This window comes from Lactuca virosa, chromosome 6 (genome assembly GCF_052849685.1).
Source record: "Lactuca virosa cultivar CGN04683 chromosome 6, Lactuca_virosa_CGN04683_v6, whole genome shotgun sequence".
Taxonomy (NCBI): Eukaryota; Viridiplantae; Streptophyta; class Magnoliopsida; order Asterales; family Asteraceae; genus Lactuca; species Lactuca virosa.
This window is the reverse complement of record NC_136431.1, coordinates 8067633-8139721: the sequence shown is the minus strand read 5'-3', so window position 1 is coordinate 8139721 and position 72089 is coordinate 8067633.

Here is a 72089-nt window from a genome sequence, read left to right as displayed (position 1 = left end):
TTGAAACTCTTCAAAACCTCTTGAATTTTAGAATTTAATGTTTCATAAATGAGACTTTCCAAATTCCATAAGTTGAGGGCAAGTTATGAAACTCTTCATAATCTTTTAGATCGAATTATTAAACTAATAAAATAATCATATAATTTTATCTCTTACTAAATGACCCAATTCAATTCATATAGCAAGACAATTCAAATCAAATAATACAAATAGTCAACTTATCATATAATCAAATTATCTTAAAATTTGACAATTATCCTTCAATTTGGATGAAGATAATCATTACCTTATCATAAAAAAACGATATTTTATTAGTCAAAACAGTTTGTGGTAATGATTCTAATCCAAAACTGGCCAAAAAAACTCGAAAATATGCAAGCAGAAGATCCTACTCGTCGAGTGCATGAACTGGACTCGTCGAGTTGTCAGTCTGTGAGTGAACTCGTCGAGTCAGATAATTGGACTCGTCGAGTCCATCAGTCAGAGGCCAAAAATGAGACTTTTTCATCTTTGAAAATTTAACCAATGCATCAATATAACAGAAAACATCCTAAGCTCTGATACCACTGAAGGGTTTTGAGCACTATAACATTCCTATGGTGCACATATAACCCTAGATGCTTTGGATCTAAGTTTTCTCTAGTCATACATGCAATTTCATTTTTCCAAAGCATGAAGCCTAACTAGCATACAACTTTGATAATTGAAACATAAAAACAAGTAAGATGATTACCTCTTTGTTGTATCTTGTAGAACTTGGCCTTACAAGAGCTTAGCACCTCAAATGTGATGCCTCAAATGTGTCACAAACACCAAGAACAATGAAGGACAATGAGAGAGAGCTTGGAGGCACCAAAATCGGCTAGCTTCTTCTTAGAATACTATTGTGTCCGATTTTAGGGCCTAGGGGTTACATTTATAGTGCAAAAATCAAAGGGTCACTTGTGAACCCTAATTCATACACTTAGGCTTTTAATCCAACAACTCATTTAGACTAACACTTCATGAACTCTCACATAAGCTTAGTCCATTACTAATCAATCATGGATCATTAGCCCAAACTATATGTATCACTGATTTACATAATCAGCCCCGTTAATTTAATTAGTCTCTTTTGATCACTAAATTAATTCCAAATTAATTATTGATCAATACCAATTAAATAATATGATTTCTCAAATAATATATTATACTTATAATATATTAATAAATCACAAATAACCTCTTTCTCAAATATCCATCCTATCAAATTGCTCCGGTGAAGGCAACCCAAATGGACCATGCTACTATCGGGTCAAGTACACACCAATTATAGTTATGGGCTTAGACACCTAATCCAACAATATTTACCCTAACTAAATTGGTATAACGTTATGGAATAAAAGTAAAGTCCTTTGTGAGTTGCACTCAAAAGCTAGAAATAGATAGAGATGACTTTGAGAGAGAGAGAGTGAGAGAGAGAGAGAAAGAGGGAGAAGGAGAGAGATAAAATGATTTGTTAATATATTAATTAGAAATAGTTAATAATTAGTTAGAACTAGTCAGAATTAATTAATTATTAATCAAAATTAATCTGAAATTAATTTTAGATTAATTTGAACTAATTAAAGGTACAATGGTTGAATTGTAAGTGTTCAATAGTTAAATAAAAGAGGCAATTCTAGAACCTCCTATAGCATGGATGATTTTAATGAGCCTTCTAGGGTTTCTAGAATCCTCATGATAGTTGATAAGGAAACTAATTTGAATTAGTTTAAAATGTTATTATTTTATTATTCAAATTAGGGTTTCTACCACCTATAAATTGGACCTGTTTGCTTGCAAATTTCGTTCATAACCATCATGTAATGATGAAATTTGAATTTCATCATTGACTCATCTTTCCTTGTCGATTTCAAGTGTTCTAGGGCTTTGGGTGTGAGCCATTAGATGCGGTCACATTATTGGTGCTTGCTTTCCATGGACTTTAAAGTTCAAATGAGTTTGACATACTCAATTATGTTAAAGGTATGCATTCTAATATAATATTTTTGATTTCATTACGTTAGAAGTTTGTTTCAAAAGTATGTTTCTATAACTTGAGAAAATGCCACAAAGCTCTAGGTTTCATGAGCCCTTAGGTTTTGTTTTGTTTATATTTAATTTCTGATGTGCAAAACCTCATGTTGTAACCTAAAAAGCTACCACATATAAATACGGTACCTGTCCAACATACCTAACAGGTCCCGCCTGTAACACTGTTTCCTAGGATGGATCAGTGGATGGTATAAAGGAGTCAAAGGCATGATTTTGAGGAAAACCATATGTCACAACGTGGCATGCCAAATAAAGAACGTGTATCACTGGCGAGCACCACGATGTGGCACAAGGGTAGCCACGACATGAGGGCCACTTCAGCCCAAGCCCATGATTTTTAGGATTTTATTCATATTTAAGCACGTTAACTCCCACTTTAGGGGATCCTCTTCATCATCCATCTTCCCGAAATGAAACCCTAGCCCTTCTTCCATGGTTATAATCTTGGTGGCTTGATCTTGAAGTGGTTCCTCTTGTCTTAGTGAAGCTTGTGAAGAAAGGAACTCCTTCTTGGTGCAAGGAAGCTTGTTTAGATTGATCATCTTCTTCAAGTTTCTGAACCTTTAGAGGTAAAAATCTTGTACGCTGACCTTGTTCTTTCTAGATTCATGTTTGCGCTCTTTAATGTGTGGTTTTGATCCTTTCTTGGAAGCTCTTGGAGTTTGGAGAAACTCCAGAGCTTATTATGGGACTCTTATGGTCATGAAATTCTGTTAATGGAGAAAAAGGGGTATTAGATTGAGTGTTCTTGGTCCCATGTTCAAGTTTTGGTCATATTAAGAGCTTAATGGATTTAGGTTTTAAGATATTTCCTTGGAGTGGAGTCCTAATGGATAAAGTTGGAAACTTTATCCTTAAGTCATTGAGAAGAAGTAGATATGTAAGTATGAGCCTTGATCTCTAGGTATTAAGCTCTTAATGGGAGAAATGGCATCCTGCAAGTTGCCACAACATGGCCAAGGGATGGAAATGACGTGGAAAAGTTCAGATCTGCGACCATTTTGTCTTGGTATTTCCACGACGTGACCTAGGAGGGCCCACGTCGTGACGTTGACTTTTGACCGGTTTGACTTTGGGTTTAGACTTGGAGGATTTGGGTTGTTGATTGTCGATTTATCTCTTTTGGTATTAGTCGGTTCGCGAGATTCAATAGTGCATGGTGCTAGGGTGTCGCTATGTTTCTTCAGTTCTTCGGTTCAGGTGAGTTTCTCATTATGACACCTATCCCATTGTATATCCTTTGCATGGTATCATAGAGGTATTGTTATAGTACAAGTAGGCTAGTGGCTAGGATAACTCTTTTTGTTATGTATGTGCAGTTTAGGACACTTGGTGTCTTGCTATGTTAGACTGGTAGGGTCTTGCATGTTGATCGTATGGTACTGTTAGGAGTTACGAGTTATGTTTGGTTAGGGTAACTGGGGTAGGCCAGTTATTAGGATTATGATGGAAACATGGTGTTTAAGATCAAGTTTCAAAACATAAAAGTTTTGAGCTTGCAGCGGAAGACTTTAAAGTAAAACGTGAACAACATAGAATCCAACAAAGGATCTCAATACATGAACATGCAAGATTTAAATCAACAAATATAAAAGGATAAGCTTAACAACATTTGTTGTCTTTTAGTCCTCACGAGAGATTGAACGATGATGATGATGGCAAGAACTCAAAGTAGAATTGCTCTAGAGAAAGTCCACCAACAAGCACCAACACTAGATGAATGTTAGTTCAACTCTTGATAATACAAAATCTTAAGCTTGAACCACCAAGAACGAATTTTTGGTGTTCAATAGAGTATGTATTCTCTTCTTTTATTAACTAACAACCTAAAGAGAGAATAGAGAGAGTTTGTGAGATTAATTTTCGTTCATATGCAAGAGCATTAGCTGAAATGAAAGCCTTTTACTCATTTTAATCATACACATGCAAAACTCAATCATGCCTAACACAAAAACTTTTACATGCATTAGACCTTTCATAAAGGTGGTGTTAGGAGTGCTTACATGAAATCATGAGTGAGAGAAAGGAGAGTTAGTCAAACACTCATTTTCTCTCCTCTTCAATACTCCTATTCTTCTATTTTATTAAACTAGCTTTTATATTTTATAAATACTTTGAAATATATATATATATATATATATATATATATATATATATATATATATATATTTCTTAGTTTTATATATTTAATCTAACTCTTTAAATTAAATAAGTAAATTTCACACAAACTAAATCATTTAATAATTAAAAGATATAAGTACCAAACTGATAATAATTCATACACTTATGATTCACGTTATTATTATTATTATTATCAAGTAATAATTCCAAGAGTTCTACTATTTTAATAGGAATCGAACTCATATACTAAAATATTAATTCTAGTGTCTACTTGTTATTGGTGTGAGCATATAGGATCATATGTTATTTGCAATATCGTTTTATGATCATTCTTTAGCATATAGAACCAACAATCTCCCACTTGCACAAGATTGAATCATAAAAGGATATAGATAGTGGTAAATGTCTAGCAACATTTCACTGACCCAAACAACACATGACAAAGTGTCATTCAACAACATTCAATTCCCAACAGCCTAAAGCTTCAATTGATGTAAGTAGGTGATGTATCAGTTATCCCTTTGTTTCAGTCATCATGTTAAACATGTGACATGGATCGTAATCATTCTCATTCCATTTTCAAATTTAGTCAGGCACCTTAGATGTCTTACTATCAACACATAAGAGGAACAAATCCTACTTTGACTACAAATGCCTCTTATGCAGATCATATTGTACCTAATGATGGCCTTATGATTTCCTAGTTAAAGAGTAGGGAAGAACCATATTAAAACACAACACTCCTCACACTTGAGTCCCTAATATGTATCTCAGGTCTAAGGATACAAAGATATTACCTTGTTCAAGAGTCACTTATGATAACGATCCATGAAGTGATCTTGAAGAGGGTCATGTCTAATACTTGTTCCCTAGCAAGTACCTATGAACTTGGTTTCATTCCTTTTGCAAATTTCATCTTGTTAAATTCAACCTATCCAATTCATATTAGCCTTTATTCATATTTTTTCCAAAAATATGATCGTATATGGACCTTTTAGAATAATTAATATTATTCAAGGATTAAACATGCTAATATAGAACACAACAAATATTACTGAAAGTATCATATCTCCATATATCAAATTCATTAAAAAATTGTTGCTTACAATGTTCCAATAATCCAAACACTAAATCCAAAATCAAATCCATTCACTAGAATAACAAAGCCCCATAGCTCTAGGGTGATGCTCATGTTTGGCTGGTGGTAGTGGCTTCGTGAATCAGTTCGTCACATTTTGATTAGTATGAACTTTGCAAATACGAACATCACACTGTTCAACTATATTTCGAATGTAGCTGAATATCTATTGGATGTGCCTGATTTTCTTATGTGATATGGGTTCCTTATCTAAAGAGATGACACCCTTATTATCACAAAATATCTCGAGGGGATCCTGAATGGTAGGGACAACCCCTAGGTCTTCAATGAATTTCTTCATCTAGGCTGCTTCTTGTACTGCTTTCGAAACGTCAATGTATTCTGATTCTATAGTAGATTGTGCGACCATCCTTTGCTTGGTGTTGTTCCAAGAAATCGTCCCTCCATTCATGATGAAGAAAAACCCAGATTGCGATTTATAATCATCTATACATGTTTGAAAACTAGCATCAATGTAAAACTTTACACTAAGATCATCTTCCATGCCTCCATAGATGAGGAACATTTCTTTATTTCTTCATAAGTAATTCATAATGCTCTTACCAACAACCCCATGACTTTCTCCCAGATTTTGTTGGTATCTACTCATCATGCGCAAAGCATACGATATATCTGGGCTCATGCATAACATGAGATATATGATGGATCCAATTGCAGAAGTATATGGGATGCCATTCATTCTTTCTATCTTAGCTTTTGTGCTAGGGCATTGAGACGAGCTCAATATAGTTCCATGTGGTATTGGCAAGAATCCTCTTTTAGAATTCTCCATCTTGAACCTCTTCCATATTTTGTTAATGTATGCACTTTGACATAAACCTAAAAGTCTCCTTGATCTATCTATATAGATCTTTATACCAAGAATAAAAGTTGCTTCACCCAAATCTTTCATTGAGAAACATTTCTCAAGCCATGCTTTAACTTATTTCAAAGAAGGAATATCATTTCCAATGAGCAATATGTCATCTACATGTAGAACTAGGAACACTAGTTTTCTTATAAGCACACATACTATTTGATTTTCTCATTGAAACGAATGTTCCAGCTTCGAGACGCTTGCTTTAATCCATAAATGGATCTTTTAAGCTTACATACTTTGTTTGAATACTTTGGGTCAACAAAACCCTCAGGTTGAGCCATACAGACATCTTCAGATAAGTTTCCATGTAGAAAAGCCATTTTGACATCCATTTTCCATATCTTATAGTCATAATATGCTTCTATGGCAAATAGTATCCTTATAGACTTGATCATGACCACAGGAGAAAAGGTTTCCTCATAGTCAATACCTTGAGTTTGTGTGTAACCTTTCACCACAAGTCTAGCTTTATATGTGTGTAGATTTCCATCCATGTTGGTTTTCTTCTTTAAAACCAACTTACCCCTATTGTGTTACTATTATAAGGAAGATCAACTAAGTCTCATACTTGATTTTCATGCATGGATTGCATCTCAGTGTTCATGGCTTCAAGACATTTTTTGGACTTAGAAGTTGACATAGCATTCTAGTAGTTGATGGGATCATCGGAATCCACAAGAAAAATCTCAACAATAAGAAATCCATATATCTCTGGTTCTAAACAAACTCTACTAGATCTGTGAACATTTTGTGTTTCGTTAAGTTTTAGATCAATGACTTGTTCAGGTTCAACAACTCCTTGTTGGTTACTAGTGCCAACCTCTTGTGCATCAGATTGTGGTTCTTCCTCTAGTTCCACATGCCTCCCACTGGCTTCGTCCATTAGAAAGTTGTTTTCTAATAATTTATCCTTCGTAACAATAAACACTTTTGTTATTATAGAAGTAATATCCCATACAATCTTTAGGACATTCCACAAATATGCACTTAGTAGATCTGGGATCTAATTTTGTTAGAAGCTTCTTGTCTTACATAAGCTTCACATCCCCACACTATTAAGTAAGATAAGGAGGGAACCTTTCCATGCCAAATCTCAAAAGGTGTTTTCTCTACCTTCTTGGTTGGAGCCATATTCAAGACACGAGCTGTTGTTAGCAAGGAATATCTCCAAAAGGTTAAAGGGAGAGTGCTTCTACTCATCATAGATCTAACCATATCAAGTAGGGCTCGATTCGTCCTCTCAGACACACCATTATGTTGTGGTGTTCTAGTTGGAGTGAGTTGTGAGATAAGCCCACGACTCTCTAGATGAGTTAAGAATTCAACACATAGATACTCCCCTCCTATATCAGAACGAAGGAATTTTATGGTTTTATTGAGTTGAACTAATGAAAGGAGCTTTATTCAGCTTTCCACATTCACAAGACTCACATATATCAAATGAATCAAGCTCATTATCCTTCAAAATACCATTGTTTTGAAGTTGGGATATGGTATAGAGAAATATTGTTAAATGAGGTTTACTTCATATATCCCATTAAGAGGTTTAGCCACAAAATAAAATATATCATTCTTATAAGCAGAAATATAATTGTGATTAAAATGATAAGTAAAACCAGATTCTTTCAAATGTTCAATTGAAATCATATTCCTATTCAAGCTAGGTACATAAAAAACATTATTTAATGTCAAATACAATCCATTAGGTAAAAGTGAATCATAATATCCTAAATCTTGAGGGTGAACTCTTGCTTTATTTCCCACGTGGAGTATGATTTCTCTTGTCTTCAGTTGCCTGCTCCTTTTGAACCCCTGTAACGAATTACAAATATGAGTTCCACACCCCTATCAAATACCCAAGTGTTAGATGAAAAGTAAATAGTTCTAAGTCTATCACACTGATACCTGAAGTGCCTTCCTCGGCCTTCTTTTTCATCAACTCCGCAAGGTATGTATGGCAATTCCTTTTCTAATGGCCAACGACACCACATTCAAAGCATGTGTCTTCTTTGGCCACCTTCTCCTTCTTCTTCTTAGATTGTGGTGTTTGGGCAACCTTTTTTTTCCCTTACCCTTAACAAACTTAGCCTTGGAGTTCTTGGCTTTGGGTTTCTTGGTTCATCCTTCCCTGATTGAGAGAACATGAGTAGTTTTGATGGGAATTTTCTTCTCAATAGTTTTCAACATCGCATGCAACTCTGATATAGGTTTTTCCCAACCATTCATGTTGTAGTTCATGATGAAGGTATCATATGATTTCAAAAATGAGTTGAGGATCAAGTCCGTAGCCAACTCACTGAAATGGGAGAACCAAGTCTCTCCAGATGATCAATGTGATTTTTCATCTTGAGTACACATGACCTTACATTCTGTCCTTCTCCCATCTTACACTCATGTAATGCTCTGACATTCTCAAAGCGTTCCATCCTCGCTTGTTATTGGAACATGTCCTTCAGTTGGGTGATGATTTTATAAGCTGGGAGATGTTATAGGTCCTTCTAGACGTCTGGTGTCATCGTGGATAGCATAAGGCTAACAATCTCGATTGAATCATCTACATGATTCAACCAACCATTGTAAGGAGCCCTGGGAGTAGGAGCATGCTCATTAAGGATAAGAGCATCAAGTATATATGCTTTCTTTTCTAGCATGAGGACAATTCTCAAATTTCAGTGATAATCAAGAAAATTCGCATGGTTAAGTTTCTCCTTCTCAAGGAGTGATCGAAGGTAATTGTTGAGGTGGTTGAATTTTTGGGCCATTTACAAAATTTAACAAAGTTCATTTAGTATTTTTTATGTTTTAAATCTTTAATAATTAATACCCTTTTGTTTCCATAAACACTAATTAATTAATATCTAGTATCCAACGTTGCAATTCAAATAGTCAGTTAGTTGACCTTTATCCCGTTATTTATTTCAACAAGGTAGGTAGCGATTACCAATTACATCGAAATGTAATTCCTAGTTGTATGGGATCCTTACCAATCTTTCGTTAATTGACATGTTTGATCTCATCTATGCCTCAGATCTTTAATGCTTAGGTGACCTTTATCACAAAAGATTCTCGATCAAGCCATTCATCTTAAAAGGCATGTAGAATCAACACATAACTAGTGGTTAGATGACCTTTATCCCACTAGAAATTGCAAAACTACCTCGAACATCAAAAGATAAATCCAAGTGGTTAGGTGACATTTATCCCACAAGGACCATACAAGTGACGAGTGAGTGTCTTTTAAGAGGATGACATAAACTTATGTTTTAAATGGATTTATATGTTTTATAATTTTAGTTTTAAAAACATAGTGTATCATGTATATTGCATGCATTCAATAATACATGGTACATTTTTTTTCTGGAAAAATCATATTTTTTTATTGGTTCATTTTACTTCAAATTTTAATATCTTGTATTAACTTTTGAGTTTGTGTGTTTGGAATCAATTTTAGTCATTTAATAACCTTTTATTATTTTAGACTTGGAGCTTGACACGAGTTTTAAAATCTCTATTTTATCCCATTTTACCAATTTTAAAAACTTAAAGACTTTTATAATAAATTTCTTTTTATCTGAAAATTCATTTTTAGCATCTTATGTTTAAAATTATTGTTTTTGAAAATAACAAACTCCATGATATAATATATTTAGTTGTTTGGTTGTCTAGCATGCAAAATCCTATTTTCATCCATACAAAAAAGGAACAATAAACTTATCATCACACACAAATATGATTGCATAAACCAAGCCATAACTATGTTATATTTCATGTGATCCATACATGAAATATCAAGTCCTTTTCCTAAGGGACAATAGGGACAAAAAACTGTAAGAGATGTTGTTAAAGCTCCCACTTGCGAAAACATCCAATGCATGCAAGATGTTTAATTCTCTATTAATTCTAAATCGTTCCAACAACATGCAACACTTCACATAAAAGGTTATATCTGGGGCTGTTGCTTGAGCTTCACAGAATCTGATGCAACACATTCAGTAACACTTTACAGAAAAGGTTGTGTTTTCCACTGTTATTAAAATTAATAATTTCGATCATAAAAATGGCTCCACCTTCATTTCTAGCTTCATTTTAAAGTATTTATACTAGATTACAAACTAATCTAATATTTACAACACAAAAATGAAGAAATTCCTATTTACTATTACAAACCATTTGAATAAATAAATAATATTACAACCACATCGAAAAGTCCAATAACACACAACACATGGTCCATGGTTTGTTTATCCACATATAATTATACAAAAATTATCAAATGATACTATGTTTTTCTAAGGCAACATCAATGTGATCAAATGCATGTAGTTATAAAAAAACTTGATCACATTTTCTCTCTTAAAACTAGCATTGCATGTTGCCAAAGACACCATGCATGAACTTTTCATACAAGCATGAAAATCGTCCATGGCTTCCAAAAACCAAATATTTTCATATCATCATAAAGTCTATGCATGCATGTAAAGAAGGTTATAATACCACTTGATGGAAACATGGTGTTCAAGATCAAGTTTCAAAACATAAAACTTTTGAGTTTGCAATGGAAGACTTTAAAATAAAACTTTAACAATATATAATATGACAAAGGATCTCATTACATAAAAATGAAATATTTAAATCAAAAACCATAGAAGGATATGGTTAACAAACTTTGTTGTCCTTTGGTCCTCATAGGAGGTTGAATGATAATAGTGATGGCAAGAACTCAAAGTAGAATTCCTCTAGAGAAAGTGCCCCAACAAGCTCCAACACTAGATGAATGCTAGTTCAACTCTTGATAATACAACCTCTTAAGCTTGAACCACCAAGAATAAATTTTAGGTGTTCAAAAGAGTATGTATTCTCTTCTTTTATCAACTAAAAACTTAGAGAGAGAATGGAGAGAGTTTGTGAGAGTAATTTTTGTTCGTATGCAAGAGCATTAGTAGAAATGAAAGCCTTTTACTCCTTTTAATCATCCCACACATGAAAAATTCAATCATGACTAACACAAAAGCTTTTACATGCATTAGACCATCCATAAAGGTAGTGTTGGGAGTTCTTACACGAAATCATGAATGAGAGAAAGGAGAGTTAGTCAAACACTCATTCTCTCTCCTCTTTAATACTCCAAGTCTTCTATTTTATAAAACTAGCTTTTATATTTAATAAAGATTTTCAAATATATACATATATATTTTTTAGTGTTATTTATTTAATCTAAATATTTACATTAAACAAATAAATTTCATACAAACTAAATCATTTAATAATTAGATAGCCTGAGAAATCTTTGTCTAATCCCCGATTGTGATGTTCTTGTCTGACTATTCGCTCTTGGGTGGGTCATCTGTTCAACCAGCTATCTGATCCTTGATTGTATATAAGTTTATGTACGGCATGCAACACCAGGATGTGACTCTTGGAAATTATATGAAAGTGTAGGATCTAGCCCTTGGCAGTTGTATGGAAGACCATGATGTGGCCCCTGACAACTATATAATAGACTAGGATCTGGCCCCTGCCAGTTGTATGTAAGTCCAGGATTTGGCCCTCAGCATTGCAATGAAAATCCATGATTTGGCCCATGGAAAGACGTTAGACTATGATCTAGCCCATAACATTCACCCAGAGTTGGAGCAGACCCATTAATTCATGTATTTATGTAACATATATTTATGTGGATATGAGATTTGGCTGTTTGTCGCTAGAGCCGAACATTTTTGTGGATGAATTATATGTGTGATGGAATATGTGCTATATTGGGGAACTCACTAAGCTTTATGCTTACAGTTTTGGATTAAACATTTTGCAGGTCGTTCATAAGAAGAGCTCGGCAGGAGTGCACACACGCATCGAAGATGTTTATTTCCGTAGTTTGTAAATTTAACACAGATAATGTATGGTTTCAAACAAGCAAATGCTACTAAATGGTTTTTAAAGCAAAGTTTTAACTTGTTATTTTATTTTTAAAAAAAATCTCTTTGTAATTTTTGGGACATTACACCGGCCAACATTAATAATGGGCCTCGCTCGACATGCATAACGGGCCCCGCCCAACATACATAACGGGCCCCGCCCAACATACATAGCGGGTCCCATCTAACATTCATAATGGGCCCCACCCAACATATATAACGAGCCCCACCCAACATTCATAATAGGCCCCACCCAGCATGCATGTAAGAATCAAAAACACAATCTAGCATCCTATACAGTATAGTGAGAAGACTCAACTCACGAATCAAAATGGGTTACACCACAGCTTGTAAGATCAGATGGCTGGTACTACACACCACCTAATGTAAAAAAAGGTCAAACCTTAGTATACCATATAAAACTATGAAGTTGATCAAAAGTCAGCTTGATCAAAAATCAACGGTCAAAGCCAACTATGTAGAGCACCATGCTGTGGCAAGACCTTTTCCATACCGTGGTTTTGACCAAACTAGAAAACAATGGATCTGCCCATCGTGTCGTGGTCACCACTTTACAATGCTAAGCTGACGCTCACAAATCCAAAACCTTGTTAAGTCGTTAACTCGTGAAGTCCTTTAATCAAACTTTTGAAAAGGTTTCCTAGCACCCAAAACACCCGTAAAAATCATAACTTTATAGGTATGCATGTCCAATGTATGTCACACACCAACTTAGGTAAAAAATGAGAGAAATATGGTCAAATCTCCTTGTATGGAACCTAATCAACATAAAAGTTTGGATCTGAACCATATGACATTCTTGGGACTTTAGTCATCAATAAAGTTGCAAACTTATTAAGATTAACCACTCAAATAATCCCAACATGAAAACTAGTTCCAAAAACCTAGATTTAGAAGGAAATACCCACAAAGATGACGGTTTAGGAAACTTACAAAGGTTCAGAATATGCACATAGAGATGGAGATGAGCTTTCTTGATGATCCCTTGCTTTATAGGACATCCCTTCTCCTTTTACAGGCCAAAAATCATCAACATGTGCTCAAAAGGATCACAAAAAGGCTAGGGTTTGGTTCTCTGCACTTGGAGGTGATAGTGCATGAGGGTGGAAGAAACGCTAGCCAAAATTTCCTTTAAATAGGGCCAATGCCCAAGATCTAGGGTTGGAATCCCCAGCCACCACCGCGCCGTGGCAAGGAACTGACAACACAGTGGTTATTAAATGACCACCATGTCGTGGCCAAAGCCATACCTTGTTGTGGTGATGGGAAAAATCCCAAAACCAAAACATGGCAAAGCACAAAACTTATACCTAGAAAATGGGTGTTAGAACGCTCCCCCTCTTGAATCAGAATTTGTCCGTGAAATCCATTGTTGCAAACTAGTCAGGGTAATACTCTCTCATCTCATCCCCGGGTTCCCAAGTCCATTCAGAACCCTTTCGGTGTTGCCATTGCACCTTCCCCTAATCCACCACCTTGTAGCGCAAGGTCTTTGTCTTCTTCTCTAGAATAGTAATTGGTTGCTCCACATAATTCATGCGCTGATCAATCTGAATGCCATCCAACAAAACTAATGCATAATAATTGGCTAAAAACTCCTGCCACTGAGAAACATGAGAGGTGTTGTGGATCTAATTAATCTCTACACGTAGATCCAACCTGTAGGAAACCTTGACCACTGGATCAAACACTCTGAATGGACCGATATATGTGGGGGGCCAAATTTCCCCGCTTCTACAACCTGATGGGGCCCATCCAAGGTGAAACCTTCAACAACACAAAATCACCAACCTGAAACTCAAGATTGGAACAACACCGATCAGTATAACTCATCTGAAGACTTTATATGGTCTGCAACCTCCCACACACCTGTTGTATCAACTTTATTGTCTCGAGCACGACCTCAGTGCTCCCCATAACTCATTGACCAACCTCTACCCAACAAATTAGGTTCTAAAACTACCTCCCATAAAGCATTTCAAAGGGAGGTTTATCAATATTGGTGTGATAGTTGTTGTTGTAGGAGAACTCAACCAAAGAAAGGTAGGTATCCCAACTCCTACCAAAATCCAACACACATGCTCTAAGCATATGCTCAAGGATATGGCTATTCTGCTCGCTCTAACCGTCGTTCTGTGGTTAATGAGCATTACTGAAATGCAGTCGAGTGCCCAACTCCTCATGAAACTTCTTCCAAAACCTACAAGTAAAATAAACATGTTGGACGAAAACCATGAAAACCGGCACCCCATGTCGTGCGACTACTTCCTTGATGTAAATATCGGTTAACTTCTCACTGGAAGAGTTATCCAGAATCATAATGAAATGAGCACTCTTGGTCAATCTATCAAGAATAACCCAAATTGAGTTAACCCCACATGTCGTCCTTAGTATCTTGGTAATGAAATACATGGTAATCTGTTCTCATTTCCATGTGGGAATATCCAACAACTACATTTTCCCGTGAGGCCTTTGATGTTCATCTTTGACCTTCCAGCAGGTCAAACACCTTTCAACATACCAACCCATGTCCTGCTTCATGCAGGGCCACCATTAGTTGATTCGGAATTCCCTATACATCTTTGTTGCACCTAGATGGATGGAAAACTTTGATTTGTGAGCCTCCTCTATAAAAGTCAGTTGGCCCCACCCGAATAAGTAACCCAAAATCTGTCGTGTAGAGTCAATAACCCAAAACTATCAAAATCAAAAGAAGAAACGTATCTAACAATCCTCTCGTTCTTCTAATGCTCCTCCTTAATTGTCTCAACATGTGCCTCTGGGATCAACTCCACAGTGGAGTAAAAATATTCATCCTCAAATATAAACCTCTGATGGGGCTACTAGTCGCCTTGCAACTCAAAGTATCATCCACCGCATTGTCCTTCCCCGAATGATACAATATCTTGTAATTATAATCCTTCACCACAGGGTGCCACTTGCGCTGCCTCATGTTAACATTTAGCTGATCCATCAAGTATCTCAAGCTCTTGTGGTCCGTGTAAATGGTAACCGAACACCATAAAAATAGTGTTGCCAAATCATGATGGCGAAAACCACTGCCCCAAGCTCCATGTTACGAGTAAGATATCACGCCTCATGAGGCTTCGACTACCTCAAATCGTAGGTGATCACATGGCCCTTATGCATAAGCACTGCACACAAACCCAAAAATGATGCATTACAGGAAACAACAAAATCATCCACACCTTCGAGGATGGTCAAAATTGATGCCTCACATAACTTCTATCTCATAACCTCAAACACTGGATGCTGCTCATGCCCCTACTAAAAAGTGATATTCTTCTTCGTCAAATGGGTGAAAGGAACCAAAATCTTGGAGAAATCTTGAATAAATCTCCTGTAGTAACCCGCCAATCCTAAGAAACTTTGAATCTTAGATTGAGACCTCGGAACCTCCAACTGCATAATTGCATAAATCTTGGCTAGATCAACCAAGATTCCATTCTGATTGGTAAGGTGACCCAGAAACTGAACGTTACGCAACTAGAACTCGCATTTTGGATAACTTGGCATAAATTCTATCCATCCTCAGTCTCCAGAACCTATCATAAGTGCTCCTCATGTTTCTCCTTTGTCTTACAACATAAAAAATATCATCAATAAACATAACTGTTGATCGGTCCAACATCAGCATGCACACCCGGTTCATGAGGTATATGAACATTTTCCAGTGCGTTGGTGAGCCCAAATAGCATCACTATGGACTCATGATGCCGATAGCGAGTATTTAAGGTTGTATTATGAATATCATCATCCCTGACCCTCGTCTGGCGATATGTCGATCTCAAATCAATCTTGGAAAACCAAGATGCACCCTAAAGTTGATCAGGAACTATGAGTTATCAGCAACCGTGGGGAGTATCAGCAGTCCCAATAGGCTAACAGCACACCCTGTGGGTTATCAGCAACTGTGGGGACTATCAGTAGTTCTAATGGACTATAGCATGCCCTGGAGCTATCAGTAACTCAGTAATACATAACACTAATTAACAAATAAGACCTAGCTGGTCAACATGCATACACACAATGACATAAGTAATACAGTGAGAAGACTCACCTCGCAAATAGCAGCTAGACACAACAACTCTTACATAGAGAATATAGGCATAATTAGACACCTAACAACAATAAAGAAGTACCGTCTCAGTCTACACCCTAAAACCCTTAAATTAACCAAAATTCAACCATGGTCAAAAGTTAACAGTCAAATTCAGCCCCATTCGATTGTCACGTCGTGTCCGTCCTTTGATCTCATCATGAAAGCGTTAGGAAAAAGCAGTCGCGAAGCTGTTCATCTCCATGTCGTGACAATCAACCAGCTAGGTCGTGGAAACCACACAGAACAACTTAATGTTTTAATCTCTTAATCCTTCAAGCCAAGCATCAAACTTTCCATAATGTCTTCTCCATCCCAAAGCACCATAAAATTCATTGATTTTTTACATGCATGTCTTGAACACAAGCTAGGTCAAAAAGAAGGAAAACTGAGATCAAGTCTCATGCATGAAACCCATAACTCTCTAACTTTCTAGATCTGGGACAATGCGCCACAAAGGAGTCTCAAGCACTTGTAAAGTTGCCAACTTCATTAGATCCCAACACTCAAACTTCCTCAAACATTGAGAAAAGTGAACAAAAATCTAGATCTAACATGTTTGAGCTAAAAAGGCAGGAAGTTGAGAACTTACAAGAGTCCTAAGTGTTGGGTTATGAGCATTCTAACACTCCTAAGTGTACATGCAACCCTAAATACCTTGGATCTATGTTTTCTCTATTATACATACATTTATGAACATCCAAGGTATTATCCTAATCTAGCATACAAAATAATAAATATAACAAGATAGAATACATACCTCTTTGATGTAGAATGTCTTCATGAAGCTTGAGTGCCTAGTGCCCCAAGTGTGACACCTCAAATGGTTCACACAACACCAAATACACTTGGAATAACTTGAGAGAAACTTGAACACTCCTTGAAATCGTCTAGCCCTCACACTCACACATTAGTGCACGATTTCTTGAGCCATGGGATTCTTTTATATGGTGGCTATTAGGGTTACGCCATGTAACTCATAACTTTATCCATTCCTTATGCTCCATGGATTTTAACCTCCATGGAGTATCCATGGGTCACCCCATGGACTTAGTCCAACATAAGGAATCTTGGATCACAAGCCCACATATATAAGAATGAATGATTTACACAATCAACCCATATATTTAATTAGTCTCCTTTTGATCACTTAATTAATTCTTGATCAATACTAATTAAATAACCTTATTATTATATTAGAACTTATAATATATTAACCAACCTTAAGAGTTATTTCTCTCATTATAGTCTATCCAAATGCATGATGCCATGCAACCCAAATGGACCATGCCGGGTCGGGTCAAGTCTTACCAATTATAGTTATGGACTTAGACATTAATCCAACAGTCTCCCACTTGGATAAGTCTAAAACTATTCTTGCGTATGACTTCAAGAACCGACTGGCAATCGTAGCTCTCAAAAGCTTCCGTCGAACTCTGACCTTGCCGATGATCTCTGACCTTTGTCAATGTCTTGTCCATTAGATAAGGGATCATATATTCCTCCATTCTAGATATCATATGGACTGAGACATGGATTATCAATCATTCTCTCTGTCCATTTGTTGTTTCCCGATTTCCGATTCATGATGACTGACTGATTGAACAAATCAAATCAGTCCTGGCTTTGCCAAGCACTCACATGTATCATCTTTAAATCATCGAGGGGCCCACATGTATCGCTTTTATCCCGAAGGTAAAAGGAATGGATAAACTTCGACTCATATGGCTTGTTCTACTACTTGTTGAATCATACACAAAGGCACGTTTTATAACATCGAGTTACCAATGCGTTTTCGTGCAATCAATGTATAACCAACTCATAGTAACAACTCATATCTCTAGGTTTGAAGAAGATAAGATATTATCGTCTCATGATCACTCGTGATAAAATCCATGAAGTGATTCAAATGAGTGTGGGTTGAATCCAATACTCAGAACTTATGAGCACTCATGAGTGTTGTAGCACCACTTTGTCCACCAACTTGGACCTCTACAAACCAACCCATGACAGTCTTGATTCATATCTACTTCCAACATATGACCGACTGTGGATGGTTTGAATAACTTAATCATTCAGGAAGAGCGACTTAGTTATTCTGGAAGTCAAAACATGCAAAGTGAAACACAAGAATAAATGAATCAAATATGGTATCAAACCCTATGAATATAAATAAACACTTTTATTTATCACCATACTGATTACTCATTATTCATTGTTTCGGTTTTATCAACTTTATACTTGAATTTAAAACAATAGTTGTCCCATGCTCCAAGCATGTACACTATGTTTTCTAAACACTAGTCATGCCATACACCAAGTATGCATACTATGTTTGTCTATGATCTTTACTTTGTAAAATAGATCAATTGAACATCACTCCAATGATCCACTTTTCACAGTCCCAAATCCTTACTGCAAATGCTAGAATTCCAAATTCATGCCATTTACTGAAATCTATTAGATTCTAAACTTATATGCATTGATCCTCTTAATGATTATGCACGAAGTCAGAAAGACTTGACAACAATCATTACAGAGCATTCCAAAGGAGATCAGCTCCTTGGAAACATCCTTCTTTCATTAAGTTTCCTAATCTTACACAGATTGAATAATTTCTAACTTTGAAACATTTCCATATTCCATTTTGACTATCACTTCTGAACAAGAGTTGCCTCCTTACAGATTATGTCAATATGGTCCTTCCAGAATTAACATTATACTTCCAACTGTCCTTGAGCAACCAATCTTTGGTAAACCTTAGATTGTCCTCGACAATTGCTTAATCATTTTAGTCATATCCAATTCTAGACCTTTTCCCTTCATAATGCCCCAGGCATTTGGAAAATTTTAGAAAGGATGAATATAGCACATGTAATCGATCCTATATCCGAAGCATATGGGACACGATTCATGATGTCTCACATAAAGACTAAACCAGTCTTTTGCTATGATATTTCCATTTCAATTTGCCAAGTTCTCAAAATTCAGATTATGAAAAGGGATGCCGTAATCATAATCGAATTTTAGAACGCAAATAATGGACCCATATATAGAATTTCCTTATGTTGAGCCATTCCAACATGAAATTCATATATATATCCTTGATTAAATACGATTAAAATCTCAATCTAAGCTTTTAGAATTGAAATGAAGTATAATTTCCTCTCCCTTAATTATAGCAAAACAACTTTTTCAACCCCTGCAACCTCACGAATTGAAACTTTTGTTTTCTATAATTAACATTGCTAACTTGCAACCTTTGTCATAATTATCATGCTCCCACTAACATGATGATTATTAGCATAACACTTATGCTCCCACTAGCTTTGACATGTACTCAGAAATCAGCTGACTTTCTTACCAAAGTTCAGATTTCTGATACTAGATTGTTTTGATAAAACTTTATCAAAATCATACACCTCTCTTAGATAGCTCACATGTGTGTCTAAACAATTTTAGAACTATGAAAAGGGATGCCGTAATCATAGTCTTAATTGTTTAGACCTTTGCCACTTCTCACAAGTCCATGTTAGTGTGCCGGTAAACCACGCACGCTCCACTAACGACTTTGAGAGTGCAAATATCACAATTGCTATCTAGCTAAAATCTACTTAGTGAAAGTGTTTCCTCACCATCATTTTCATGAATCGGAGAGAAACCTTATGACACTTAGAATTAATAGTGTATGTGTTCTTATCCATGTGAATTTGTCAAAACCATAATCACAAGACAAGGTTAGTGACAAATCCAAACTCATATTGATTAAACTTGTACAATCTTAAATTCTTGCCATTTGGCAGCTCAGGTGCCTGCCATTGCTTCCAAGTAGTTGTGCAACCAATTGAGAACTCTCAGAACTCCTATGCAAAGCCAACTTGAATAGGCACAAAAATTTCAACACGATAGGTTATAAACCTCAAGTCGTGTGCTAGTGAAGGACTTTAGGTTTTATTCTTGATTAAGTCTTGAAACTTTCAAGAGCTTTAAGACTCCCACTGTCCTCTTGACATATAAGACTCCCTTGTCAAATATTCAAGAGATAGTGCGGATTCTTTATCAAGACTAACACTTTACACAATTGGCCTAAGTTGGTCTCTGTTTTATCCAAAACATCACAACTTACCAATTTCAAATGTACAAGAGTAGATAACCTTTTACTCTTACATTTTACTAGTGTTAACAAACCCTCTTTAAGATATGTCACTCAAGTTACAATCTTGGAGTATGACTCTAAGAATTGTTTTGGAACGAAGTATGACTCATCTTTTTGATTTAACCATTTCAACAATTCATGACTCCTCTTCTTAGTCATAAGAATGCACTAAGATGACTTTAGAGGACCAATTATGATATGGTATCTTAATCATTAAGATGATCATAAACATGATACTAAAGTGCTCTCCCATGTTTTCAGATTTGAGAAACTTTTATCTTTCTACCATACTTTGATTCTTCTTATTCGTTCTGTCTCACATTGAAACTTCTCCAATGCTACAGACTTATACTTAAACTTATAAGTATAACCATATTTACTGAACTTAAGTAAATCATGACGAATAGTCTTCTTGATCTTTTGTGGTGGACTTGACCAGTGCACAAGAATGTGTACTCGATCCCTTAGTCCTTTCCTTATTCACATAAGGAATTAGTCTTAATTTTCCAAGCTGAAAGTTCTCATTCATCATACTATACAACTTGCATGATTCCAAGTTTCGGTCCAATTGAACCTTGGGTGATGAGAATCTTTCCTTATTTGGTAATATTAGACACTACCACAACCGAAAGAATCAAATCCATTTTTCCAATATTGTTATCAATGGAATCTTATAAGCAACAACTTTTCACAAATGCCATTGTAAGGATACTTAAAATAAATAAAATCAAAACCTTTTTCTTTTATTTTAAAAGTTTGCGGAAAAACTTATCCTTACAATCCATATGAAAACCTTGTTATTATCTATTCCTAAGCAATATAAATATCATAACTCTTAAGTAATAGCCCAATAAACTATTTTATAAATTAGAAGAGGGATGCCGTAATCCAAGCTATAAAATATTTGAAGGTAGGTGAATGACGATTCACCAATTTCCACCATGAAAAACGAAATAATTTATTAGGTTTTAATTGGATTTGAAAGTCCTAGATCTTTGAGATTCATTGATCTGTTCAAAGGCATGATTCAATCTCGAGTATGCCCTTCAGGTTTTGTGACTGGGATGCCGAGGATCACAAAACAAGGTGTGAATAACCATGCAAATATACTTGGTACCCTTAATATTTACCCCTTAATCAGTGTGCCGGTTAACCACACACGCTCCACCGATACTATGATAAATATTAAGTTACCCTTTGCCTACCTTGTTAAGTCCAGGTTAGTGTGCCGGTTAACCACACACGCTCCACTAACGGTTTAAACAAAGTGCAAAGTGTAATTTCATAGATTAGCACCTTATTCACATTTTCCTAAGTAACTAAGATTGGGAATTTATAAGTGTTTAGTTACTTAGTATTTATCATTAATACTTTTAATGAAGGGAGAATTATAGTCCTTGTCCTACCCGTTCGGCTAACGACCCTCCACCAGTCAAGGAAGCGGTGGGTGAGAGTGGACACCCATTAAACTGCCATTTTATAGGCAGTAACCTTATACCCCCCTTATAGACCGGCTTCGTGAATGAGGCCTACTAACGGTAAGACTGACTTGCTCTTATACATATATTTAAATATTATTAACTTATAATATTATAAAGTATAAGGGTTGAATTTTAACTTTTAAAATTCTAAGGGCTAACTTGGAATTAAAGTATTCATAAGTGAAAACTTTTCAAATTCCAAAACTTGAGGGCAAGTTTTGAAACTATTCAAAACTAATTAATTCCATAACTTATGAGTTTAAAGTAGTTTTAATTATAAAAAAAAAAAAAAAAACTCTTCACTTTCCATAACTTGAGGACAAGTTATGGAAGACTTTAAACTAATTAATAAAAAAAATAACTTTTTTTTATTGTAACTTATGGAACTAATTAAGGTTACACATTTTATCATTTAATGAAGTGACTCTTGAACCTCCATAACTTGAGGACAAGTTATGGAGTCATAAAACCATTTAATGAGGACAAGACTCTTCATTTTTGTAACCTTTGCCAACTTTTATGAGTTTTATGATTCTTAAATGTGACTTTTCATATAACTTGAGGACAAGTTACAAAAACACACTTTGGAATCAACTCTTAGATTAAAATGGATTAAAAATAACTATTTCACACAACTTTTCTATTAATCTAAGAACCTCATAAGAACAAGATAATTCAAATCATCAATCTTCAAGAAATTAGTATGAACATACAAACTAATACAAATCTTGAAATTATGACAATTATCTTAGAAATTGGATTAGCATGAACATTACCACATCAAAAACAAGTTTATAAGTCCAAAAACATCTTAGGGTAATGTTCCTAGTCCAATTCCAGCCAAAACAATCGAATATATGCATCCAACTCGATTTTTCAGCTACTTTTGCAAGTATAACAAGAAAACAAGCCTAGGCTCTGATACCACTGTTGGGTTATGAGCATTCTAACACTCCTAAGTGTACATGCAACCCTAAATACCTTGGATCTATGTTTTCTCTATTATACATACAATTATGAACATCCAAGGTATTATCCTAATCTAGCATACAAAATAATAAATATAACAAGATAGAATACATACCTCTTTGATGTAGAATGTCTTCATGAAGCTTGAGTGCCTAGTGCCCCAAGTGTGACACCTCAAATGGTTCACACAACACCAAATACACTTGGAATAACTTGAGAGAAACTTGAACACTCCTTGAAATCGTCTAGCCCTCACACTCACACATTAGTGCACGATTTCTTGAGCCATGGGATTCTTTTATATGGTGGCTATTAGGGTTACACCATGTAACTCATAACTTTACCCATTCCTTATGCTCCATGGATTTTAACCTCCATGGAGTATCCATGGGTCACCCCATGGACTTAGTCCAACATAAGGAATCTTGGATCACAAGCCCACATATATAAGAATGAATGATTTACACAATCAACCCATATATTTAATTAGTCTCCTTTTGATCACTTAATTAATTCCAAATTAATTCTTGATCAATACTAATTAAATAACCTTATTATTATATTAGAACTTATAATATATTAACCAACCTTAAGTGTTATTTTTCTCATTATAGTCTATCCAAATGCATGATGCCATGCAACCCAAATGGACCATGCCGGGTCGGGTCAAGTCTTACCAATTATAGTTATGGACTTAGACATTAATCCAACACTAAGACGGCTCAAGATGATGAGGGAGAGGCTTGCTAGCTGAGATGATGAACAAAAACGCATTCTCTTTTCTTTAAAAGTAAAAGTCACCAAAAAGGAGCTCATAATCAACAATGGAGGATTAGGGTTTTCTTGAGGGTGAAGGGACGTGATGGAGGCTAAGGGTATGCAAACCTAACCCTCACTTCCCTTTAATAAGGAATAAATCCCGAAATTAGGGTTAACACCCAGGTGGCCTTCACGTCATGACCTCCTGCTTGTCCCGTCGTGAACCATATAATGGATGCGCGTTTTATGCAGTGATGGATACATCGTGATGTATCCTTCATCATGTCGTGACCATCTCAAAATCCATAATTTACCTCTTTAATTTACCAAAAACATAAATGAATCATTTACCTGCAATAGGTGTTACAATCATAGCCCCATTCTTGCTCAACCAATCAATACCCACAATGACCCTCATTCTCTCAAAGAAATTGGAACAAGATCAATAGCAAACAACACCCAAAACATCTCTAACACACAATCCCGGTGAACCCTCTAAGAAATCACAGTGCGATCATCGGCGATCTCTACCTCCAAAGGGTAATCCAGCGCTTCCGGAACGACATCAAACTTCTTGCTAAGAGCAACAGACACAAATGATCGAGTAGTGTTCGAATAAAAAGGGACAAGAGCAGGCATATCATTGACTTGGAACATCCCTAATAACATCATAAAAAACATAAGAATAAATACGAAAAAGCAATAAATAAATAGAGACATATCGGTAACCACATCTCGAGCTGTTGTGGCCTCCTCCATCGTCAACTGGAATGCTCGACTCTTCACCAAAGGAGCCTCCGCATTGTCCTGGTTTCCATCGGTAATCTTTAGGGTGGAAGGAGCGGGTGCACTCACTGTTCCACCAAATAAACTCAGGAGAACTGACCCTCTTGTGGCAACCTAGTAGTAGTGGAAACATATTAGTGCCTCGTGCTTGTTGTCTATGTCGATGTTTCCTGTCTAGAAACACTTAAAGAAAACACCTCCCTTTGAATGCCAAGGACCCTCATGCGACCTCCTGTACTTTCCATAATGCATCTGGCCCTATTGTCCCCCAGATCGTGAATCAGAAGTCTTGAACTTCTTCTATGTAACAACTATAATATGAACTTGTGGCGCCTTCGGCTTCTTCTAAAGCTACAACTCAATATCCTGCTCACGGGCTCTGTCAATCATCTGCTCCAAAGTCAAGAAGATCTAACTATTAATGAACTCATTAATGTTAGATCTCAGCATATCATGATTCCGCTTCTTCTTCATCTCCTCATCCGCAACATACTGTGGAACTAGCAAAGCCCTATCACTGAACCCGACGGTGATTGTCGCCACATTCTCCGTCGTTTTCTGAAGATCCTGGAACTCTCTAGCCAGCTATTGTACCTGAATAACATGTATAAAATCCTCCATGAATTTTGTAATAAAATTCTTCCAGGTTATAGACTTGATGTCCTCTGCTTTAAGAGTATGACCCACCTTTTCCCACCAGTCATTAGCCCTATCTCTCATCAAACAAGCAAAAAATCTAATCTTCAACCCCTCAGGGAAGAAGCTAGTACAAAAATCACACTCAAGATCTTTAATCCCATACATGCTGGAAATGGGGTCCATCTTCCCAAAGAACTTAAAAGCCCCACAAGCATGAAAATCTTGGAAGGTGAGATTACGTTCCCCAAACTGAACAGTTGCCAGCTCTGCACGAAAAGTCCCCATATGCTCATATATCAACTCAATCAATCCCTCATTGACCATGTCATGCAGATCAGGCATGTCCTCCAGAATGACTCTCGAGCCCTCTATAACGATCAACTCGCGTAACTTAGCATCTCTCGATTCAGAATCAAAGCCTGAACCAGAACTAGAACTGCTTCCATGAATGGTCATCACCAATCTGAAAAATGCAAAAGAAATATCAAAACATAAATATAGATCCCCTCGCACTACAGGATCATAGAGTCTTTGCGACTTTCCTTGGTTCAAGTATGGATCGTGAGCTTTTAGTAGTACAGACACATACTACCTTTTACATTTATCTATACATTCCTTAATGATCATCTAAAAGCTCCTAAATTGCTTCTTATGGCCAAACATAGGCTTTCCACAATACAGGGTATTCACACTCTAAGATACTAATTCTTAGGCTTCTCTAGGATTATACTTCCCACCTATACCGAAAGGTCTCTGCTAATGCCGACAAATAATCCTATTAATGCAGCCCGTACATTATCAACATAAAATAGATGTTCGAATAGATGTCTCTACCATAAGGCCTTCATCAAACAAGACCATGCAATAAGGCTAAATCAAACATTCTATGTTTATCTAGTCTTAATTATGTACCACCCTAGTGTATTCATCGATTAATCTTTGAGTACCAGCATAAACCCTAAAAGCGCATAACAAGCATAAAAGCATATATCCTAAACAGGCACTCTACCATGCATCCTGAGCAGATCCCTAACCTAGCTTGTAGAATGAAATTCAAATAATAGCATACTTAACTTAACATTTATGTATGGATATTATGGGAACACTTACTTGAGCCACAGTTGATTGCATGCATCAAAATTCTTTCTTTATAAACCTTTTTGAAAAACATTTTCATGCAAAAGGATTTTATTAATCCTCAGTTTGATTTCAGATGCACCCCGTGCTATCCTGAATCTCTCAAACCGAGGCTCTGATACCAACTTGTAACATCCCAAAAAATTCTAGGAAAAGTTTTCCTTTTTAAAGTAATCAAACCATTCCATACAATCATAAAACTAGATGATCAAACACGAGTTTGTAGTTTTCATAAAACATCAGAGCAATCCCAAAATAACAGAGCACGAAAATGATCGGTGGATGCGATACAATCAAGACTGGGTCTTCCCCTTTCTACAAGAGCTAACTAAAACATTTAAACTTAAAACCGTAAGCATGAAGTTTTGTGAGTTTCCAAAGATACCTCATACCAATACGGACATCGCCCAACATACATAGGGGGCCCTTCCCTATATGCATAACGTGCCCTGCCCAATATACATAACAATCCACGTGAAAGATACATAACAGGCCCCGCCCAACATACATAACAGGCCCCAACGAACATTCATAACGGGCCCTGCCCAACATACATGCAAAAGTCACAAAGATAGTCTACCAACCTGTATAGTATAATGAGAATACTTACGTCATGGATCAAAATAGGATTCACCACAACTCGTATGATCAGAAGGTTAGGACTACACACCACCAAATATAAAACAAATGCTCGAACCGTAGTCTACCATCTAAAACTATCAAGTTTACCAGAAGTCAACCTTGTAAAAAAGTCAACGGTTAACGGTCAAAGTCAACTATGTAGACCACTACACCGTGGCAAGACCTTTGCCATGTTGTGGTCTCGACCAAGCCAGAAAACGCGATGGATCTGCCTACCACACTGTTATCAACACTTGACCACATCATGGAGACATTGGCGGATCCAAAACGTTGTTAAGTTCTTAATTTGTTATATCCTTTAATAATATTTACAGAAGGCTTCCTAGCACCCTAAAGACCCATAAAAATTAAACTTTATGGACATGTATGTCACACATCAACTTAGGTAAAAAGTTAGAGGAATAGAGTCAATATCCCATGCATGTCACCTAATCAACATAAAAATCCCGATATGAACCATATGACACTCTTGGGACTTCAATCATCAATAAATTTGCAAACTTTATCAAGATAAATCATTCAAATTATCCCAACATGAATAACTAGTTACTAAAACCTATATTTAGAAGGAAATACCCATAAATATGAAGGTTTGGGAAACTTACAGAGGTCCAGAATATGAAAAAAGAGATGAGATGATGTTGCTTGATGATCCCTTTCTATACATGACCTTCATTCTCCCTTCAAAGCCCACAAATCACCAAAATGATCACAAAGAGGCTAGGGTTTTGGTCTCTTGTAACACCCGACTTCAAGGATGGATCAGTTTAGGGCATTAAGGAGTTAAAAGATTGGTTTTTGGGGAACACCATGTGCCACGACATGACCATAGGGTTTTGTTCTCTTGTAACACCCATCCAACAAGGAAGCATCATCATTATCATCTCACATTCATTACGGACCTTTGTAAGTGTCCAAGATTCAACCTTTATGCTTCTACATTTGTAGATCTAAGTCCTTGTCGCTTACTTCAAGTTTGAGTAAGTTGAAGTGTTGGTATTCCTTAAAGTTGGAAACTTTATCAATCCTTAAGGTCGTATGTTTATATCATGGTTCAGATCTTGAAAGTGATTGAGTTTTGGATCCTTGCATGGAAAGCTTTGCTGATTTTCTTCATTTTGACCCAAAATGAGATCTAGACATGCATTGGACATGCATGTCGATAAAGCATCGATTTTTAGGATCATTTCGGAGTTATAAGACCTTCTGAAAAGTTAGAATGCATGGGTTAAAGGATTAGGGCTGATTGCATTAAAATGGCCATTCTGTGTTCGTCACGGCGTGACAATTTTGTGGTCACGACGTGACGATCGATTATTTTTGCGATCGGTTCCGATATTCAAAACAGAAGCCGTTGGATAAACTTTGTCCAGTTATGATTTTTGGAATGAATGCCATTGGAGGATTTTTGATTCCGATCGGTCCCGATCTTCAGAACCCATCAGAACACTTGCGATCGGTCCTGATCTTCGTAACTCGTCGGAACGCTTGCGAGTGGTTCTGATCTTCAAAACCCATCGAAACCTATTACATCAATGATTATGAGTGGAGTCGATTTGAGTTGAATGGTGGCTGAGTTTGGGCAGGGTGGGGTCTATTTCTCACGACATGACCATGAGTTGGTTACGATGTGAGGGTCAACTGATGGAAGGATTGATTATTGACCTTGACCTTAACCGTTGACTTGTTCACCTGGTTTGACATTTGGTCTAATTTAGAGGTTAGACTAAGGTGGGACCCTATTTGCTGTAATATGTGGGTTGTAGCATCATTCGTGTAGCTGTGAGCTGTGTTATAACTGATTTCGTTAATATAGTTGAGTCTTCCCATTGTACTCGTGGGTCGAAGGCACCCATGCTGGCCCATTGGATGGCGTTATGTAGTATGCAAGCTGTCTTTGTGACTCTTGCATGTATGTTTGTGTTGGAATACACCCCAGGCTGGGTCTACTATTGAATGTTTAGGTTGAAATATACCCTAGGGATGGGCCCTAGGGTTAGGCCCATGGATGTGTATTGGGTTAAAATATAAACCAGGGTTAGGCCCACTGATTTGTATGATATGTGGTATTTTAGGTAACTTACTAAGCTTTGTGCTTATGGTTTGTGGTTTAAACAATTTTCAAGTACTTCCGATTCCAGAGGGAAGGTCCCGTATTGACTGCACTACATCCCCTGATGGCTTTTTCTGCACTGATTATTAATGTTTTACTCTGATGTTGATAAATACAATTGACATATAATTTTATTGGTGTTTGGTTTTGGATCAATTGGTTGTATGAGTCGAAGTTTTTAAAAAATGAATTTTTTATTGACATTTTTGGGACATTACAAGTTGGTATCAGAGCCATAGGGATTCGGGAACACTCTCGGGTGTGTTTGAACTCAAACTGGGGAATTGGTAATCTTTTGAAAAGAAAATAAACTTTCTAAAAAGATTTTTATAAAGAAAGGGTTGCGATGTGTGCGATCAGCCGAGCTCAAGAAAAATTTTCTTAGAATACCTATACATGTTGATATGTTATATGTTATGGAATGTTCGCATGCTAGGATAAGGCGAAGGATACCCTTCAGGAACTACATGATAGAATGGACTCATTAGTGATGCGTTATAGCCTAGGAGGAATTAGATGCTATGTTAGATTTGGATTCTATGTAGGTGGAATTGTCTGCTAAGTGTATGTTTGAAAAATTGTATACGGTCAGGATCATATAGCCCTAGAAGGACTTATTTAGCCTTACTTTCTGTTTCTCTTCTGGTTGTGGTCTTAAGGTAGAGTCATTTATTCGATAGTCTATTTGATCCTATATTGTGCATAATTTGCATGCATAAGGTAACCGAAAGTGTTAGTGGAGGATGCCTTTATGTTTTAGGGTGTTGCGGCCTGAATACTGCTTGCTTTGTGATTTGCGGGAACCATATTGATATGAGCTACCTATTAATTGAATATGTTAAGTTACATGCAGTAAAGGTTAAATAATCTTACAGTGATTGACTTGGCCCTATTACGTAGCTCTTGTCCGAGTCCAACTGTTGTAGGGTTGGGTCTTTTATTCGAAAGGTTATTTAAGTTTTATTGTATGTAATTGTATTTATTAAGTGGTTAGCTGACATTAGTAGGAGTTCTTCAACAATTGATATCAGGGTGAGGTGGGGATACTAGGAAAGCCTAGGAAGTACTTTAGTGTGATTGGTGTGTCGTTTAACAGGTACTGGGAGTATCAGTATGAGAATGTAACTTAGAGGATTCGGGATGATTCTTGAAAAAAGTATATATAAGTGTGGAAGGTAGTATTGGGCCTGTACTACTGAAAGAAAGGGATCTGTACTCGAATCAAGGAAAGTCACGGAGATTCTAGGAAGCCTACGGAATAAGGATTCTTTGGATATGCTCTGATCATTTGTTGTTTGTTTTTCAGTATGGTGATGAGCACTCGTAAAGGAGGTTCTGGTTCTGGTTTAGGTTCGATCTCTGGTGCAGAGTCGATTGATGAGAGGACTCGCGAGTTTGTTTCGTCTGAGATTACTCGCGGTATTTTGGATGCAAATCTTGTGATGTTTGGTACCATCATAGGGAGGATCATAGAGCTGTTGGATGAGAGTCTCGAGAATATTTAGACCAATATTACGGCAAGATAGTTGGGGGGTCGAACTCTCTCTTTTCAGGAGTTGAAGGCTTATAGAGCCACGAGTTCTTCTAAGTGACACACCCTATTACTATCCGTCCATGGACCACTGACATGGAGAATGCTCAGCGAGCGAGCTTCTACCACGAGGGGTCGAAGGTGGGATTTGCCTCTTGTCTTTTGAGGGACTGAGCTCGTGATTGGTAGGAGGAGGTTAGTCATACTCTGGGATCGACGGCCATGGTGGCCATGGCTTGGGATGATTTCGTGTCATGGTTTAGGGTGGATTTTTCACCAGCCATTGAGGTGAAAAAGTTGGCGAGGGAGTTTCAGGACCTTCACTAGATGATAGAGACTATGGAAGAGATCACAACCAAGTTCAGGGACAGGGCTTTGCTGGTTCCGTAGTACGTTGTAGATGAGGAGATGAAGAAGACGAGGTATCATGATATGCTGCGACAAGATATTCAGGAGTTTGTGAGACTGTCAAGCTGCAATACTTTGGATGATATGATTGCTAGAGCCTGGGAATGGGAGATTGAGTTGTAGCTTCGGTTGAAGCACGAGTCGGAGCAGGTTTAGTCCGTAGTAGGCCAGTCGAAGAGGCCCAAGACTCAGAATTCGTGATCGGGAGGCCATCGGGTACGAGGCCGTTGTGCCAAGTGTGGGAGGACACACCAGGGGAGCTTTCATGAGAAAGGAAGGGGCTGTTTTAGTTGTGGCCAGGCTGGTCATTTTAGTAGGGATTATCCTTAGGATTCGAGTCTGATGTGTTTTCACGACGATCAGGAAGGCCACAAGAAGATCGACTATTCGAGATTGATGATTGGAGGGGTGAAGGGCCCTTCTCCAACTACATTGAGGATTAGTGATGGTCACGAGGGTAGGGCGGCTCCAGTGGCGAGGAGCCTAGAATTTCAGTTGCAGGTCAAGGAGACCCGAGTTCTAACAGGTGCTATTACAGGTATGTATCATGTCGCTCTCTTCATGACTTTTTATTTATGCTTATGATCATGTGTATGTGTGTGTGATATGTTATGTTTGGTTTGATTAAGTCTCCACCTAAGGATCGTACCTTCTTTATGTTTGCTTGGTTATCATTATTATTATTCGAGGGTTTGTTATATGCCACTTTGCACACCGAGGATCATGTTCGAAGAGTATCTGGTTGAGCCGGGGGTAGGAATCAGTTCAGTAGGTGTTGGTCAGTGATGGCATGAGCCCTAGGTGGGAGTTAGTTGAGTGTTCTTCTTGGAGGGCCAGCAGCTGGACTGATTTTGATAGCCTTATTGTAATAGGTTGGAGGAATTTGCAGTGTAAGTTCCTTGGATTTTTGGAGTTTGAGCTGGTTGTGATCTTTCTTGGTAGAGGGGTATAAGGGATTGGTCAGAACACGTGTCAGCTTCATGCTTTCACGGGGTATGCGTGTTGTAATCGCATCAGAAGATTCTAGGTACGAGTTTCTTTGTAGCCTGTTATCCCTTCTGAGACAACGAAGATAAAGTTCATATGTTCTTGTGCTGCTCTGGTTGAATATCAAATATAGGGTTGGTTAGCTTGCTGAATTGATCACTATCGTTAGTAGGGTATGAGTTGTTGGGATCTATCAATTGTTGGGCGTGGTTGACGCATATCCATATGGATTTTTCCCAGTAGCAAGTGAGTTGTTGGATTGGTTATATATGTGTTCTGACAGTGGGTTTATTCATTACTTGTCATCAGTTGCGGTTGGCAGAATGCAGCTGAATCCAAGTGGGGGAGGACCATTTGGATTAATAGGAATATTTCTAAGTATGAATCAAGGAGGAGTTCCATATTCTAGGGCAAGTGATGTGTCAGTTCTGTTTGTGGTATGAGATGGAGTTTATGCCAAGAATAATGTCCATTGTTCGGTTATTATTAGGGAGGTATATGCTAAGGTTTCAGGTTATATTGTCTGAGGGCCTGGAGCATCGGTAGTGGCGCATTATGGATTTGTGGCTAGGTTCAGGTTAATGATTGTGTTATAACCTCTTTGCATGTTCTTGTCTGATGAAGGCTCTGGGGTTTGAAACATGATCCAAATGCCTGTTTGGGGTTCATCATGTTGGGGTTTCAGCTCATGTGGATAATGGCTCGGTTTTGTGAAAAGTTGGCAAGACCATGGGATGGGCCCATGTCTATAGTGGATGTATGGAAATACTATGAGCTAGTCGTAGTATTCACTAGGATGAGTTTGGCCGTTGCAGGAATGGTTGTAAGACTGTGAGGGGACCACAACCTTTGTTTGGGTTGAGTCAGGTTCGTATTATTATTTTCTCGTATCCTGTTAAGGCGGAAGGGTTGTTAGAGTCGTTTCAGTGGTTAGACTACTATAACCCCGGTTGAGTGTGATGCCCATTTGATTATGATATCCTGGATGAGCGGGTTATTTAAACGTTTGAGGCTATAATCGAGGCATGAAGTGTTGGTTGGGAATCCACAGGCTAGTGATGGATTGATGGCAAGATCAGTGTGTTCTGTGATCTTAACGTTCAAGTGGATTAAATGATATCATGGTGTATCAAGAATCTGTAGTGTATGAATCATGAGGGTGGTACCCGGTAGTGTCTGGCAACAGTTGAGGCATTAGAAAAGTTTCGAGTAAGGAAGTTCAGTGATCAACGGGTTGGATTCATGAGATGGATAGGAAAAGGTAGCCTTATCTATTAGACCTTGGGTGGAGTCTCGTTGTGTGACACTATGACTGTGCATGAGATTGTTAGACTCGGTAAAACGAGTAAAGATTCTACATCCGAGTTTATTAAAAGGTCACCGCAAAATCAGGGGAACTCTGATAGATCGTATATGCAAATTTTTGGTTATCAGGATGTGAGTTATGTATGGGTTCGGCACCAATGGTTGGGATTCGTGTTGGGAGTCGCCTATTTCTTTGGGATTTAAGGTTTCGGCAGCACCAAATGGTCAGAGATTCTGTTTTCCAGTATCAATGAGATAATTCAGGGTCGGAGGGTTTTCTTTGGTTCGGGTTGCGGAGTGGAGTCATTATGGTTGTGATTTGGAATGGTTATTTCTGTTTGGAGGTCAAACATGGTTTAGGGTTTTCATTTTTTGGGAAGAGCGGTTGTATTTTTTTTTTGTTGAAGGCAGAGTGTTAAGGTTCGCTCTTCGTCAGGGTGTGTGATCTTTGCTAAGATTGGGCTTGATATTTTTATTGGAAGACGATCGTTTATATGGGATGACTTCTAAGTACTATCAGGAGTTTAAGAAGTTCTGGCGGGGTCATTTGGTGTGTCGAAGTAAGTTGTAAGGAATGATTTCGAGGATGAAATCTAATTTAAGTGGGTGGGAGCGTTATAACACCCGTTTTCCAGTATGGATCGGTTTAAGGCATTAAGGAGTCAAAAGCTTGGTTTTTTGGGAAAACAGGGTGTCACGACGGGACCATAGAGAGTTCACGACGTGACAAGCAAAAGTGAAAAACGATTGTCGGGGCTGTTCTCACAAAGTGACACATAGGTGGTCACGATGTGAGGAAGGTTGCAGCCCAAGCCCATGATCTTTTAGGGTTTCCTTAGTATTTAAACCATGTTATCTTAAATCTAGGGTTCATTATCAACTTCCATCACCCTCAATCTTCAAAATACCCTAACCCTAATCCTTTTGGTGGTTCTTGACCCATTTTGGTGTTTTGGTGGCTTTAAGAAGGAGAAGAAGAAGAAGAAGAAGAAGAGTTCTAGAGTGTTGATTCGGAAATGAAGCATCATCATCATCGTCTTGTGCGCATTCTGGACCTTTGTAAGTGTCCAAGATTCAACCTTTATGCTTCTAGGTTGCTATATCTAAGTCTTTGCCCCTTATCTTCAAGTTTGAGCAAGTTGAAGTGTTGGGATTCCATAAAGTTGGAAACTTTATGGATCCTTGAGGTCCTATGTTTATCTCATGGTTCAGATTTGGAAAGTGATTGTGTTTTGGACCCTTGCATGGGAAGCTTTGGTGATTTTCTTCATTTTTGACCAAAATGCGATCTAGACATGCATGTCCATAAAGCATCGATTTTTAGCATCATTTTGGAGTTATAAGACCTGGAAAGTTGGAATGCGTGGGTTAAAGGATTAGGGTAGAATGCATTAAGATGGTCAATTCCGTGTTCGTCACGACGTGAAAATTTGGTGGTCACAACATGAAGATCGATTATACGATCAGTTTCGATTTTCGAAACGGAAGACATTGGAGAAACTTTGTTCAGTTTCGATTTTCAGAACGAAGGCCATTAGAGAATTTTTTTTATTCTGATCGGTCCCGATCTTCGGAACATGTGATAACGCTTGTGATCGGTTTTGATATTCGGAACTCGTCGGAACGCTTGCGATCGGTTATGATCTTCGAAACCCATTGGAACTTATTACATAAATGATTATGAGTGGAGCCGAGTTGAGTTACATGGTGATTGAGTTTGGGCCGGGTGGGATCTATTTTTCACGATGTGACCCTGAGCTGGTCACGACGTGAGGGTCAACTGATGGAAGGATTGATCGTTGAGCTTGACTGTGACCGTTGACTTGCTGACATGGTTTGAACTATGGTCTAATTTAGAGGTTATACTAAGGTGGGACCTTGTTTGATTTAATAGGTGGGTCGTAGCATCGTTCGTGTGGTTGTGAGTTATGTTTTAGTTGATTTCATGAGACAGGCGAGTCTTCAGACTGTACTCGTGCATCGAAGGCACCAATGTCAGCCTACTGGATTGTGTTATGTAGGATGCAAGCTGTCTTTTTGACTCTTGCATATATGTTTGGGTTGGAATACACCCTAGGGTTGGGCCCACAACTTTATGTTTGGATTAAAATATATCCCAGGCCGGGCCCATGGATGTGTATTGGGTTGAAACATACCCCAGGGCTGGGCCCACTGATTTGTATGATATGTGGTATTTTAGGGAACTTACTAATAAACTCTCCAGCTCCTTTAGTTCTCTCTCTGGATTAAATTCCTCCTCTCCTAGCTCATGTACTTTGACATGTTCTTGTTCGTATGGCAAGATCTAATCAAACCATCTTCCCAACTTTTTCAGGTCTTTGTCTAAGTCATATCCCTCATCTTCAGACTCTAATTCATGACCCACTTCCTCAAGAAAAGCATTAAGAGCATCGTGATTTGGTAAATACATAATAAATGAAATAAAATTAAAAACTAAAGAACATTGGCTCCTACGTCGTGGCAAGGAGATCGCCATGTCGTGGAACCTGATTAAGCAAAAAAAACAGAAAAATAATTTTTTGCGGATTTACCCCACAAAAAGTATCGTTAAACCAATAGCAATTAAATTAAAACTAAAATAAACCGTTACCCGACAACGGCTCCAAAAAACATAATGTGCACAGATTACCTACCAGTTTTAAATTTATAACCTAACGAAACTTAACTAACTAATGCACCTAGGCAATGTACCTAGTCAGATTATAGTATAGAAAAATAAGTCGAGTGTCGATAACAGGGAACAATATTTAGCTAATAGAGTAACTACTAAAACTTAAACTAAAAAAACAACTAAAAGTGAGGTTTTTACTAATTTTGCAAGACCAACAACTTAAATTAAACAACTAAAAATTAAAGCAAACAATTAAAGACAAATGTAAATCAAGAGAATTAAGACACTTCCGTTTAGCTTTGAATCACCGTTTTTCCTATGGATAATTTCTACACATCGATTAATTTCAGTTGGTTACCATATTAGTATTTCTTTTCATTTTTCTTTACTTTTCAGCTTTTTTTAAAGTTTTTTTATTTTTAAATATCCAATTTTTTTTCTTTTATTTTACCTTTTTCCTATTTTGTTATTTTTTTAAATAACAATTTTTATTTCAATTGTTTCCCTTTTTTTACTGTTTTTTAATAACAATTTTTTTATCTTTTTTTTTTAATTTTAAATATTCATTTTTCTTATACAAACCTTTGAGCATCAAATTTTAACCATCATAAATTAAACATACAATATATTTTAAGGTGCAAAAACTTCAACATTACACATATAATGTTTTTAAGGTAAAAAAAACGCAACATCGTTTGTTACAAAAAACAACACAATTAAAAAAAACTCCAACATTGCTTGTTACAAAACGAAAAACATACAATTAGCTTGAACTTTAACCGGTACCAAATTCTTCAAGATAATTGTGATGTATTCTTTTTGTAACAAACAATGTTGGAGTTTTTTTATAACAAATAATGTTGAGTTTTTTTTACCTTAAAAACATTGTATATGTAATGTTAGAGTTTTTGCACCTTAAAAATATTGTATGTTTAATTTATGATGTCGAAAATTTGATGGTCAAAGGTTTGTATAAGAAAACAGATATTTAAAATAAAAAAAAAATAAAAAAAAATTGTTATTTAAAAAAGCAGTAAAAAAAAGGAAAAAAAACTGAAATAAAAATTGTTATTTAAAAAAACAAAACATTAAAAAGGTAAAATAAAGGAGAAAATAAAAAAATATATATAATATTTAAAATAAAAAAAACACTAAGAAAAACTGAAAAATAAAAAAAAATACTAATGTGATAAATATTTTTGAAAGTACACCAAAATAGTAAATATTTTTTCCAATCACCTTGTTATGATAAACACTCGATATTTTGAATTATTAACTTACACTTTTAGTTGAATTATTATATTTTGAAGTACCATCTTACACTTTTAGTTCAATTATTACATAGGATATTATTGCGATAAATAACAAGTATAGGACATTGTATCTTTTGTTCGTTTTATGTATTTTTATGCCAACGTCTTTGTAAATGTTGGAAAATTGTACATTGCTTCGTTTCTTGATGTATCTATGAAATGAGAGATGTGATAGATGTTTTGTTTTGTGGTCAACATGAGTGTACAAGCTACTTACGAAAAATATCAACAATTAGAACTACTTAATAGTCGAACATAGTTTGTATAAAGATTTAATGGTACTTTAAAGGTTAATGTAACATTTAATCACTTTGTTTTATTTTTATTTGATCGCTTAACTCGTTATAAGTTTATTTAACGGTTTATGATATTTTTAAAGGGTTAAGGTAACATTTGATCACTTACTTTTGACTTTGTGCACATTTGATTATTTTTTTTCTTGGTTACTTAACTCTTTATAAGTTTTAAAAGATTATTGAAATTTTTTTTTTTTTTTGCCAATATGTCACTATGACCGGTAACAAATAGTTCTCATTTTTTTTGGCTTTCTAAGATCAATAAACTTTTTTTTCTATTTAAGGTCACTAAATTGGGTTGGGCAATAATTAGTCATTAAACTTTTGAAACTATGTACATTCATTTATATATATATATATATATATATATATATATATATATATATATATATTCACAACTTGTTTTTACCTATTGTTCACAATTCGTTTTTTCATAATTTTATTATTTTAACTTCGTTTTATACGATTTTCTTCGCAATTCATTTTTAATGACTTTATTTTTTACTGCTGTCTTTGTATGACTTTTTCACAATATATTTGTACAAATTTATTTATTTACTTTATTTTCATGTTTTTATTAAACCCTTTTTTACAAATCTATATATATATATATATATATATATATATATATATATATATATATATATATATATATATATATATATATATATTGTGCTTACATATTTTTTCACAATGTGTATTATAACTTCATATATTTACTTCGCCAATTAGGTAAAAATTAACTAAACTACATAATTATTGATCCAGGTGATAATATGATAATTATCACTTTCTCACGCATCAAGTAATGTTGCATAATTAACAATATTCTCATCTAATGGTAGGTTTCAAATAATTGAACTATGTTATAAGATATGATCAAATAACAAGATATTAGAGTGAAAAGAACTTTTATTCTAATACTTGTGATGAAATCATTAGCTTTCTAATACATATGGCTCACTATTTATACTATCAAAATAAGATGAAAGATGAGTTATAATATGAATGCACATTATGATGGTGCATTATTACATTCATAAAAAACATTGAAATGATTGTTACTAATGTTAAGTAATGATGGTGAGTTATGGGAGAAATGGAGAATCCAATGGTCATCCATAATCAAATATTTCATAACACTCCCCCTTGAAAGACGATTGGACATGCCTCGTTAAAACCTTAATAGGTAAAACCTTATGGGAAAAACCCTTTATTAAGGAAAAAGAGTACATGATTAATAATAGATATTGGGAACAATTGTCTCGTTAAAAACTTTGCTAAGAAAACTCAGTGGGAAGAACATAGCTAAGGAAAAGAGTACAATATGTTTCTAACTCCCCCTGATCATCACATCACTTGATTTCCTTAAAGCGCCGCATTCCAATGTTTCGTACCATGTTTTCAAATTTTGATGTAGGAAACGCTGTAGTGAACAAATATGTCAAGTTGTTACTTGATTGAATTTTTTGTATGTTGATGTCACGCTCTTTTTGAAGATCATGAGTGAAAAAAACTTGGGTGATATATACTTGGTTCTGTCTCCTTTGATAAACCCTTCCTTTAATTGGGTTATACAAGCCACATTATCTTCATACAATATGGTTGGAATATCCATGTTAGAAGTTAGACCATAATTCTCACGAATGTGATGAGTTAAATTTCTTAACCAAATATATTCACGACTTGCCTCATGAATTGTTATAATCTCTGAATGGTTAGAAGAAGCAGCGACTAAAGTTTGTTTAATAGAAAGCCAAGAAATTGAGTTGCCTCCACAAGTGAATAAATAACCTGTTTGGGATCGAGCTTTGTGTGGATCAGATAAATATCCAGTATCTGCATAACCAATTAACTCCACATTTGATGACTTTGATTAGTATAAACCCATATCCATTGTACCTTGAAGATACCAAAGAATGTGTTTCACTCCATTCTAGTGTGTTCTTGTTAAACAAGAACTATATCTTACTAATAAGTTTACAACAAAAGACATATCAGATCTTGTATTATTAGTAAGATACATTAGTGCACTAATAACACTAAGATATGGTAATTCGGGACCGAAAAGTTTTTCATGTTTTTCACAAGGCCGAAATTGGTCCTTTTTGGCACCTAAGTGCCTTACCACCATCGGGTTACTCATGGATGTGAGTTATCCATATAAAACTTTTTAAGCACCTTTTCTAGATAAATAAATTGATGTACAAAAACTCCATTTTGGGTGTGCTTAATTTGAAGACGCAAACCAAATTTTGTCTTACCAAGATCTTTCATTTCAAAATTTTCTTTCAAACAAGAAGTGGCATTTTCCAATTCTTCAGGAGTTCCAATTATGTTCAAATCATCAACGTACATAGTGATTATCACAAATTCTTATCCGAATCTTTTTATGAATGCACATGGACTTAATGGATCATTTTTATAGCCATCTTTCAACTGAAATGTACTTACATAACTGAACCACATACCGTCACACCCCCAAACCAAGGATGGCGGAAACGTCCAGGGGTGGAGGCCTTCATGTATAGTATCATAACAACAATTTCAATAGTGATCAAAGTAAACACAACCAACATAAATATAATTGAAAAAGTTACACCATAGTATATGTTTACATGTTTCCAAATCAATTACATTATGTTGACAAAAATGAAATGTTTGACGTCTTAACGTCCCATCCTCAAAAGCGCTTGTTTACCTGTTTATTTATTCCCTGAGAATACAAGTAGTTTGAAAGAGTGTCAACAATTAAGTTGGTGAGTTCATAAGCTTTTGAATGTAGTGATGAAAACCTTTTCCTTTGTAAAAGTAATGTTTATTCCAGAAAAATCCAATATTTTCCTTAGAGTGTGAATTGCAGCCTTAAATCCAAAGACCAAAATGTACAAGTAATTCCCATACTTATAGTAAAACAATGCATGTTTAAATTGACATAAACTCGTTTGATTTAATGAAATTCTTGTAATTCCTATGAGTTGTTAATACTTTATGTGAGTTATTATAACCATACTATGATCTAGATGGCCTGAAACGACGTTCTTCAGGCGTCGGAAATGTTATGACATTTGTCACCCGTAGACCTCGAGGTCCTACTGTAGCTAACAGCGAGGTGTGGGGTGTCAATCCCAATATAGATCTATACACAACTATCACGCTCTCCCTCAAAGAGACTCTGGTTACAATATAGGACTTATAGTGCATTACTTGAAAAGTAACATGAAGCAAATGTCTCACAATTTAGTCATTAACGGATTTACGTGAAGTGAATGAAAACCCTTTTTGTGTAAATGAAACCTTTAGTAATGAACTTGTTGTGTAGTACATCATAAACTATACCTATTATAGTTTATCAAATGATAGTAGTAGTAGTGAACATAAACTATACTTACAATAGTTTATCAAAATGTTTGAATGCAATGGATATAAACTTTGTTTATTTTAAATAAATAACCATCTTTGTGGAGGTAAAAATCCATTTGTTTTCTGTTGTATGTCTATTTACCAAGACAAAATGACATATAATATAACACATATATGCACATAATGATACACACCTTGCTCAACAAGTTACAAGGTGTGAATGAAATAGATAACATTTTTCTAGTGTTAACATTTCTATTCCTGTTCTTAGAAGATTTATAGAAATATTATCAAAAGTCCAAATCAGAATCTGTAAATTCTGAGAGTTTGGAAAATGTGTCTAGTTTGTTCATAAATTTTATTATGATTTTTAGTGACTTCCCACTTGTGTGAAAAAGTCCATATTCACAGACTGGTCCGGATTTGTTCTTGAAATGATAGGCAGTTTTGCAAAAATCACTATAAATTGTAGAAAAACCGTATGGTGATGTGTAAATAGTCATTTTAAAGGTATGAACCTGAACTATTTGCACCTAATACAGTTTTGAAAACTAAAATGTTTAAGTTGACCAAAACAGTCCGTGAATGGAGTTAAACTTTTCTGATGAAAGCTGTTGGGTGAGTTTAGTTGTGTTCTTGGTGTTTTAACTTGTATCCCCCCCCCCCTTAAAACTTAAGAAAAACATGAAAAGATAGGGGTATGAACTCACCTTGTGTGATTTCAGTGGGTGGATGTTGAAGAAAGGTAGTGTTCAACTCAAAAACACTTAGAAGGTTGCTTGAAGATTCTAAGAACTAACACAAATATGATGAAGTTTGTGTAAGCAACCTATGATTTGAGTAGAAAGAGGTGGAATAATCATATGAAGGATAATATTACTTACCAAAAGTAGATGAAGAACTTGAAAATCAGCCTTGAAATCTCGAAATTTAGAGAGAGAAGTGAGAGAGAATGGAGTTTGTTCTTTGGTGGAGAATGAGAGAAATGAGAGAAATGTGAGGAGGGGTAAGGGTTTCTAGCCTTTGACCAAGAGTGTGGCTGGGAAAATGGTGGGAAAGGACAATAAAATGACCAGGTATGGTGGAAGGACAAGGGCTGGTCATTGAGTGGGTATGGGGTGGTTGCTTGTGTCATACACTAAGGCAAAGTCAACACTCCACCTCTAAACCATACCCACTAGATTTTTATTCCAAAGTAAAGATTTCCCTAATAATGTGATTAGATTATGGAAATATGGGGTCTTATATGTCAAAATATAAGTTTGGGTGAAAATCCCGTGTTAAAATCACTCAAAACGGGCTCAAAACGCTAAAAATATTGAAAACCGGGTAGAAATTGCTAAAATCCGAAATTCAGGGCCGGAGGTTCGGTCCTAGCCATGAGAACCGAAGGTTGATGGGAACCGAGAGTAGGGTTCGGCTGAGCAGCTTCGAATCTCGGACCGAAGGTAGCCATCTCGGACCGAAGGTAGCCTCTCGGACCGAAGGTTAAGTTCGGTTCCTTAGCAGGTTCGGTTCAGGAGGTGGTTTCGGTTCTCAGGAGGTTTCGGTTCCTTAAGAGGGTTCGGCTCCTTAAGAGGTTTCGGCTCCGGCTCCTTAAGAGGGTTCGGCTCCTTAAGGCTGTTTTTTGCGTAAACGTCCGTTTTCGAGCGGTTTTCGACTAAATTAAGGGTCGGGATGTGTGACATCCCCAAATTCACGGCCAGAAAAGACCGGTTTAATTTATGCTTTTGAAATAATTTCAGAGTAATCATTTGATTAAAAGTGTTGCGGAACTTGTTCCCAGAAAAACATAATAAATATGTTATCAAATCATTTCCGAAGAAATGTATTTTATTCATTTAAACCATTGGGATGTCATTGTCAATACAAAAACATAAGCATAAACAAAACTTACATTCATTTACACTAGTGATCTACTTCTCTTTTAATCTCTCAGTGTAAAGCAACTTCGTATCGATACCTGTGATACAACTAAACTGAGTGGGTCAGGCTTGGGAGCCTGGTGAGCATATAGGGCTTTCAACCCACAATAAATAATTTATTATGCTTAAACATCAAACAATCAACCCAATTACCCAATCCCCGTTGTCTTATTTATTTCTTAAGGATTTACCCTAAGAATCAACTATCACTCATTCCTAAGGATTCATCCTAAGGAATAGGCACGAAGTCCATCGTTGCCCAAGGCTTATACTACAAGCACTAACAACGTCGATCCCCACATACTGATCCTATACAATGATTTTACTAGATCTAGCCTAAAGGATCGATATGAACAACCAACTAACGAAACTGCTTCGGAAATCCCCTAGCAGCAAACAAGGATCGATAAAGATATCGAATGAATGAAATAAGTTTAACCACGAACCTTTGTTCGTAAATGAAAGAACCACAAGACAATTAAGTCAGGGGTAGTTATCAATGCCTAGGCTGTGGTCTGAATATCGTGAGGTATGTATGTAACATCCGGATTTCCAGGTACTGTATTTATCTAATTATTTTTGAGTTTTGGAGAGGGACTCGGTGAGTAGGCGCTTAGACTCGCCGAGTAGAGCCGCGCATTGTTAGACTGGATTAATGACTGGACTCGACGAGTCCATACGTGGACTCGGCGAGTCCATGCTGTTTAATGAAACCCTAATTTCTTGGGTTTGGGACCTATTTAAAGGCCCTTAGGGCCGTCACTTGCGGCTACCAAACCCCAGAGAGAAACCCTAAAAGAGCTAGAGCGTTTGTGAGAGGAAAGGAGCCATTTCTTGATCTTTGTGATTGATTCTTGCAAGAAGGAGGTGATTTCAGCTTGGAGGAGACCAAGGAGGTTGTGCATCTGGGGATTTCGAGCAAAAGACTTCATCTTTGAGGTATTATGTCGCCCCTTTATATGTTTTGTTGAAGGAACCCATAGATGTAGAGTTTTTATGTCTTTTATTGGAAGGAGTTGTGAGAATATGGCCCCTATTCATTTTGAGACTTCGGATATGGACCCATAGTGGTCTAAAGAGCTTATTCCAGCTTGCTTTATGTTGAACTATGGAGGCAATGAGCTTAGGTTGTTGTGTTTGGGGCTAAATCACCAAGTAAAGCCTCCTAGACGTCACATGAGAGTCAAGATCCAAGCTTTACGTGATTATCAGGCTTGGGAAGGTCAGATCTATGGTTCTAAGGAACAGATCTGACCTCAGGAGGTCATTTGAGTTTGTGCATGACATGAACTCGCCGAGTCCAAGGGCAGACTCGGCGAGTAGGGTTAGGGTTTCCCGTGAATCACTCAGTGAGTGATTTGCCGAGTTGGGGGAATGACTCAGTGAGTCAGAGGGGGAATAGAGGACTCGAGTTCACGACTGAACTCGCCGAGTCACATTTGTGCACTCGGCGAGTCTGGTCAAGAGTTGACCGTTGACTTTTGTTGACTTTTAGGGTTTGGTCAACAATGGAACTTGTGGACTGTTTGAAGGGTAAAATAGCCTTTTATCCTTCTTAGAGGACATGTGAGAGTCTAGTCTAGCCTAGAGAGCCGTGATTGATGGAGATGATTATGTTATGTGTATAGGCAGAGGCTAGATCAGTATATACACAGGCGGGATATTATCCGAGACATCCGAGGTGAGTCTTCTCACTATACATTACCTAGAGTGGTATTTATGTGTAGACCAGAGGGTCTTGTATGTTATGTGTATGTATGAGATTATGTGCATTGTATAGACCGGACCGAAGGGTCCAACGATATAGACCGGACCGAAGGGTCCAACGATACAGACCGGACCGAAGGGTCCAACGATATAGACCGGACCGAAGGGTCCAACGATACAGACCGGACTGAAGGGTCCAACGATATAGACCGGACCGAAGGGTCCAACGATACAGACCGGACCGAAGGGTCCAACGAGCTATGACCGGACCAGAGGGTACAACGAGCTACGGGACTGGAGGGTCCCGCTGAGACACATCGGACCGGAGGGTCGTATTGTAGCCTCGAGTGGCGTATGTGTTGTATGTGGTATATTGGGGAACTCACTAAGCTTTTATGCTTACAGTTGTTGTGTGATGTGTTTCAGGTACTAGTGAGGATCGCGGGAAGGCGCCGGCATGACTCGTACACACGAGAGAGGATTTATTTATATGAGATCTTGGGACATGTTTTGTGATGATACAGAGATTTATTATGATTTTGTGATTTTTATGTGGTGGAAAGTATGTTTTGAAATGAAAAATTGTTTTGAAAAATTGGGTGTTTCAATGTAGCCCCCAGACGCACCCTACCCAGCATCGAACTTTGCCTAGGCTGTGGTCTGAATATCGTGAGGTATATAACCCCCAGACGCACCCTATCCGGCAATGGAAACGCTGACTAATGCCTAGGCTGTGGTCTGAACCCCCAGACTCACCCCTATCCAACATTGGAAACGCTGACTAATGCCTAGGCTGTGGTCTGAACCCCCAGACTCACTCCTATCCGGCATCGAAAATGGAAACACTGACTAATGCCTAGGCTGTGGTCTGAATATCGTGAGGTATATAACCCCCAGACGCACCCTATCCGGCAATGGAAACGCTGACTAATGCCTAGGCTGTGGTCTGAACCCCCAGACTCACCCCTATCCAGCATTGGAAACGCTGACTAATGCCTAGGGTGTGGTCTGAACCCCCAGACTCACTCCTATTCGGCATCGAAAATGGAAACACTGACTAATGCCTAGGCTGTGGTCTGAATATCGTGAGGTATATAACCTCCAGACGCGTCCTATCCGGCATCGGAAACGCTGACTCATGAAGCTCGTCCGATCACTTCATAGAAGAAACAAAGACTCCAAAGCTCTTCAAAATAAGAGTATAGGGAAAATACTAATAAAGTACTCCCGTACGTTCCCGTACCTCGACACATAATAGTGTCAAAAAGAAGAACTATCGGATTAACACATAGTTCAAAAACACCTAATGAACATATAGTTCGAGAACACCTTATGAACATATAGTTCAAACATACTTACCGATTACAAGTCTGCTAACGTTCCACTGGACTATCTAAAATAGTCTGTGACCGTTGTCTATACTCTGCTAGATGACTAGATCATCTTAAACATCGGTACCTCTCATCACTTTTATTTCATCACACATCATCTAATTCATCTACCCATGTTTTACCCAACATATTTGTAAATAAAAATACATATACAGTTTAAAACTTGTATAAAACATTAATTCAACAGTCACCTCAAATAAACAATTAATATATTTACACATAACACGCAGTTCAAGGTAAATACTTCATATCTATGTGTAAGGTGAAAGTAACTATACACTCACTTGATTTAATGAAAATCGGGCATCAATTCGTTTCCTAAAACGATCGTTTCTAATAAAACCGGGAGTTTTATTGAGAAACCGGGCTCTGCGAGGGGTCGGACTTCGAAACCGAAAAAATAAATTTCCCGGGCTTCTCAGGCACTCCGGGACGTGTTCCGGGCATTGGAAATGATCTCGGGGCATCGAGGGAAGCGAAAATGGCTAAAATATTGAAAAAGGGGGTGAAAATGCCAAATTCCCAAAAGTACCCAGGCAATCTCGCATGCCTCTATTTATAGGAGGGGAGATCCGGAGTCGGCCGAGAAGAGGCGGTGCCAGCGAGGGTTCGGACGCGACACGCGTCGCACATACGAAGGCAGCAGGTGGCAGCCGCGGAGCGAGGCCAGGTGGAAGGTGCGAGCTTCGGACACGCGAAGGGCACGCGACACCCTCGGATTGGACCAGCGAAGCTCGGATGACTCAGCTGCTTCGGTGACTCAGCATATCGGAACAAGGGCGACACACGACTTGCTTCGGTTGGGCCTCCCTTCGGTCGAATCAGAAGCGAGCACGTGGCTACTGTTCATGCGAGGTGACTCATCCATTTCGGACACGTGGCACTCATACAACGAAGGTGACGTGGCCTATGCGAAATTTCTCGGATTTTTAAAATAATTTTCGATTTGCGCGCCAAAACTTCTAAAATCCATAACTTTCGCATACGAGCTTCCTTTTTGACGTTCTTTATATGCACGCGTAGGTAAAATTACGCTCTACAACTTTCGTTTAGACTTCGTCGGCTAATTTTGAATTTAATGTTTAAATTATTATTTTTAACAGACCGGGACAAGAAATCCGTTAAAAATTCATAACTTCTTCATCCGAAGTCCGTTTTCGTCAGACTTTTTACCGTTGTGCTACTATTTACGAGACCTTCGATTCTCGTTTAGGTCGTGTCGGCTAAAAATCACTCGATCTAAAATTCGAGTTTTTAGTTGTCTACTACTAAGCTGAAACTTCGAAAAATCATAACTTCCTCATACAAAGTCAGATTTGGGCGTTCTTTTTATACCTACTCTCGGTTTAACGAACACTACGAGTTTCGTTTAGATGACTAAGGCTAAAAAGTAGTTTATCAAAAACTCACTTTTTACGAGATTCGGCACCGTGCCGGTTTATCGTGAAACTTCGACAGGTAATAACTTCTTCGTTATAACTCGGATTTCGACATTCTTTATATATCTGTAATCCTTGTCACACCCACTACAAGTTTCTTAATAGATATCGGCTTTATCTAAAATTTAATTTTTGACGCTAATTTTTATTCTTAATTAATTAAACCCTAATAATTAAGCATAAAACACATAATTCCTTTTCATTTCTTCTAAATGAGTTACAAAGGTTAACCTAGACCATTATGTCAATATTAATGCCTAGCCTAGAAACTCGGGCGTTACAACTCTCTCCCCCTTAGAATGATTCTTTCCCCGGAATCACACATCAACAAACAAATACGGGTATCGACTCCTCATGTCACTCTCCGTTTTTTCAGGTGAGATTTGGCCCATTCGTATGTTTCCAACGCACAAGCACTAAATCGACCATTTTTACATCACAACTTCTTAGTCTTACGGTCAACGATTGCCTCAGGTTCTTCAATCAACCTCTTGTTTTCATCCAACCTTAATTTAGAAATGGGAATTTTATCGGGCACATCTCCCATAAATTTTCTTAAATAACACACACGGAAGGTGTTATGAATACCCTCTAGTTCTTCCGGTAATTCTAGCTTGTAAGCTTGATTCCCGATTCTTAGAAGAACTTTAAATGGTCCAATAAACCTTGGACTCAACTTTCCCCTTCTACCAAATCTTATAAGTCCCTTCCACGGTGAGACTTTAAGTAAAACCGAATCTCCAACTTCAAATGATATCGGTTGTCTTTTCTTGTTAGCATAGCTCTTTTGAGCAACTAACCTCATTTCCCTAATCACTTTCAACTTTTCAGCAGTCTGATGGACTATTTCAAGTCCCATAAACTGCTTTTCCCCAGCTTCCAGCCAACATGACAGCATTCGACACTTTTCCCCATACAAAGCGTGATAAGGTGTCATCTTGATGCTTGAGTGGAAACTATTACTATAGGAAAATTCTACTAGAGGTAAGTGTTTACCCCAGTTACTTTGGAATTCCAGGGTACATGCTCTCAGCATATCCTTCAATGTTTGAATCCTTTATTCGCTCTGACCATCGGTTTGTGGATGGTAAGCTGTATTCAAACACAACTTGGTACCCAATTCCTCTTATAGACGCCTCCAAAATCTTGAGGTAAAACGGCTGTCACGATCGGATACAATCGTTTACGAAACACCGTGAAGCCTCACACTTTCCTTCACATAAGAATTCGCAAGTTTATCCATAGACCATTTCTCGTTGGCTGCTATGAAATGCGCACTCTTAGTGAAGCGATCAACGACCACCCAAATCATGTCGTGACCGTTCCTTGTTCTGGGCAGTTTAGTCACAAAATCCGTAGTGATACCTTCCCATTTACCCATGGGTACAGGTAAAGGATCTAAACTCCCATATGGTTTCTAATGTTGTGCCTTAACCCTAGCACAAGTTACACACTCAGCCACATACTTAGCAACATCAAGCTTCACCATCGGCCACCAGTAATAGGGTTTTAGATCCCTATACATTTTCGCACTGCCGGGATGAATCGAGTACATGGTTTTGTGAGCTTCTTCCATCAGAAGACCTCTTACTCCTCCCATCTTAGGTACCCAAATCCTACCTTTGAATACCTTAAGTCTTTGACCGTTTGTATCAAACACCAACGTTTTATCCCAAACGTTCCTCCTTTCAGTCATTTTTCTCTAAAGCTTCCTCCTGAGCTTTCTTTTATACTTCCCACAATTGTAGAGACAACTTCAATTCTCAACGCTCTTGGCCTTTTCTTTTTTAGATTCACCTTCCGACTGAGAGCATTAGCAACAACATTTGCTTTACCAGGGTGGTAAAGTATCTCATAGTCGTAGTCCTTGAGTAACTCTAGCCAGCGCCGTTGCCTCATGTTCAATTCCTTCTGATTAAAGAGATATTGAAGACTCTTATAATCAGTGAAAAGTTTGCATTTAGTACCATAAAGATAGTGCCTCCCTATCTTTAAGGCGAATACTACCACTGCCAACTCCAGATCATGAGTGGGGTAGTTCTTTTCATGCTCCTTCAATTGCCTCAATGCATACGCTATCACTTTATCCCTTTGGGTGAGAACACAACCTAACCCAACTTCTTTAACAATGAACGCGATACTTCTATTGATCGCTTTGATCAGCCTTTACTTCAATTCGGCTTAAGTCAACTGCTACATCGAACTTGGTTCTCTGAACCACATAACAAACTCATCGTAGTCGGACTCAATTCGATATGACCACTAGGGTCGGAATAACAATCATCTTCTTAGTCATTACCGAAACGATGGTAACGACAGACTAGAATAAGACGGAATCAATTACGAGTTCCTTGGTAACCTTGTGACTTTCCCTGATCCAAGTGTGAGTCCTGTGCTTCTAGTAGTATAGATCTCTACTACTATTCACACCTACTCATACTCGTCCCAAGTACTGTCTCGCAGTCCCCAAATCCTAAAATCACAAAACAATTTAACACATACGAATGTGTCCAATTAATCATAAAATTTTCCTAGACTCTACTAGGACTTCTTCCATGCGTATCTCCAGTCATCAATTCTGCTTCAACTTAGTTGGTGATGGAAATTCCAGACGATGGAACAACTTCAGGAATTACACCAATCGTTCCATCATCCTGCCAATCGAAGGTCTACTTCAGACGTACCATACTCCTCTAAACGTTTCATTATTTTATCAAACATATTCTAAGACAAGATACCACTCTTACGATATCTTCTGATAGGTATCATTCACTATCATAAGCTTTTCATTTCCTCCATCTACTCAATTCTCTACGAGTCTTCACCATAACGTTTTGTACACCCAAGCAGACGTTCGGTGTACCAGGCGAGAATTTAAGATAGGAAAGTTTATTTACGATAAACGTATAAATCTTGTTATCACTTCGAAACGTTTACATGTTAGTTCTAATCTCGTAATCATACGCTTAGAATCCTACACACATAAGGTTTCCAGATCCGGTCGGCAACAGACCATAGATCCGAACAAATAATAGCATATAAGGCATCCTTATAACTCTAACATAAAATATTTAACACATAAAACATTTTAGGCATCTTTCCTAAAATAAACTTGTGCTCGTGTCTAAAATATAGCAGACACTCATCTCACAATCATCACTTAGCATTCTAAGTTTAAGTCTAGAAATCCTACAAATTCCTAGTTCGCTTAAACTAATGCTCTGATACCAACTGTGACATCCCCAAATTCACGGCCAGAAAAGTCCGGTTTAATTTATGCTTTTGAAATAATTTCAGAATAATCATTTGATTAAAAGTGTTGTGGAATTTGTTCCCAGAAAAACATAATAAATATGTTATCAAATCATTTCCGAAGAAATGTATTTTATTCATTTAAACCATTGGGATGTCATTGTCAATACAAAAACATAAGCATAAACAAAACTTACATTCATTTACACTAGTGATCTACTTCTCTTTTAATCTCTCAGTGTAAAACAACTTCGTATCGATACCTGTGATACAATTAAACTGAGTGGGTCAGGCTTAGGAGCCTGGTGAGCATATAGGGTTTTCAACCCACAATAAATAATTTATTATGCTTAAACATCAAACAATCAACCCAATTACCCAATCCCCGTTGTCTTATTTATTTCTTAAGGATTTACCCTAAGAATCAACTATCACTCATTCCTAAGGATTCATCCTAAGGAATAGGCACGAAGTCCATCGTTGCCCAAGGCTTATACTACAAGCACTAACAACGTTGATCCCCACATACTGATCCTATACAATGATCTTACTAGATCTAGCCTAAAGGATCGATATGAACAACCAACTAACGAAACTGCTTCGGAAATCCCCTAGCAGCAAACAAGGATCGATAAAGATATCGAATGAATGAAATAAGTTTAACCACGAACCTTTGTTCGTAAAAGAAAGAACCACAAGACAATTAAGTCAGGGGTAGTTATCAATGCCTAGGATGTGGTCTGAATATCGTGAGGTATGTAGCCCCCAGACGCACCCTACCCAACATCGAACTTTGCCTAGGCTGTGGTCTGAATATCGTGAGGTATATAACCCCCAGACGCACCCTATCCGACAATGGAAACGCTGACTAATGCCTAGGCTGTGGTCTGAACCCCCGAGACTCACCTTTATCCAGCATTGGAAACGCTGACTAATGCCTAGGCTGTGGTCTGAACCCCCAGACTCACTCCTATTCGGCATCGAAAATGGAAACACTGACTAATGCCTAGGCTGTGGTCTGAATATCGTGAGGTATATAACCTCCAGACGCGTCCTATCCGACATCGGAAACGCTGACTCGTGAAGCTCGTCCGATCACTTCATAGAAGAAACAAAGACTCCAAAGATCTTCAAAATAAGAGTATAGGGAAAATACTAATAAAGTACTCCCGTACGTTCCCGTACCTCGACACATAATAGTGTCAAAAAGAAGAACTATCGGATTAACACATAGTTCAAAAACACCTAATGAACATATAGTTCGAGAACACCTTATGAACATATAGTTCAAACATACTTACCGATTACAAGTCTGCTAACGTTCCACTGGACTATCTAAAATAGTCTGTGACCGTTGTCAATATTCTGCTAGATGACTAGATCATCTTAAACATCGGTACCTCTCATCACTTTTATTTCATCACACATCATCTAATTCATCTACCCATGTTTTACCCAACATATTTGTAGATAAAAATACATATATAGTTTAAAACTTGTGTAAAACATCAATTCAACAGTCACCTCAAATAAACAATTAATATATTTACACATAGCACGCAGTTCAAGGTAAATACTTCATATCTATGTGTAAGGTGAAAGTAACTATACACTCACTTGATTTAATGAAAATCGGGCAGCAATTCGTTTCCTAAAACGATCGTTTCTAATAAAACCGGGAGTTTTATTGAGAAACCGGGCTCTGCGAGGGGTCGGGCTTCGAAACCGAAAAAATAAATTTCCCGGGCTTCTCGGGCACTCCGGGACGTGTTCCGGGCATTGGAAATGATCTCGGGGCATCGAGGGAAGCAAAAATGGCTAAAATATTGAAAAAGGGGGTGAAAATGCCAAATTCCCAAAAGTACCCGGGCAATCTCGCATGCCCTCTATTTATAGGAGGGGAGATCCGGAGTCGGCCGAGAAGAGGCGGTGCCAGCGAGGGTTCGGACGCGACACGTGTCGCACATACGAAGGCAGCAGGTGGCAGCCGCGGAGCGAGGCCAGGTGGAAGGTGCGAGCTTCGGACACGCGAAGGGCACGCGGCACCCTCGGATTGGACCAGCGAAGGGATGACTCAGCTGCTTCGGTGACTCAGCAGATCGGAACAAGGGCGACACGCGGCTTGCTTCGGTTGGGCCTCCCTTCGGTCGAATCAGAAGCGAGCACGTGGCTACTGTTCATGCGAGGTGACTCATCCATTTCGGACACGTGGCACTCATACAGCGAAGGTGACGTGGCCTATGCGAAATTTCTCGGATTTTTAAAATAATTTCTCGATTTTCGCGCCAAAACTTCTAAAATCCATAACTTTCGCATACGAGCTCCGTTTTTGACGTTCTTTATATGCACGCGTAGGTAAAATTATGCTCTACAACTTTCGTTTAGACTTCGTTGGCTAATTTTGAATTTAATTTTTAAATTATTATTTTTAACAGACCGGAACAGGAAATCTGTTAAAAATTCATAACTTCTTCATCCGAAGTCCGTTTTCGTCAGACTTTTTACCGTTGTGCTACTATTTACGAGACCTTCGATTCTCGTTTAGGTCGTGTCTGCTAAAAATCACTCGATCTAAAATTCGAGTTTTTAGCTGTCTACTGCTAAGCTGAAACTTCGAAAAATCATAACTTCCTCATACGAAGTCAGATTTGGGCGTTCTTTTTATACCTACTCTCGGTTTAACGAACACTACGAGTTTCATTTAAATGACTAAGGCTAAAAAGTAGTTTATCAAAAACTCATTTTTTACAAGATTCGGCACCGTGCCGGTTTATCGTGAAACTTCGACAAGTCATAACTTCTTCGTTATAACTCGGATTTCAGCATTCTTTATATATCCGTAATCCTTGTCACACCCACTACAAGTTTCTTAATAGATATCGGCTTTATCTAAAATTTAATTTTTGACGCTCATTTTTATTCTTAATTAATTAAACCCTAATAATTAAGCATAAAACACATAATTCACATAATATTCACATAATTCCTTTTCATTTCTTCTAAATGAGTTACAAAGGTTAACGTAGACCATTATGTCAATATTAATGTCTAGCGTAGAAACACGGGCGTTACAGGATGCCCCGAGTGATTATAAGAAGTTGAGAGAGATTTCGAGAGAGATTTGGGAGAGATTTGACATACTTGGAGAGATTTGGGAGAGATTTGACATTCTTGGAGAGATTTGACATACTTAGAGAGATTTGGGAGAGATTTGACATTCTTGGAGAGATTTGGCATACTTCGAGAGATTTGGGAGAGATTTGACATACTTGGAGAGATTTGGGAGAGATTTGACATTCTTGGAGAGATTTGGCATACTTAGAGAGATTTGGGAGAGATTTGACATACTTGGAGAGATTTGACATTCTTGGAGAGATTTGGCATACTTAGAGAGATTTGGGAGAGATTTGACATACTTGGAGAGATTTGGGAGAGATTTGACATACTTGGAGAGATTTGGCATACTTAGAGAGATTTGGGAGAGATTTTACATACTTGGAGAGATTTGGGAGAGATTTGACATTCTTGGAGAGATTTGGCATACTTAGAGAGATTTGGGAGAGACTTCTTTTGTGACCTTTTTGAGTGTTTGGCTTTGTAACGCAAGGTCCGTAAACCCCGTTAAGCCATGTTTAAGAGTCTTACACACCCCCGAAGGGTATGTAATAGTGTTTTATCACTTTGCTACATCACTTACCCCGATTAGGGCTCAAGAATCCTACACATACGAACTTTCCAAGTGATGGCTTCTTATTAAAATAGCGAATCGTACAATAATTACATAATTTAAACCCTAGTATACAAGAGTTAGTAGAGTTGACCGGTTTGACTTGTTTACTTTATTTGACTTTGACTTGACCAGAATTTGACGGTTGTCACACATACGGCCAAATTGTTTCAATCTATACAAGTATTTATTTAATTTTACCAAATATACTTCTCGATAATTAGGAGTTTGTGCTTCTGGCACCTTAGACCCTTCTAGGATTTTCATATAAATATCATTCTTAAGTGAACCATATAAATAGGCGGTAACTACATCCATCAGACACATCTCTAGTTTTTCATGTGTTGCCAGACTTATTAGATAACGGAATGTAATTGCATCAACCACAAGAGAGTATGTTTCTTCATAATCAATTCCAAGCCTTTGGGTAACACCTGGTGCAACAAGTCTTTCTTTATATCTCACAACTTTATTTTTCTTGTTTCTTTTGCGCACAAATACCCATTTGTGTCCAACTGGTCTTACTTCGTTTGGTGTATGCTCTACAAGTCCAAAAACTTTTCGTTGAGTAATAAAATTAAGCTCTTTGTTGATTGCATCTTTCCATTTTGGCCAATCTTTACTATTTCTACATTCCTCTATAGATTTAGGTTCAAGATCCTCATTTTCTTCCATAATCTCGCATGCAACATGATACGAAAAATTATCGTCGACGTTTATCTTATTTTGGTTCCATCTTATTCGTGTTATGACATAATATATTTACATCTCTTCATTTTCATAATTTTCAGGTACCACATTTTCTTTTGTTATGTCATTGGGCTCTTCTAGAGCTTCATTAATATTTTCAAGAGATTATGTTTTCTCTTTTGGACCATCAATTATATTTGCTCCCTTTCGTTTTCGAGGATTTTTATCTTTGGAACCGGCTGGTCTTCCACACTTCAGGCATGCCTTACATACATGTGTAGTTGTATTTTTTCCTTTTGGGATATCAATTCTAATTGGAGCATTTACAGCTGGTACATGAGACTTTGTTACTCTCTTAGGGTCAGTAAATGCATCTGGCAATTGATTTCCTATATTTTGTAAATTAACTATCTTTTTCACTTCAAGTTCATATTGACTTGAACGAGGATCTAAAACTGAAAGTGATAATTCAGTCCAAGAGATTTTATTCTCCAGCTTCTTTATTTCTCCTCCTAATGTTGGAAAAACCGATTAATCAAAATGACAATTGTCAAAACTAGCTGTAAATAAATCTCCACTTGAAGGTTCTAAATTTTTTACTATAGATGGAGATTCATATCCAACATAAATTCTCATTCTTCTTTGATGACCCATTTTTGTACGGTGAGGTCTAACATACGGACGTTGAGATATTTTCAAATTTAAACCTTAAGTATAAACACTTATAGCATATAGACCTTGTGTATGAGAAAGTTAGCAAAATTCCCCATAGACGCATTTTTGTAAAATCTGGGATAAGACTTAGTATGTTGGGCGTACGTTGTGTATGTTGAGCGTACATGTGCGGGTAATAGTACGTTGGGTGTACACCGAGTATGTAGGGCGTACGTGAGAAATCCTAAAACCCTAATATTTAGGGTTTGGACCCTATTTAAGCATCAATATGACCTCCAACCGCATCTCTTATTAGCCTCCAACACCTCCAATTGATTTTAGCAAACCCTAGCCACTTGTGTGAGCATTCTTGACCCTTGTGCGTGTTTGGTGATCTTGAAGGAGTAAGAAGGAAGTGGAACCACCTTGGAAGCTTGAAGTAGCCTTGGATCTGGGATCTTTACCTCTCTAGCAACCTCCAAGAGGTATAAAGTTGCAAACTTGACTTGTATTTCATTAGATCTTTCTAAGTTCTTGATTCATGAGCATTTTGACCAAGTCTTGACCTTTTTGGAGTATGGCATGCTCTAGTCCATTCTAGTTGTCCTTTCAAATGTTTTGAGGGCTTTAGAAGCATAAAAATGGGGCCTTGTCTCTTACTCCTTTTCCATGCATGTGCTTGTTTGTTTTCATGGGTTAAGAGGATGGAGTTTTTAGCATTTAGCACTTATTAGCCATTCTAGACCATAAAGTTGGAAACTTTATGGTCAAGGATGATATTTGTGTTGGATTAGGTGTCTAATCCCATAACTATATTTGGTATGTACTTGACCCGATAGTAGCATGGTCCTTTTGGGTTGCCTTCACAAAAGCAACTTGACTGGATGAATAATGGAGAAAGAGGATAAAAGTGATTTATTAATATATTATGTGAGTAATATATTAAAAGAGAAATCATATTATTTAATTAACATTGGTCAAGAATTAATTTAGAATTAATTTTGTGGTCAAAAGAGGTTAATTGAATTAAGGGGACTGATATTGTAATTATAAGATAATTGCAAAATGGGCTGAGGATCTCTTGGATAAGAGGTGGACGAAATCTTATGGAAGCCCATAAGGATTTCGTCCAAGGCTAGGTATTCTGGAAGATTCCTATGGGCTGCTTAGAGCCTAAGCAACCGGATTAGGTCTTTGACTGAAACCTTAATTCCTCACCTATATAAGGACCCCCTTGGCATCTGATTTTCGGTTACACTGAACCTTAAGGATCTCTAGAGCCGAAATTAGCCTTCCTCCCCTCTCTCTAATATTCTCCAATTGCTTTTGGTGTTTGTGATCTATTAGAGGCGTCACATTTGAGGTGCTAAGTTCTCAAAGGCAAGGATCTTCAAGCTACAATTGAAAGGTAACATTCTTTCTTGTTATATTATGTTGATTTCGATTTTGTATGCTAGATTTAGGGTTTACAAGCTTTAGATGATTATTACATGTACAATTAGAAAAACTAGATCCAAAGCTTTAGGGTTTGCATCTACACCATAGGATTGTTGTTTTGCTCATAACCCATCAGTGTTATTAGAGCCTAGGTCATTTTTCTATTGTATTTGATGCATAGCTAAATTGTTCAAAGCATAAAAAATTGAAAAATCTGCATCTGCCTGATGAACTCGTCGAGTCCCCTGCTGAACTCGACGAGTCAGAGCTACTCGACGAGTCCAGTTTGTGACTCGACGAGTCGGCTAGTCTATTAGCAGATTTTTCGGGATTTTGACTAGAATTGGGTTAGGATAATTACCATAAACGTTTTTAACTGATAAAATCCAATTTTTTCAATATGTTATTGATTATCCTCATCCAATTAGAAGATAATTGTTAAATAATAAGATAATTACTTGTTTATATGATAAAATAAATTATTTGTATTATTTAATATGAATTATCTTGCCTTAAATGAATTAGGTCAAATTTAGATAATCACAAATTATTTGATTAATTAAATTATTTGAGATTTGATCTAGAAGGTTTTGAAAAGTTTCAAAACTTGCCCTCAAGTTTTGGAATTTAAATTTTTGATTAATAGTTTTAATTTTGAAATATTAAAATTCTAAACCCTAGAATTTCACAAGTTTAAAATTCAACCCTTATACTATTATAATATTATAAGATTAATAATTATATATATTTATAAGATAACCTAGTCTTACCGTTAGTAGGCCTCATTCACGAAGCTAGTATATAAGGGGTGTTTAAGGAAGCGGCCTGTAAAATGACCGCCATTGGGTATCCACTCTTACCCACCACACTCTTGACTAGTGGAGGGTCGTTAGCCGAACGGGTAGGATAGGGCAACTAATTCCTCATTAATAAGTATAATGATCTGTAAAGTAACTAAATGTTTTTATAAATTCCCAATCTTAGTTACTTTAGGAAAAATATGAAAATGTATGCTATTCCATGAAATTGCACTTTGCACCTTGCCAAGTCGTTAGTGGAGTGTGTGTGGTTAACCGACACATTAATTTGGGACTAGCAAAGGGGGCTAAGGGTGGCTCGATGTTTATCATAGATTGATGGAGCGTGTGTGGCTAATCGACACATTGATTAGGTGATAAATGACATCGAGAGTACCAAGAACATTTGCATGGTTATTCACACCTTGTTTGTGATCCTCGGTATCCCAGTGACAAACTTGAAGGGCATAATCGAGATTTAAACATGCCATTGAAAAGTTCAATGAATCTCAAAAGAATCTAGGAATTTTAATTCATTTAAAACATAAGATCTTTTTCGTTTTTCATGGTGGAAATTGGTAAATCGTCATTTACCTACCTTCATATTATTTGCAATTAGATTACGACATTCCTCTTCTGAATTGTAAACAATTATGTTGGGTCCTAGCCCTAATTTCTCATTTGGGTGTTTAATTGGGGATTATTATCTAATCTAAACTTTGTTCCTTTTCTATTTCAGATGTCTACTCAAAACAACAACGCTTCTGGCTCATTCTCACTCATGAACTTATGTGGGAGGGTGATCTTTGATGGAACCAATTTTAATGATTGGATCTGCAATATTCACATGGTCACCCGCTACGAGGACAAAGAGTATGTTCTCGACAAGGAGCTGAAAGAGGTTAACGCGAACACTGCTACTCCCGAGGAAATTGTTGCGTACGAGACTCATGAAAAAGATGCTACTAAGGTGCATTGCATCATGCTCACAACAATGACTGCTGAACTCCAAAAGTCCTACGAGGACTACTATCCATACGAGATCCACCAAGATTTGATGGAAAGGTACCATCAAAGTGCTAGGCAGGAAAGGTACGAGATCATTGCCTCGATGATCACTACCAAAATGAAGGATGGAGAGTCCATCACGGCCCACTTGCAGAAAATGAAAAGGTTTGTGGACCGCTTGCTGAAGTTGAATGTGAACTTCGATGAAGAGTTGGCCATATATATCATTCTACACTCGTTGCCTCCTTGTTATGACCAGTTTCGTATGACCTATCATATGAACAAGGATGAGGTCACTCTGAGCAAGCTTCAAGGCCTGCTAAGGACTACTAAGAGTAGTCTAAAAGGCAAAGATGCTGCATCTACTCCTAATACTGCTGCCCCTGTCTTGGCAATTGGACAAGGGAAAGGGAAGAAGAGGAAGGCTCCTTCTAAGAGCCACAAGGGTAAACCCCATGATGGATCCTTTTCTAGTGGGACCAAAGCTGGTTCTGCCACCCCCTCTACCAACCCAAAAGAAGCAGAGTGCTTCTACTTCCATGAGAAAGGGCATTGGAAATGAAGTTGCCCGAAGTATCTACAAGACATCAAGGATGGGAAGATAAAGCCCTCCTTCGCAGGTATCTATACTATTCAATCTAACAACTCATCACATGCTATTTCTTGGGTCCTTGATACAAGATGTGGTTTTAACATTTGTTCTGATTTGCAGGGTCTAAGAAGAAGTAGGGATGTGGAGCATGGGAAGATGAACCTAATCATGGGGAATAGGAAAGTGTCGCATGTCACCAATATTGGAGTTTACTCTTTAGTGCTTACTAGTGGGTTAGTTTTAGATTTGAATGATTGTTACTACTCGTCATAAATGGCGAGAAACATTATTTCTTTTCATGGTTTGTACAGATAAGGTTATAGATTTTCGTTTAATAATGAAAATGGTTCTATTAATGCTTTCTTGAATGGTAATTTCTATTCTGAAGCATTACCTTGTAATGGAGTATATGAAACTGTGAATGTTGTAGACAACTTAGGAAATAATGTGTTGCATATCGATTCGTCCAATGTTTTGGACAAAGCATGCTTGTGGCATTGTCATCTTGGACATTTCAACAAGAAGCGCATAGCCCAACTTCAAAAGGATGGAGTGTTGGAGTCATTTGACCTCAAGTCGTATGACACGTGCGAATCTTGTTTACTTGGAAAGATGACCAAGTCACCCTTCCTTGGTACTTGTGAAAGGGGTGAGGGTTTATTGGATCTCATACATACAGATGTATGTGGAACCTTTAGATCCACCACAAGGGATGCGATCCGCTTCTATGTGACTTTTACCGATGATTATAGCAGATATGGGTATATCTACTTAATCAAGCACAAGTCAGAAACTTTTGAAAAGTTCAAGGAGTTTAAACAAGAAGTGGAGAATCAACTGGGCAGGTAGATAAAGATGCTCTGATCCGATCGAGGTGGTGAGTATCTTTGTATTGAATTCCACGACTACCTCAAGGAATGCGGAATCGTTTCGCAATTGACGCCACCTAGGACACCGCTGTTGAATGGTGTGGCTGAGAGGTGCAATTGAACCTTGTTGGACATGGTTCGTTCCATGATGAGTTGGGCTTCGTTACCTATCTCATTCTGGGGGTATGCCTTAGAGACTGCCTCCCATATCCTTAATCTAGTCCCACTAAGAAGGTTGCCAAAACACCTCACGAGATATGGACAGGGAAGGCTCCCTCATTAGCACATATCAAGGTTTGGGGTTGCGAGGCTTTCGTAAGACGAGAGACTCACGACAAGCTCGAACCTCGTACTGAGCGGTGTATTTTCATCGGCTACCTATCTCTTCTATAGACCGAGTGACAATGTTGTCTTCGTTGCGAGGATAGGGGTTTTCCGAGAAAGAGAACTCATATGCCAAGAGGACAGTGGGAGGCAAATTGATTTTGAAGAACTTCAAGAATCAAGAGATGAAGGAACCTCTAACACTGTCGCTTAACCCGAGGAGGAAATTCCTGTTGAACCAATTGACGAGTCCCTACCTCTAAGACGTTCCAGTAGAGTTAGTGTTCCACCCGTATTATATGGTTTTCATATAACTGCTGAGGGTGATACATTTATTAGTGATAGTACTCTAATAAATTTGGATGAACCTAACAACTACAAGGAAGCCATGGCAGACCCAGAGTCTGCAAAATGGAAAGAGGCTATGGACAGCGAGATTCAGTCCATATGACAATCAAGTTTGGAACTTGGTTGACAATGTACCAGGTCGTAAGACGGTCGGGTGCAAATGGATCTTCAAGAAGAAGAATGACATGGATGGGAAAGTACACACGTATAAGGCGCGATTGGTTGCGAAGGGCTTTACTCAAATTCCCGGAGTTGACTATGATGAGACCTTCTCACCAGTAGCGAAGATAAAATCTATAAGAGTTATGCTAGCCATAGCTGCATTTCATGATTATGAAATATGGCAAATGAATGTCAAAACCGCTTTCCTAAATGGAAAGTTGGCTGAAGATGTTTACATGAATCAGCCAGAGGGTTTTGTCGATGCGAAGTACCCTAATAGACTATGTAAGCTTGAGAAATCCATTTATGGATTGAAACAAGCATCTCGCAGATGGAATCTTTGTTTCGATGAGAAAGTCAAAGAGTTTGGTTTCTCTAGAAGCGAGGATAAGTCCTGTGTATATGTCAAATCCATTGGGAGTATAGTTAGCTTTCTCATCTTGTATGTGGAAGACATACTACTCATAGGAAACGACATCCCAACCTTGCAGGAAGTTAAGTACTGGCTTGGGAAGTGCTTCGCTATGAAGGACCTCGGAGAAGCTGCCTATATTCTGGGGATAAGGATATTGAGAAATAGGAGTAAAAGGCTAATATGACTTAGTCAAAGTACTTACTTGGATAAAGTGTTGAAACATTTTAGCATGGAAAATTCCAAGAAAGGGGAGTTACCAATCCAAAGCAATACCAAGTTGAATAAGACTCAGAGTCCGAGTACCGATGCTGAGATAGTAGAAATGAGTCGAGTACCTTATGCTTCCATTGTTGGCTCGATCATGTATGATATGACGTGTACTCGCCCTGATGTGGCCTTCGCTTTGAGCATGCTCAGCAGATATCAAGGGAATCCTGGTAGGGCACATTAGACTGCCGTAAAGAACATTGTTAAGTACATGTGGAGGACTAAGGACTGGGCTCTTGTCCTCGGTGGGAGCGATGACTTGAGAGTGCGAGGGTATAGTGACGACAATTTTCAGACCGACCGAGATAATTTCCGCTCTCAGTCGGGCTGGGTCTTTACCCTTAATGGAGGAGCAGTGACTTGGAAAAGTTCCAAACAGGAGACCGTGGCTGATTCAACATGCGAATCAGAGTACATAGCAGCGACCGAAGCGTCGAAGGAGGCAATATGGGTAAAGAACTTCATCGGAGACCTTGGAGTTGCACCTGCCATAAAGGAGCGTATGGAGATTTTTTGCGATAACGAAGGTGCGGTTGCCTTAACCAAGGAACCGAGGGATCATGGCAGATCCAGGCACATCGACAGAAAATATCACTTTATTAGACATCGGGTAGAAGAGGGACTCCTCATAGTGAAGAGGGTATCGTTAGAGGATAAACCAACAGATCCCCTTACGAAGGGACTGAGTAGGGTTAAGCACTTGCAGCACGCTAGGAGCATTGGGCTGAAGGACGATATTAGTTTTAGTGGTTAGATAGCTTATAGAAACTTGTAATAGATAAATTGTAATTAACATTTGATGATTAAATAAAGGAGTATTATTTATAAGTAATGTTACTGTCTTATGTTAATTATTTACTATTGTTTCACTTTGCATGTTTTGACTTCCTAAATAATAAGATTATTTAAACTATCCACAATCGATCATACGTTAGAAGTAAGTATGAAAGAAGACTGTCATGAATTGGCTTGTAGATTTTCTAAGCGTTTAGATATAGCAAAAGTTTGCTGCAACGTTCATGAGTGCTCCTGAAATAATATTTGAGTATTGGATTAAACTCGTGCTCACATGAATCACTTCATGGAATTTAATCACGAGTGATTGTGAGACGATAATATCATATAGTCTTTAAACCTAGATATATGAGTTGTTGTTTACGAGTTGGTTGTGCATTGATAATGCGTAAACGCATCAGTAACTTGATTTAATAAAACGCATTGTTGTGTACGATTTGATGAGTAAATAGTACAAACATATAAGTCGAAGTTTATCTGTTCCTTTTATCCTACGAGGGTAAAAGCGATATCTTGGGCCCCTTGATGATTTTGTTTTGACTTATGTGTCGGGCCCGGTCAGGACTAAGTTGATGTGTTGAATTAAGTTCTATGTCAGACAAATAAGAAATCGGGAAACAAACTGCTGGGCAATAAGTATGACTATGTTCTATGTACTTGTCCGCATGATATCTTGAGAACGGAGGATTACATGATCCCTTTTCTAAAGGATGTGTCAGAGTTCGACAACGGCTTTTGAGAGCTACGATTGCTAATCGTATTCTGAAGTTGTACTTGCATTTATAGTTATTAGACTTATCCAAGTGTGAGACTGTTGGATTAGGTGTCTATGTAACATCCCAAAATCGAGACCCAAAATTTTTTGTTTTAAAGTATTTTACTTGTAAAAATAGTTAACGGAAAACAGCATTGAAATCCTTTCAATCAATCAGTCACAAATCACAAGTCTCAAAACCACATTAGTAAATAGTATAATATTAGAGTACAATCCCAGGTTTCTCTAATGCGGAATATCATGTGTGAATGTGTGATGCGCAACTACCCCGCCGGCTCCTTCCCCTTAGATGAAGAGGTACCTAAAACCAAAACTAAAAACCGTAAGCACAAAGCTTAGTGAGTTCCCCCATCATACTCATACCAAATAATGCTTAATCCTCGGTATCTTTCAACCGGTAACTGTCGAGCATAGCCAGGAGCTGGACTCCTCTTCAGTATCTTTCAACCGGTAACCGGGAACTAACCTCCCCTTCGGTATCTTGCAACCAGTAACTGGGAGCTACCCTCCCCTTCAGTATCTTTCAACCGTTAACCGGGGACTATTTCACCCCTACTACTGCTAGCACATATCAAGCACAGTAACATATCAAGCACAATAATCATATCAGACACAATAATCATATCACATATCAACACTAGATACTTATCACAATGACAATCATCTATCCAACACTCTTACTTATGGGCCAGCATTGTGGCCGTAGACCCACTCCTACTAGGAGGAAACTCACCTCAAAGTCGTGTAGTGTCTGCACTGATCTTGGTATGAAAACCAACTCTCCTCGAATCCTCAATCCCTACACAACAACTTTTCTAACTTATTAATTCATACTTGTAACCCTTACAAGGGTCAACTCAAGTCCAAGACAAGGTCAAGGTCAACACCTTGGTCAAAGTCAACATCTTGTTGACTCGATTCGCCGAGTTGGTCCACCAACTCGCCGAGTCCCCATATCACAAAATGCCATAATCCTGTCCCTACTCGTTGAGTCTAGCAAGAGCTCGACAAGTTCGCCTTCAACAACACATCAGACTATCTTCAACCGACTCGCCGAGTTCATCCTTGAACTCGTCGAGTTCATCTTCATCCATAAGAAGGTGTTCAGTCTATGACTCGCCAAGTTCTCCTTAAACTCGTCGAGTCCATCTTCATGTGGTTGGGACATTGTCCTGAACTCGCCAAGTCTGTTCATCCACTCATCGAGTCCTATGATTTCCAGGTCCAAAACAAACCCCTAGTAGGTTGAGTGGAAGGAACACTCATCTAAAACCATTTCCAGAAGACGTTTGGGGAAAAATGCGTCCCGACTCGCCGAGTCACCCAAGTGACTCGCCGAGTCTCTCTTTGTCCAAAACTATATAGTCGATTATAATGGTTCTCAAAGCATCAAAACCATAGATCTGACCTCCTAGGGTTCATTTTATACGTAAAGTTCCAATCTTGACGTCCATGCATGGGGGTTTTCGGCTCAAAAGCCATAAAAAGAAGTCTACAAGATGCATGGGGTGCTTATGGCAACAAAGTTGGCACCTTTATGCCATAAGGACCCCCAATAGCTCCAGATCTGGAGTGCAACTCCAAGCACCCCCACAAAATCCGATTTTAGCTTCTCTAAACTCATAAAAAGGGTAGAAATAGCCTCAAATCAAAATCTAAGAGATAGATGGTCAAGGTTCCAGTTTTTTACCTAGAATGAGCTGAGAATGGAGCAAAACCTCTGGATCTTCTTGCTTCCACTTGAACTCCCAAGCTTCCTTCCTCCTTTCCAACTTTAAAACCCACAAAGACGTACCAACAAGCTCAAGAACACACAATAATGGCTAGGGTTTCGAGTTAGGGCTTTCTCTGGGTTGGGAGGAACAATGCAGGCTGTGTTGGGGCGTTATAAGTTGTTTAAATAGGGTGAAAACCCAAATATTAGGGTTTTTTCCAGACAGCTCCTACTTGTCGAGTTGGTCTCCCGACTCGTCGAGTAGGTCCCTTAACCCCCGATCAAAAGTCCCAGAGTAGAACACCAAAATACTTGAATTTAAATACGTACCTGGAACCAGGTGTTACAGTCTAAGCCCATAACTATATTTGGTATGTACTTGACCCGATAGTAGCATGGTCCTTTTGGGTTGCCTTCACCAAAGCAACTTGACTAGATGAAGAATGGACAAAGAGGATAAAAGTGATTTATTAATATATTATGTGAATAATATATTAAAAGAGAAATCATATTATTTAATTAACATTGGTCAAGAATTAATTTAGAATTAATTTTGTGGTCAGAAGTGGTTAATTGAATTAAGGGGACTGATATTGTAATTATAAGATAATTGAAAAATGGGCTGAGGATCTCTTGGATAAGTGGTGGACGAAATCTTATGGAATCCCATAAGGATTTCGTCCAAGGCTAGGTATTCTGGAAGATTCCTATGGACTGCTTACAGCCTAAGCAACCAGATTAGGTCTTTGACTGAAACCCTAATTCCTCACCTATATAAGGACCCCCTTGTCATCTGATTTTTGGCTACACTGAACCGTAAGGATCTCTAGAGCCGAAATTAGCCTTCCTCCTCTCTCTCTAATATTCTCCAGTTGTTTTGGTGTTTGTGATCTATTAGTGGCATCACATTTGAGGTGCTAAGTTCTCAAAGGCAAGGATCTTCAAGCTACAATTGAAAGGTAACATTCTTTCTTGTTATATTATGTTGATTTCGATTTTGTATGCTAGATTTAGGGTTTACAAGCTTTGGATGATTATTGCATGTACAATTAGAAAAACTAGATCCAAAGCTTTAGGGTTTGCATGTGCACCATAGGATTGTTGTTTTGCTCATAACCCATCAATTTGGGTCTTGGATCTACAATTTGGTCGTGATAGCTTAAGCAATAAGCTCTTAATCCATTAAGTGGGGAATTAGTACGTACGTTGGGCGTACCAATTGGTACGTTGCGTGTGTGAAATTTGGGTCCCGACTCTTCGAACAGTGAGTACGCTCCGTGTACATCCGAAGTACACCCCACGTACGAGGGTTGAGTTGACTTGATTGGGTTGACCCGACTGATTTTGTCGATTTTGACCAAGGGTATTTTGGGAAATTGATTTTAATTTAGATTGGGAAATTTTTTTATTATTAGGAGTTGGGTAGAGCCATTTGTCGGAGTAGAGATTCATTCAGATTGTTTTGGGATTGAGAGGTGAGTTTTCCTCACTGTACTTATGGGTCAAAGGCACCAAGGCCGGCCCATTGGATTAGATATCTGGTTTTGTTGTATGTTGTTATGCGGAGTTATGTGGTATTAGTTATATGATTAGACTAGTACATCTGTAGGAATACATGTGTTTTGTTGTTATTGACTAATAATGTTATGTATCGATATGTTATGGTTTAGTGGGTTGAGGCGGACCAGCTGAGAATGAAGGCCAAGATACCCAGGGCGGTCCAGATAGACTGAAGGCCTACGAGGCGGTCCAGTCAGGCTGAAGGCCCATAGAGCGGTCCAGATAGGCTGATGTCCCGGTAAGGCGGTCTAGTCATGCTGAAGGCTCTGTATTCATGATGTTCTTTGTTATGCTTATGTAGTGGTACTTTGGGGGAACTCACTAAGCGTTGACTTACAGTTTTAGTTTTGTTTCATGTACATCTGAGGACCATGGCAAGGCGAAGGCGTAACCGTACACATCCTAGGTTTATGTTGTTGGATCTTAGGAGACTCTAATTTTAAATAATATTTTGGGAACAATGGTTATATAAACACTTTTTGAGTAAATGGATTGTTTTTGAAATGTTTAAATTTGTTGTGTTTTTTTAATGTTACAAGTTGGTATCAGAGCCTTGGTTTAAGTGAATTGGAGGAGCATTCGTGTGAATCCAGACTCAAACTAAGGAACTACAAAAGTTTTAAAACAGTTTTCAAAAATGTTTCAAAAGTAACCAAGGAAGGATGTGATGTGTACGATCAGCCGGAGCCAGAAAGTATACCCCAACTTACCACACTGTTATTTGATATGATGTTTATGATAGAACATCATGCTGGTGATAGGCTATGGATCTTCAGGAATCGCATGATAGAATTGCCTGGTATATGATGCTAATAGCCTAGGGTTACCTTTTGTATGGAATTGACATCATTACTATAGTTGCTCAGTGTATGCATCATAGTTGTATATAACTAAGATTTTATATCTTGAGAATGTTTGGTTTAGCCTTATTTCTTGTTCTTTTTTGATGAAGGTCTTAGGGTAGAATCAAGTATTCGACTGTCTATAGGATCCAATGTTATGTATGATTAGCGTACGTGAGTGCTACAGGGTTGGTGGAAGTTTCATGTTCTTGCCCTGTGGTAGCTGCAAAAGTGGAAGCCTCAGAAAGAGCAGCGTATCAATCATCAAAGACCTCAATCATAGCGGTCTTGATAGACCCAAACATCTTCGACATAGATCGCCGGGCAACATCAGCCACCTTAGTGATGATAACCTCTCGAATCCGGTAATCAGTCATCCTCGACCCTTCCTGGCCGCTCGCTCTATTTCCAGAACCTGATCCCTGCGTGAACACCATACAAAAAATAAACCAGAGTATATCAGAATCCCACAATCCATATAATCACACCCATTCTAGACAGACGAACCCTCGGGGTTTATGACTTCCTTTGTGACACGTACAAGTCATGTGCTTTCAGTAGTATGGGCCCATGCTACCTTCCTCACCTACCCGTATTTTTCCCAACGATCATCACAATCGACCAACATATACAAAAACTAGGATACATATACATCCTATTATCTCCCTCGCTAGAGTGGCTAAAAATTCCTCCTCTAACTGGCTGCTCATGCAAATACTCACCTATTGGCAATGAGGTGGTTATCTGATATGGAGGGCTGATTTTTCTTATGTTCTTCCCCTACTGACCAGAAGGTCAAGTGCATACTGAACCTTCTTCATTTAGGTGCAAAGGATTAGTGGAGATTGGTTATTGGCTCATACACTCTGGAGTAGAGGGAAGATGTTACCTGGGAGCAGTTTGTTGAGATGTTTCGCTCGAGATATGCCCCATTGGTGGAGAGGGAGAGGCTGGCTCATGAGTATCTGGATTTGAGGTAGGGGAAAAATACGGGGACTGAGATCACCAAGATGTTTACGGAGAGGACTCTTTTCTGCCCTGAGTTTGCCGCTTCTGAGCAGGCTCAGATGATCCGGTACTTGAGTATGCTCAAGACGGGTATTCGCCAGTTTGTGTCCACTCAGTGATATGGTTTACTCATTGAATTATGGAGGCCGCAAGGAGGCGGGAGATTGAGATAGAGCTCCAGTCGAGGGAGCTGAGGCAGGCCCCAGTGTAGTAGCAGACTACAGAAAAACGGTTTAAGCCTGCTGATTCGAGGTTTCGAGGACTGAGGGGTCGCGCTTGTAGGAAGTGCGGCAAGGTTCATGAGGATTCTTGCCGATGATCTACTGGATGCCAAAAATGTGGCAAGGAGGGGCACTTTGCGAGGGATTGTCGGCAGCCGGCCCCAGTACCGAGTGTCAGGATTTGTTACCATTGTGATCAGGTTGGCCATGTGAAGGTCGAATGTACGTTCCTCGTCGCCATGCCGATGTAGGCCCCAATGCCAGCCACTTTGAGGATCACCGATGGACGCCAGGGGAGGGAGGAGCCCCCGAGGGATCGAGGTTGTGCTTTCCAGCTTCCCGCCGAGGAGGCCAAGGTGGCGCCAGACGTCATTACTGGTATGTTTCTATTTATATTTCTGTCGAGTTATTTTATGATATGCTTATGTTTATAATTCTGTTAGGTACCTTCTTAGTGAAATACTTTCCTGCTCTTGTGCTTTTTGACTCGGGTGAGAGATGATATTTTGTATCCCAAACGTTCAGTAGTGGATTTGATATGCCTATTGGGGAGTTAGAGTGCCCTTTGTAGGTTTCCTTCGCCAATGAGCACGGGATTTCTACATCCAGAGTGTATCAGGGTTGTGTCTTGGAGATTTTCGAGGTGCCTTATATGATTGATTTTATTCTTATCCCTATGGGGGTGTATGTGAAGGGTTTTGAGCATACTAACACTCCTAAGGTGTTCATGCAACCCTAACTACCTTGGATCTATGTTTTCACTATTATACATGCAAACTTGAAGTTTCCAAGGTATTACCCTAACTAGCATACAAAACTTTGATACATAGAGAATAAAACAAGTTAGGAAACATACCTTTTGTTGTGGGTAATTGCTTGGAGCTTTAAGAGCTTAGCACCAATAAGTTGAATGCCTCAAGTGGAATCACAAATCACCACCAACACTTTGGAAACTTGGAAGAGAACTACAATGCTCACAAAATCGGCCTCTCCTTGTAAAATCACTAGGGTGCCTTTTTCTTGAACCAAAGGGCTTCTTATATAGTGTGCACATTAGGGTTACACCATGTAACTCATGACATTCCACATCCCTCATTATCCATGGGTTTTAACCTCCATGGAGCACCCATGGGTCACCACATGGGTTAAGCCCAACATAAGGAATTATGGATCACTAGCCCACATTATAAGAATGAATGATTTACACAATCAATCCCTATATATTTAATTAGTCTCTTTTGACAACAAAATTAATTCCAAATTAATTATTGATCAATACCAATTAAATAATATGATTTCATATTAATATATTATAACTAATAATATATTAATAAATCATACATATCCTCTTCTCAAAGTCCAAATTGTTCCGGTGAAGTGCAACCCAAATGGACCATGCTAAATCGGGTCAAGTACATACCAAATATAGTTATGGAATTAGACACCTTATCCAACAGTCTCCCGCTTGGATAAGTCTAATAACTATCATTGCAAGTACGACTTCAGGATCCGACCAGCAATCGTAGCTCTAAAAACCAGTTGAACTAGAATGCCCCATTTTAGATAAGTGATCATATAATCCTCTGTTCTCAAGATATCAGCCGGACAAACACATGGAACACAGTCAACCTTATTGTCCAACAGTTTGTTTCCCGATTTTTGATTTGTTTGACATAGAACTTAATCAAACACATCAATTGAGTTCTGATCGGGCCCGACACATAAGTCAAAACAAAATCATCGAGGGGCCCAAGATATCGTTTTTAATCCTCTAAGGACTAAAAGGAACATATAAACTTCGACTCATATGCTTGTACTAACTATTCGCCAGATGATACACAACAGTACATTTTATAACATCAAATACTGATGCGTTTCCGTACTATCAATGCACAACCAACTCACAATCAACAACTCACATCTCTTGGTTTGAAGACTTATACGATATTATCGTCTCACGATCACTCGAGATAAATTCCATGAAGTGATACAAGTGAGCGTGGGTTTAATCCAATACTCAGAACTTATGAGAACTCATGAATGTCATAGCAATGTTTAACCATTTCATACAATCTACAAGCCAAATTCATGATAGTCTTGATTCAATACCTACTTCCAAAGTATGACCGACTGTGGACAGTTTGAATAATCGTATTATTCTGGAAGTCAAAACATGCAAAATTGAAACAATAGTAAATAATTGACACAAGATAGTAACTTTACTCATAAATAAACAACTTTTATTTAATCATCAAATGTCAATTACATTTTATCTATTACAAGTTTCAGAAATAACTATCTAATTATTAAAACTAATATCGTCTTTCAGACCGATGCTCCTTGCATGCTGCAAATGCTTAACCCTATTCAGTCCCTTCATGAGGGGATCTGATGGGTTCTCTTCTGACGATACCCTCTTTGCTACGAGGAGTCATTCTTCTATCTTGTGTCTTATAAAGTGATATTTTATGTCAATGTGCCTGGATCTGCCATGATCTCTTGGTTCCTTGGCTAAGGCAACCGCACTGTTGCTCTCACAGAAAATCTCTATAGGCTCCTTTATAGCTGGTACAACTCCAAGGTCTCCAATGAAGTTCTTTAGCCATATCGCCTCCTTCGCCGCTTCGCTCGCTGCTATGTACTCTGATTCGCATGTTGAATCAGCTACGGTCTCCTGCTTGGAACTTTTCCACGTAACTGCTCCTCCATTAACGGTAAATACCCAGCCCGACTGAGAGCGGAAATTATCTATGTCGGTCTGAAAGCTGGTGTCACTATACCGTGTCACTCTCAAGTCATCACTCCCACCGAGGATAACAACCCAGTCCTTATTCCTTCGTAGGTACTTGAGAATATTCTTTACCGCAGTCCAGTGAGCCTTACCAGGGTTCCCTTGATATCTACTGACCATGCTCAAAGCAATGGCCACATCAGGGCGAGTACAAGTCATAGCATACATGATCGATCCAAAAGTGGAAGCATATGGTAATCGACTCATCTCAGCTATCTCAGCCTCTGTACTAGGACTCCGAGTCTTGCTCAGTCTGGCATTGTGTTGGATCGGTAAGTCACCTTTCTTGGAATTCTCCATGTTGAACCACTTCAACACCTTGTCCAAGTAGGTGCTTTGACTAAGCCCAATTAATCTCTTACTCCTGTCTCTCAATATCCTTATCCCTAGGATATAGGCAGCTTCTCCAAGGTCCTTCATAGCGAAACACTTGCCAAGCCAGGATTTTACCTCCTGCAAGGTTGGGATGTTGTTTCCTATATGTAGTATGTTATCCACATACAGTACCAAGAAGCTAACTATACTCCCACTAGCTCTGACATACACGCAGGACTCATACTCACTTCTCGAAAAGCCAAACTCTTTGACTTTCTC